The 72089-nt window shown below is 42.0% G+C and overlaps 1 protein-coding gene across 21 annotated transcripts; it reads right to left on the minus strand.

Moving 5' to 3' along the window:
• Positions 1-16924: 16924 nt before the first annotated feature.
• LOC116623100 (armadillo repeat-containing X-linked protein 1) lies at positions 16925-56653 on the minus strand. Of its 21 annotated transcripts, none has more exons than XM_032389998.1 (9): positions 56496-56653; positions 55948-56019; positions 55414-55493; positions 55129-55196; positions 54812-54895; positions 54444-54534; positions 43062-43241; positions 20008-20122; positions 16925-19762 (listed from the first exon to the last, which is right to left on the minus strand). In XM_032389998.1, the coding sequence occupies exon 9, from the start codon at positions 19622-19624 to the stop codon at positions 18248-18250; it is 1377 nt and encodes a 458-aa protein (XP_032245889.1). In that variant the 5' UTR covers positions 19625-19762; positions 20008-20122; positions 43062-43241; positions 54444-54534; positions 54812-54895; positions 55129-55196; positions 55414-55493; positions 55948-56019; positions 56496-56653; the 3' UTR covers positions 16925-18247. The 21 variants fall into 21 exon arrangements, with proteins under 21 accessions (XP_032245889.1, XP_032245890.1, XP_032245892.1 ...); XM_032389994.1 differs by lacking the exon at positions 16925-19762 and adding an exon at positions 45127-54091 and having other exon boundaries at positions 55948-56016; positions 56528-56653; XM_032389992.1 differs by lacking the exon at positions 16925-19762 and adding an exon at positions 45127-54091 and having other exon boundaries at positions 56528-56653.
• Between the last annotated feature and the right edge of the window lie 15436 nt (positions 56654-72089).

The following is a 72089-nucleotide window of genomic DNA, read 5'->3' on the forward strand; positions in this document are numbered from 1 at the left end:
ATTTTCTCTCAAGGCCTGCAACTCATTGGATTAGGCCCACTCACATGATGGGTGAATGATCTGCTTCATTCAAAGTCTACTGATTTAAATGATAATCTTATCTAAAAAATAATTTCACAGCAACATCCAGACTGGTGTTTGGCCAAATATCTGGGTACTGTGGCCTAGCCAAGTTGACACATAAAATTATCTATCTTACTACCCACCTTGTTTTATGATCCAAACACAAATATATGATACCAAACCTGAAAAATATTACAAAAAATATGGGTGGCTCAGTGGGTTAAGCGTCTGCCTCTGGCTCAGGCCATGATCTCAGGGTCCTGGGATGGAGCCCCACCCACATCAGGCTCCCTGCCCAGCAGGGAGTCTGCTTCTCCCTCTCCCTTTGCCCCTTCCCCTACCTCCCTCCACTTGTGCTCTCTCCCTCTCTCTCTCTCAAATAAATAAAATCTTTTTAAAAAAGAATATTACAAAAAATAATATTACAGGATAATCGCTCGTATGAACATAGATGCAAAAAATTCGAACCAAATAAGAGCAAACCAAATTGAGTGATATACAAAACAGATAATACGTAATAATCAAGTTGAGTTTCTTCTAAAAATGAAAGCTTAAATTAACATTTAAAAATCAATCAATATAGGGCCGCCTGGGTGGCTCAGTCAGTTAAGCATCCAACTCTTAATTTCGGCTCAAGTCATGATCTTAGGGTTGTGAGATGGAGCCCTGCATGGGGCTCCTCACTGAGCATGGAGCCTGCTTAAGATTCTCTCTTTCCCTTTGCCCCTCCCCTCCCCCCACTTGCATAATCTCGCTCTTAAAAAAATAAAAAAACCCGTTTTAAAAAAATCAATCAATATAATTTGCCACATTATTGTAATTAGAGGGAAAAACTTACATAAACATCTCCATGGATGCAGAAGAGGCATTTGATAAAATTCAACCCCCATTCATGACTTAAAACTCTTAGGAAACCAGAAATAAAAGAGAACTTCTATAATTTGATAAATGTGCTCTACAAAAACAAATATCATAGTTAATATTGAAATATTGAGAACTTTCCACCTGAGATTAGTTAACAAGAAAATGATGGCCACTATTACCACTTTTATTCATCACCATACTGGGGATGTTAGACAGTACAATCAGGGAAGAAAAAAATAAATAAAAGGAACAATAACTGAAAAAAAAGACAATCATAATTCACATACAAAATGATTGCATATGTAGAAAATCCAAAAGAATCTATAAATAAACTATAAAAATTAATAAATGATTACAAGTCCACTCAACACAATGGCAATATAGTTTTTTAAAATTTTTTGTTTAAACTCGATTAGCCAACATATAGTACATCATTAGTTTTTGATATAATGTTCAATGATTCATTAGTTGCCTATAACACCCAGTGCTCATCACATGACGTGCCCTCTTTATTGCCCATCACTGAGTTACCCCATCCCCCCACCCACCTCCTTTCCACAACCCTCATTCTGTTTCCCAGAGTCAAGAGTCTCATATGGTTCGTCTCCCTCTCTTATTTCTTCCCCTTCAGTTTTCCCTCCCTTCCCCTATTGTCCTCTTCACTATTCCTTATGTTCCACATATGAGTAAAACCATACGATAACTTTCTCTAATTGACTTATTTCACTTAGCATAACACCCTCCAGTTCCATCCATATCGATGTAAACGGTAGATATTCATCTTTTCTGATGGCCGAGTAATATTCCATTGTATATATGAACCACATCTTCTTTATCCATTCATCTGTTGAAGGACATCTCGACTCTGTCCACAGTTTGGCTACTGTGGACATTGCTGCTATGAACGTTTGGGTGCATGTGCTCCTTCTTTTCACTACATCTTTATCTTTGGAGTAAATGCCCAGTAGTAAATATACTTTTTAAAATCAGCTCTATTCCTATATACCAAAAGCGAACAATTAGAAAATGAAAATTTTAAAATGAAGCCATCTAAAATAGCATTGAAAGACCAAATATCCTAGGAGTCATTCTAACAAAATGTGTACAAATCTGAACTAATATGAGTGTAAATTGGCAAGCTTATTTCAATAATCAATATGAAAATGCAAAGCACCAAGAATAACCAAGACATTCTGAAAAAGAACAATAAAGTGGATTCATACTACCAAATATTAAGATATATTAAAAGCTATAGTAATTAGGACAGGATTCCAGGACATTGGTGCAAGGATAAACAAAGAGACCAATGGACAGAATAGCAAGTACAGCGACAGACTCATAAATATATGGCAACAATTTATCACAAATGTGACATGGTAGTAGAGTGCGGAAAGAGTGATCTCAAGAAATGGTGCTGGGTCAGTTGGATATCCTTATGGGGAAAAAATGGAATCTTGACCCTTACGTCACCCCATATACAAAAATAAATTCCAGGTGAATTGTTGATCTAAATGAGACAAGGCAAAACAATAAAGCTTCTAGATTCTCCCATGACCTTGCAGTATGGGAGAATTTCTTTAAAAAGAATAAAATAGATCCTGGAGCAAGATGGCAGAGGAGTAGGGGACCTAAATTTCGTCTGGTCCCAAGAATTCAGCTAGATAGTTACCAAACCATTCAGAACACCTACAAACTCAGCAGGAGATCGAAGAAAAGAATAGCATCAACTCTCTGAACAGAAAAGCAACCACTTTCTGGAAGTGTTTATTTTTCTGGGGTCGTTGTTACACTTTTAGCATTTTTTTTAGCATTTTGTTCTCTCATTCATCTATTCTCCTCTGGACAAAATGACAAGATGGAAAAACTCACCTCAAAAAAAAAAAAAGAACAAGAGGCAGTACCGACTGCCAGGGAACTAATCAATACAGACATTAGTAAGATGTCAGAACTAGAGTTCAGAATGACGATTATAAAGATATTAGCTGGGCTTGAAAAAAGCATGGAAGACATTAGAGAAACTCTTTCTGGAGAAATGAAAGAACTAAAATCTAACCAAGTTGAAATCAAAAAGGCTATTAATGAGGTGCAATAAAAAATGGAGGCTCTAACTGCTAGGATAAATGAGGCAGAAGAGAGAACTAGTGATATAGAAAACCAAATGATGGAGAATGAAGAAGCTGAGAAAAAGAGGGATAAACAACTACTGGATCATGAGGGGAGAATTCGAGAGATAAGTGATACCATAAGATGAAACAATATTAGAATAATTGGGATCCCAGAAGAAGAAGAAAGAGAGAGAGGGGCAGAAGGTATATTGGAGCAAATTATAGTGGAGAACTTCCATAATTTGGGGAAGGAAACAGGCTTCAAAATCCAGGAGGCACAGAGAACCCCCCTCGAAATCAATAAAAATAGGTCAACACCCCGACATCTAATAGTAAAACTCACAAGTCTCAGAGACAAAGAGAAAATCCAGAAGGCAGCTCGGGACAAGAGGTCTGTAACCTACAATGGTAGAAACATTAGACTGGCAGCAGACCCATCCAAAACTGAACCAGGAAGAAATAGAAAACCTGAACAGACCCATAACCACTAAGGAAATTGAAGCAGTAATCAAAAATCTCCCAACAAACAAGAGCCCAGGGCCAGATGGCTTCCCAGGGGAATTCTACAAAACATTTAAAGAAGAATTAATACCTATTCTTCTGAAGCTCTTTCAAAGAATAGAAATGGAAGGAAAACTTCCAAACTCATTTTATGAGGCCAGCATTACCTCGATCCCAAAACCAGACAAAGACCCCATCAAAAAGGAGAACTACAGGGCGCCTGGGTGGCTCAGTTGGTTGGGCGGCTGCCTTCGGCTCAGGTCATGATCCTGGAGTCCCTGGATCGAGTCCCGGGGCTCCCTGCTCGGCAGGGAGTCTGCTTCTCCCTCTGACCCTCCCCCCTCTCATGTGCTCTCTCTCATTCTCTCTCTCTCAAATAAATAAATAAAATCTTTTAAAAAAAAAAAAGGAGAACTACAGACCAATATCCTTGATGAACATGGATGCAAAAATTCTCACCAAAATACTAGCCAATAGGATCCAACAGTACATTAAAAGGACTATTCACCACGACCAAGTGGGATTTATTCCTGGGCTGCAAGATTGGTTCAACATCCGCAAATCAATCAATGTGATAAAATACATTAATAAAAGAAAGAACAAGAACTATATGATTCTCTCAATAGATGCAGAAAAACCATTTGACAAAGTACAGCATCTTTTCTTGATTAAAACTCTTCACAGTGTAGGGATAGAGGGTACACACCTCAATATCATAAAAGCCATCTGGGGGGGCGGAGCAAGATGGCGGAGGAGTAGGAGACCTGGATTTCCTCTCCTCTCAGGAATTCAGCTGGATAGGGATCAAACCATTCTGAACACCTACAAACTCAACAGGAGATCGAAGAAAAGAATAGCAACAACTCTCTGAACAGAAAAGCGACCACTTTCTGGAAGGTAGGACGTGCGGAGAAGTGAATCCGAGGCGTTATTCGGGAGGATAGACGGCGGGGGAGGGGCCCCCATCGGCCGCTTCTGGCAAGTGATAGAGCCGCGGAGCACAAACTCGGAACTTTTAGAAGTCTGCTCCGCTGAGGGACGTCACTCTGGTGGCGAAGTGGGGGGTGGAACCCTCGCGGGACAGTGTGGTCTCAGGACCCTCGGGGTCACAGAAAGACCGGGGGTGCCTGAGTGCGGCAGAGCTCCCAGGGATCGGAGCAGGGAAGCCGGCTGCAGAGACGGAGCCCAGGCGTGGGCTCTCAGCTCGGGGTTGCTATAAACCGTGATCCGTGGCACAGTTGGGCCACTGCTCCTCCAGCAGGGACCCAACAAGCGGCAGATCCGGGGAGACTCACCTTCTTCCCCCGGGAGGACCAGCGCGGGAGCGCACCGCGGGGATCTGCTGGGTTTGGAGACTCCACCCTGGGTCGGGTGCCGGATAGAAAGGCGCGGTCACAGGCCGGGTGAGCGCAGAGTGTGGCCGGAGACCGGGGAGACGGGAGTGACTGACTGCTTTTCTTTGGGGGCTCGCTGAGGAGCGGGACCCCGAGTTCTCGGGTCCTCCGGGGCGGAGACTGGGAGGCCGCCATTTTCACTCTCCGCCTCCAAAGCTCTACGGAAGGCTTGCAGGGAACAAAAGCTCCGGAGAGCAAACCCGAGCAGATTACTTAGCCCGGACCGGCAAGGGCGGGGCAATTTTGCCTCCGGCAAAGACATTTGGGAACCACGGCAACAGGCCCCTCCCCCAGAAGATCAGCGAGAACAGCCAGCCAAGACCAAGTTTACCGATCAATGAGAATGGCAGAACTCCAGCGCTAGGGGAATACTGCACATAGAATTCATGGCTTTTTTACCGTGATTCTTTAGTCTTTCAAAGTTAATTATTTTTTTTTAACTGTCTTTTTTTTTTTCTTTTTTCTTTTTTTTTGAATTTTTCTTTTTCCCTTTTTCAACCAACATCTTATCAATCCCTTTTTAAAAAAAAAAACATTTTTATTTTTCATTTTTAAAGTCATATTCTATCCCTTCATAGTAGTTACCCGTATTTTTGGCATATATATATAAGTTGTTCTCTCTTTAAAATCTTGAGATAGTTTCTTCTAACAGATCAAAATATACTCTAAATCTCTAGTGTATGGTTTTTTTCTACTCCCCTGCCTGATCACATTCTCTCCCTTTTTTCTTTCTTTTTTTTTTTAATCCTCTTCTTTCTTTTTTCAAACAACTTATCAAATCCTTTTTTAAAATTTTTTATAATTTCCATCTTTACAGTCATATTCCATCCCTTCATCATATCAACCCTTATTTTTGTACATATATAAGTTTTTCTTTCTTTAAAATTTTGGGAGGGACTTTCTTTTAACAGACCAAAATACACCCAAAATCTAGTGTGTGGCACTGATCTATAATCCAGCCTGATCATATTTGATCACATTCTGTTTTTGTTTTGTTTTGTTTTGTTCTGCTTTTGTTTGTTTTTATCTTTATCTTTATCTTTTTTCTTTTTTTCTTTCCTCTTCTTTTTTCTCTCTTTCCCTTTCTTTTCCCACTGCTTCAGGTCTTTTCTGATTTGTTTAGAGTATATTTTCTGGGGACGTTGTTACCCTGCTAGCATTTTTTTCTCTCATTAATCTATTCTCCTCTGCACAAAATGACAAGACGGAAAAAATCACCTCAACAAAAAGAACAAGAGGTAGTACCGACTGCCAGGGACCTACTCAATATGGACATTAGTACGATGTCAGATCTAGAGTTCAGAATCATCACTTTAAGATACTAGCTGGGCTTGAAAAAAACATGGAAGTTATTAGAGAAACCCTTTCTGGAGAAGTAAAAGAACTAAAATCTAACCAAGTAGAAATCAAAAAGGCTATCAATGAGGTGCAATCAAATATGGGGGCGCTAACTGCTAGGATAAATGAGGCAGAAGAAAGAATCAGTGAGATAGAAGACCAAATGATGGAAAATAAAGAAGCTGAGAAAAAGAGAGATAAACAACTACTGGATCACGAGGGCAGAATTCGAGAGATAAACGATACCATAAGACGAAACAACATTAGAATAATTGGGATCCCAGAAGAAGAAGAAAGAGAGAGAGGGGCAGAAGGTATAATGGAGCAAATTATAGCAGAGAACTTCCCTAATTTGGGGAAGGAAACAGGCATCAAAATCCAGGAAGCACAGAGAACCCCTCTCAAAATCAATAAAAAGAGGTCAACACCCCGACATCTAATAGTAAAACTTACGAGTCTCAGAGACAAAGAGAAAATCCTGAAAGCAGCTCGGGAGAAGAGATATGTAACCTACAATGGTAGAAACATTAGATTGGCAACAGACTTATCCACAGAGACCTGGCAGGCCAGAAAGGACTGGCAGGACATATTCAGAGCACTAAATGAGAAAAATATGCAGCCAAGAATACTATATCCAGCTAGGCTGTCATTGAAAATTGAAGGAGAGATAAAAAGCTTCCAGGACAAACAAAAACTAAAGGAATTTGCAAACACGAAACCAGCCCTACAACAAATATTGAAAGGGGTCCTCTAAGCAAAGAGAGAGCCTAAAAGCAACATAGACCAGAAAGGAACACAAACAATATACAGTAACAGTCACTTTACAGGCAATACAATGGCACTGAATTCCTATCTTTCAATAGTTACCCTGAATGTAAATGGGCTAAATGCCCCAATCAAAAGACATAGGCTATCAGATTGGATTAAAAAACAAGACCCATCGATATGCTGTCTGCAAGAGACTCATTTTAGACCCAAAGACACCCCCAGATTGAAAGTGAGGGGGTGGAAAACCATTTACCATGCTAATGGACACCAAAAGAAAGCTGGGGTGGCAATCCTTATATCAGACAAATTAGATTTTAAACCAAAGACTGTAATAAGAGATGAGGAAGGACACTATATCATACTTAAAGGGTCTATCCAACAAGAAGATCTAACAATTGTAAATATCTATGCCCCTAACATGGGAGCAGCCAATTATATAAGGCAATTAATAACAAAAGCAAAGAAACACATCGACAACAATACAATAATAGTGGGGGACTTTAACACCCCCCTCACTGAAATGGACAGATCGTCTAAGCAAAAGATCAACAAGGAAATAAAGACTTTAAATGACACACTGGAGCAAATGGACTTCACAGACATATTCAGAACATTCCATCCCAAATCAATGGAATACACATTCTTCTCTAGTGCCCATGGAACATTCTCCAGAATAGATAACATCCTAGGTCATAAATCAGGTCTCAACCGGTACCAGAAGATTGGGATCATCCCCTGCCTATTTTCAGACCACAATGCTTTGAAACTAGAACTCAATCACAAGAGGAAAGTCGGAAAGAACTCAAATACATGGAGGCTAAAGAGCATCCTACTGAAGAATGAATGGGTCAACCAGGAAATTAAAGAAGAATTAAAAAAATTCATGGAAACCAATGAAAATGAAAACACAACTATTCAAAATCTTTGGGATACAGCAAAGGCAGTCCTAAGAGGAAAGTATATAGCAATACAAGCCTTTCTCAAGAAACAAGAAAGGTCTCAAGTACACAACCTAACCCTACACCTAAAGGAGCTGGAGAAAGAACAGCAAATAAAGCCTAAACCCAGCAGGAGAAGAGAAATAATAAAGATCAGAGCAGAAATCAATGAAATAGAAACCAAAAGAACAGTAGAACAGATCAACGAAACTAGGAGCTGGTTCTTTGAAAGAATTAACAAGATTGATAAGCCCCTGGCCAGACTTATCAAAAAGAAAAGAGAAATGACCCAAATCAACAAAATCATGAATGAAAGAGGAGAAATCACAACCAACACCAAAGAAATACAAACAATTATAAGAACATATTATGAGCAACTCTATGCCAGCAAATTAGATAACCTGGAAGTAATGGATGCATTCCTAGAGATGTATCAACTACCAAAACTGAACCAGGAAGAAATAGAAAACCTGAACAGACCTATAACCACTAAGGAAATTGAAGCAGTCATCAAAAATCTCCCAAAACACAAAAGCCCAGGGCCAGATGGCTTCCCAGGGGAATTCTACCAAACATTTCAAGAAGAATTAATACCTATCCTTCTGAAACTGTTCCAAAAAATAGAAATGGAAGGAAAACTTCCAAACTCATTTTATGAGGCCAGCATTACCTTGATCCCAAAACCAGACAAAGACCCCATCAAAAAGGAGAATTACAGACCAATATCCCTGATGAACATGGATGCAAAAATTCTCACCAAAATACTAGCCAATAGGATCCAACAGTACATTAAAAGGATCATTCACCACGACCAAGTCGGATTTATCCCTGGGCTGCAAGGTTGGTTCAACATCCGCAAATCAATCAACGTGATACAATACATTAACAAAAGAAATGACAAGAATCATATGATCCTCTCAATAGATGCAGAAAAAGCATTTGACAAAGTACAGCATCCTTTCTTGATCAAAACTCTTCAGAGTATAGGGATAGAGGGTACATACCTCAATATCATAAAAGCCATCTATGAAAAACCTACAGCGAATATCATTCTCAATGGGGAAAAACTGAGAGCTTTCCCCCTAAGGTCAGGAACGCGGCAGGGATGTCCACTATCACTACTGCTATTCAACATAGTATTGGAAGTCCTAGCCACAGCAATCAGACAACAAAAAGAAATCAAAGGCATCCAAATTGGCAAAGAAGAAGTCAAACTCTCACTCTTTGCAGACGATATGATACTTTATGTGGAAAATCCCAAAGACTCCACCCCAAAACTGCTAGAACTCATACAGGAATTCAGTAAAGTGGCAGGATATAAAATCAATGCACAGAAGTCAGTGGCATTCCTATACACCAACAACAAGTCAGAAGAAAGAGAAATTAAGGAGTCGATCCCATTTACAATTGCACCCAAAACCATAAGATACCTAGGAATAAATCTAACCAAAGAGGCAAAGGATCTGTACTCAGAAAACTATAAAATACTCATGAAAGAAATTGAGGAAGACACAAAGAAATGGAAAAACGTTCCATGCTCATGGATTGGAAGAACAAATATTGTGAAGATGTCAATCCTACCTAGAGCAATCTACACATTCAATGCAATCCCCATCAAAATACCATCCACTTTCTTCAAAGAAATGGAACAAATAATCCTAAAATTTGTATGGAACCAGAAAAGACCCCGCATAGCCAGAGGAATGTTGAAAAAGAAAAGCAAAGCTGGTGGCATCACAATTCCAGACTTCCAGCTCTACTACAAAGCTGTCATCATCAAGACAGTATGGTACTGGCACAAAAACAGGCACATAGATCAATGGAACAGAATAGAGAGCCCAGAAATGGACCGTCAACTCTATGGTCAACTAATCTTTGACAAAGCAGGAAAGAATGTCCAATGGAAAAAAGACAGTCTCTTCAACAAATGGTGTTGGGAAAATTGGACAGCCACATGCAGAAGAATGAAACTGGACCATTTCCTTACACCACACACAAAAATAGACTCAAAATGGATGAAAGACCTAAATGTGAGACAGGAATCCATCAAAATCCTTGAGGAGAACAAAGGCAGTAACCTCTTCGACCTCAGCCGCAGCAACTTCTTCCTAGAAACATCACCTAAGGCAAGGGAAGCAAGGGCAAAAATGAACTATTGGGACTTCATCAAGATAAAAATCTTTTGCACAGCAAAGGAAATAGTCAACAAAACCAAAAGACAACCGACAGAATGGGAGAAGATATTTGCAAATGACATATCAGATAAAGGGCTAGTATCCAAGATCTATAAAGAACTTATCAAAGTCAACACCCAAAGAACAAATAATCCAATCAAGATATGGGCAGAAGACATGAACAGACATTTTTCCAAAGAAGACATCCAAATGACCAACAGACACATGAAAAAGTCCTCAACATCCCTCAGCATCAGGGAAATCCAAATCAAAACCTCAATGAGATACCACCTCACACCAGTCAGAATGGCCAGAGTTAACAAGTCAGGAAGTGACAGATGTTGGCGGGGATGCGGAGAAAGGGTAACTCTCCTACACTGTTGGTGGGAATGCAAGCTGGTGCAGCCACTCTGGAAAACAGTATGGAGGTTCCTCAGAAAGTTGCAAATAGAGCTACCATATGACCCAGCAATTGCACTACTGGGTATTTACCCCAAAGATACAAATGTAGCGATCTGAAGGGGCACATGCACCCCAACATTTATAGCAGCAATGTCCACAATAACCAAACTATGGAAAGAGCCTAGATGTCCATCAACAGATGAATGGATAAAGAAGATGTGGTATACACACACACACACACACACACACACACAGTGGAATATTATGCAGCCATCAAAAAATGAAATTTTGCCATTTGCAATGACGTGGATGGAACTAGAGGGTATTAGGCTAAGCGAAATAAGTTAATCAGAGAAAGACAAGTATCATATGACCTCACTGATATGAGGAATTTGAGAAACAAGACAGAGGATCATAGGGGAAGGGAGGGAAAAAAATGAAACAAGACGAAACCAGAGAGGGAGACAAATCATAAGAGACTCTTAATCTCAGGAAACAAACTGAGGGTTGCTGGAGTGGAGGAGGGGTGGGAGGGATGGGGTGGCTGGAGGATGGACATCGGGGAGGGTATGTGCTATGGTGAGTGCTGTGAAATGTGTAAGACTGCTGATTCACAGACCTGTACCTCTGAAACAAATAATACATTGTATGTTAATAAAAAGCATTGAAAAAAAGGCTAAAATAAAATGAAGGAAAATATTGATAATTTTTTCTTTATGAAGACACTATTTTGTAAGTGGAAAACAAGGCACACAATCTTAATATCAAAATTTGATGATACAGGAATGGACCTAGAAGGTATTATGCTAAGTGAAATAAGTCAGATAGAAAAAGACAAATACCATAAGATTTCACTTATACATGGAGTCTGAAACAAAACAAAACAAATGAACCAAGAAAAAAGCAGAAACCATAAATACAGAGAACAAACTGGTCATTGCCAGAGGGAGAGGTGGGGGATGGGCAAAACTGGTGAAGAGGAGTGGGAGGCACAAGCTTCCAGTTATGGAATGAATAAGCCATGGGGAATGAAAGGTAGAGCATCAGGAATATGGTCAATGGTATTGTAATAGCATTGTATGGTGACAAATGGTAGCTACACTTGTGGTAAGCATAGCATAATATATAGACTTATCAAATCACTGTTGTACACCTGAAACTAATGTGACATTGTGTAACAATCATATTTCAACTTAAAAAAACTTGGTGATATAAAAATAAAACTATGGATTAATCCCACCAATGACGTATATGCAAAAATTCAAAATATCAAAATAATAAATACAATCCAGAAGTATGGCAAAGAAATACTGGGGACACCTGGGTGGCTCAGTCGGTTAAGTCTCTACCTTCGGCTCAGGTCATGATCCCAGAGTCCTGGGATCTAGTCCCAGTCCTGCATCGCATCAGGCTCCTTGCTCAGCAGGGAGCCTGCTTCTCTCTGCCTGCCACTCCCCCTGCTTGTGCTCTCTCTCTGACAAATAAATAAAGCCTTAAGAAAAAAAAAGAAATACTACACCATGACAAATCAATCAATTGCTACAGTAAGAATTCAAATAATTGTTTCAGTCCCAATGTCCCTCTTACACTTACTTCATTTTATCCTTATATTATTTTCTCTATTTGTACTGAAAACTTGTTTAAAGTTTTATCTGCATTTTACCCACTTTGTCAAACAGGATGTCACTCCCCCTTGCAGGTGTCGGCAAAGATGTCTTGATTAGTACTGCTCATGTGTTCAAGATCTAACAGCATGTCTTGTCCTTGGTTGCAAGGCAAGATGACAATATGTAATAACTTGAACAACAGAATTAGACAACAGATTTGAAAATGCTTAAATGCACTGATTAACTCATTCATTGTCATATATCCTGAAACAGAAGACGTTATGAGCACTTCACCTGCTGACTCAGAATTTTTGGTCCAGACCACCTTTTTAAATTGTAGAATTTGCATGGCCCTATCCCCATGGTGCTTTAGCATCCTTCACAATGAACTCATACCACAATTATTAGTATCACATTTCCCAATTCAATGTACGTACCATCAAAGTTCCACTTGGCCCAACCTCTTCCCCTCACCATTCCTGGGCCCTGCCAACTGCCTTGCTTGAAATCCAGAGGAAATACAGCAATGACCCATGCTATTTCTGCTGCTGCCATTGCCACTGTCGTTCAAGCCACAGCTTGAGGAATGACCTAACATAGCATCACCAAACAAGAATAGACTACTACCGCTGCAAACTAGTCAAGCGGCACACATGGAAACACAGTGGACTTAATGCTCCAAGGGTTGAACTTTGACAAATGGAGACTAGCTACGTTCCCTCAATAATGGCTTTTCTAAGAATGATTATGACTCCTTTCAATGTTACCTTTTTACACTCATTTTACATCACATCCCAAGCTAAAGGTTTTTTCTGGTTTCTCTGAACTGTGGCTCTTCCTTGCCTTTAAAACAGAACTATCTTGCTACCATCCTAGGGTGCAGAAAACTAGGATAATGGCCCCTGGTCTGCCCTGCCCTGAGCTGTGGTTTTAAGCAGGATAACAGATATTTATATTTCAGAATGGTGTGCTTCCACACTTGACCCTGTCCATTGGGTCCCCCAAAGGCCTTGTGTTAAGGGTTTGGACAATGTGTGTGTTTGCGGATAGGCCTGGGGGGAGGGAGAAGGGAGGTGGGGAGAGCAGGAAGCCCTATCGGAGGGGTAAGTTTATCCTTACAGGTTCATGCACATATAATTCAGTCCACCATTGAGATTGGGCTTAGTGTAACTCTCTGGCCCTGTTGACCATTGAAAGGGTAAGTGTAATAATACAAGACCTTTGTTTGGGCATAGAGTCCCCTATTTATTGAGCATTTGTAAGTCTGCAGAGGAAATAACACATCATCAAGTGGGGTAGAATTTCTTTTTGAAAATAAAAAAGAGTGATAATTTCTGTTACTATGAGAAAAATAATTACCAATAGACCGGATTCTTAGTGTTTGCTACTTAGGACAATCTCTCCCTATGATCAGTCTACATCAGAAACCAAATTATTATAAGACGATTATGTATTTAGTGCTCAGGGAATCAGGGCAAGCTGACTTAGCTAGATGTTGGTGCTGTCAAAGTATGTGGATATCTAATTCATTTAGTGTTGCTCATGTTTTTCCCTATATAGGTGATCAACTATAGGTAATCAAATCTTTCATATTTTCCCTTTATGGCTTCTAGATACTTGATCACGCTGAGGAAGATCCTTCCTACCTCTCTCTAGGTTATAAAAATAGACTCTTTGTTCCCTTCAAGCTTTTTATAAACACATTTCAACGTTTTCCTTTTTAAGTTTTCTGTTATATACAGTTGTATGTATTATGAGGTAGGTGCCTATTCTCAAAGCTTACCTTTTTCTGACAGCATACTTTGTGGAAGGACTTTTTATATTCTGTTAGTTCTTGGTTACCTCCAAAATGTTAATTTTCTCCATAAGTAGAAACATTATTTTTATGTTTGCTACTTTTGAGGCATGGTGCACTGAGCTGCTGTTGGTAATGTCTTATATTACAGAACTCACTTTCTTAAAAATAGAATGAACAGTTTGGGTGGTTTCTTAGCTCAAGGTTAGAAAACAGGGCCTGGGGCAACAGTTTACCTTGAGATGTATAATACAAGGAAACAAGTGTGAGGGGAAAGGGAAGCAAGGCAAGGAAAGAGGGAAAGCAGATACACGGGGGTTAGCTACCCATCTGGACAGAACTTTTCAACAAAAGCACAGCTGATTACTTATATCACATGATGTCTTCAGTAAGGGTACATAAAATTACTGTTTCTAAGCACAGTTTATGTAAGTGGAAGGATGGAAAAGAATTTATCTGTCAGCCCTCCTGAGTAGTCTCCTTTGCTCAAAGCCCACCCCACAGGGTGAACTTGGCAGAGAAATTAACCAAAAAAGAGGTGTAAACACAAAATTTGCCTGAACCACAGCAATTTGCTAAACCCACACTTGGGATGTTTATTGAGACAAGGCAAGTAAAATACGAATTTAAAAAAAGAAAGCCGCTTTGGGTGACAATTTATAAGAGAACTATACTCTATTTTTGTAAAATTACCTTTGAACACATTTGACTAGGAGAGACTCACTTAAATTCCTAAAACCTTTAGATGAGAACAAAACCAAAATATCCTCCCAGTTTCTAATTTCCTCGGTTTCCCAGGAGCTGCCATCATCAGGACATCAGCGTGTGGCTAGGCCAGCCATGTGGCCTGCCTGGACCAGGCTGTCACACATCTGTCTCACACAGCACTTCCCGAAGTCCAGGCGATTTGGTTCCAAGTAACACCAGGCGTGGGACATCCCAAGTACATGCGGTGCACCTAGGGCTGTGCCACGCTAAGACTAGTTCCTTCTCGGTCTCTGTTCAACAAGACTTCCAGAAAATGTTTGGCATCCGGTCACACCCTGGGTCGCCACATTACCACAGCAATGACAATTATTACTCTGTATTAAATGCCCACTGGTGCGTGACCTGGTGGCATGGGGATTAAATGGTCACAGAAGCACAAAGAGACTACAGCCAGTGATCCCCCAGCAGGAGGCAATCAAGACTGAAGTGGGAGGCAGGGAGAGGGGAAAAGAATGGCAAGGAAGGAAAGGAGGAGAAATCTGCTGAGAGCAGATGGAGGCTGGTCAGGCCTGTGCCCCTGCCACATGGTGGCTTTTTATGACTTAACCTCATTTTGACCCACATTTAAAATGAGGTTAAGTAATCAAAGTCACTCAGCACCCCAAATTCAACATGGCTTGATGTGAATATTTTCTAAGGGTTTTTTTTTTTTTTTAATTCATTTGAGAGAGAGAGAGCTTATGTGCGCACACACAAGAGTAGGAGCAGGGGGAGAGGCAGAGGGAGAGAGAGAAGCAGACTCCCCACTGAGCAGGGAGACTGACGGAGGAGGCTGGATTCCAGGACCATTGGATCATGAGCTGAGCTGAAGGCAGATGCTTAACTGACTGAGCCACCCAGGCGCCCCATGAATGTTTTTTTAGATGTTCAAGCTATACATCTGGGTTAGAAAACGAGTCTCATTGTCTCTATTTTCTCAAGTATCTCCAATGATTATTTTTTAGGAGAAAATTAGAAAAAATTTTAATCAGGCTCCGAAAATTTAGTTACAATATCATCTAATTTTATAAAAGTCACTCAGCACCCCAACTTGAACAAATCAATACAAAGGTCATTATTATTTGCTCAATACCCAAACTGTTCATCTTACCTGACATATAGGAGCACCAAGATAAATATTATTTTCTCTGTTTCTCATCTGAACCTCAACTATTGGCAACTCCCAAGATTTTACTCTTTCTTCTACACCTTGCTATGTGGGTATCTATAAAGCTATGGACTCGACATAAAGAATATCATCTTCATCTGTGTCTTCATCAAGGAGAGTTTTGTGTCAAGTATCTAATCGAAGCATTATACAGACATTTGGTTCCATACAAAGCGATTTTAAAGCAACCAATTGCTCAAGTTTGGAAGGCTAGTGGCTCTAGCCCTTACTAATGAAGTGATCTTGGGAAACTTACCTAGCTTCTCCAAGTCTCATTTCTTCTGCAGTAAAAATATAAAACTTACTTGACAGGATCATTGAGGAGATTAAGTGGAGGGGGTAGGAACTATATAAAATGCCAATCAGTGTCTGAAAAATATTAGGTACCACACACTTTTTTCTTCTATAATATACATGTCTTGTACATAAATGTGTTGCTTATCAAATTTGAGTAATACTGTTCTTTAAAAAAGAGAAAACTCAAGGGCTTCTAGTTTTGTCTGAAATTATCACTTTAATCAAGAGAAAAGCATAGAAATTTATTTTACATCTGTTTTATGTGACATAGAAGCCCTCATAAGGAAATGAAGATCCAAACAAGTGGCAAAATCTAAGTGCTTATATAATAGGTTGAAGGAAGGCAGACAATTGTGTAAAAGTAACTAAAATATGGGGAGACCAGGGGAAGGTAAAATTTATTTTAACAAGATCTGTTTGTACAGAATTCTCTCAGCCTCAACTCCCCATCTCTGGTGATAAGAATTTGTCTTTCCTCCTGGTATAGGGAAGACAATTTTCACATGGGATTTTTATCTCCTGCCTTCAGGAAGAAAAGGGCAGGTCAGAGTGCCTTTCTTGTACCTGTTATTTTCCAAATGCTTTTACTTTTTAATTTTTTTAAATGTTATTTATTTTTGTGTGTGTGAGAGAGAGCACAAGCAGGGGGGTGGGGCAGAGGAAGAAGCAGATTCCCCGTTGAGCAGGGAGCCCGAAGCAGGGCTTGATCCCACTGGGATCATGACCTGAGCTGAAGGTAGACGCTTAACTGCTTAACCAACTGAGCCACCCAGGGGCCCTTCCAAATGCTTTTAGCTCAAAATAATCCTTATGCCAAAGGGGCATATTTGGGGGCGGTATATTCTACCAACCTTCACTCTCATACAAAGTTTAAAACAAAAAAAAACCTCACAAATTAAAAATAAACCAAGCCATAAAACTGAAAAAACCATTTAAATTAACATTAATGAGATTGATTAAATGTTGCTTTGTTCGCTCTAAATCACCATCTGCAATATGAATAGGGTAGTGTTGCAACAGCACAGATTGCCTCGATTTAAACATTCCTTCAGTAGGGGGAGCTTGAGGACTCCTCCTCAACCCTCTGCCAATTTCCTTAACTCAAACCACCGCAAAACCTCTATCAGTACAAAATGATGTACTTATTATGGAGCAAATACACCCTTTAAGTATTAACACAGTTTTACATTTTTCTCGGTGACTAGAAACAGAATTTCACTGATCTAAGATGCCTTTGATTTTTAGATGCATCATTATTTTACATGCCACTACAAAAGGAAAACAATACTTCTAACTCAAGTATGGAACGATGTTCAGGTGCCATCAGCTGTGAGAGGCGCCGTAACTTCAGCGATGCCGAACTATGGGCGAAAGAAGTCTATCTAATACCAGTGAATACCGTAGTGCTACTTTGTGTCATGACAGTATTTAACGGAACACAAAATTTGCCTCCAAGTCACCAGTTGGTCTCCAAACATCCCCATTTTCTTCCTATCCTTCAAGCCCAGCTTACCCAAGTGTCCCCCTCCTCTGTACGGCTTTGCCTGAACACTGCTGCCTGCAGAAGTTTCTGCACTGATGGGAAGGCTTGTGGCTTTGTTAGCATATTTTTGTTTCCATACTATATCTTGCCTTTCCAAATAGATCATAAACTCAAGGACGTGATCCATTTTTTTTTTTTTTTTTTTTTGCTGGTTAAAACACACAACTTTATTGATGAAACACAAGTCTAAGATTAACAAATGTAAACCAATACAAAAGTGTAGCTTATTTATGATTAGTCTGCTGTCGGTTTAGGTAGAGGAAAGAGTAAAAAATATCTCAATCTAGGTAGCAAGATGGAATCAATAAATGATCTCTTTATACAAGCTCTAGGATTCATTAAATCATTACAATGGTCCAGACTAAAACGAGCCACCACAAGTAACATCACTGTTGATGACCCTTGATATTCATTATTCCAGAGTAGGAGCTGAAAGGATCTCCTTGCCATGTAAGCACAGTGGAAAACAAAGAATTTACAAAATGCATTGTTCCCAGTGCACACTAAAAAATTATCTCGAGATTGTTTGGGACCTACTCCCAATTAGAGTTTGGTCAATACTTTTAGGACTTTTACTTTCACCACCAGATCATTGTGATTTGCTAATGCCTTGATTTTCTTAACACACACTCCAGATTCTTTGAATAAGAAAAAAAGTGAACTTCTGCTGAATTCCTTCTTAGACGATGCAAGCCCTTCGTTTTTTATGTTGTCATTTATATTCTCAAATAGAGTAAGGATATTAAGAAGAATCTCTCTGTCCCATTCTTTATTAAAGAGGGAAATCAATTCTGACGGTACTTTACAACTGACCAACTCTCTTGTCATGGCTGGATTTTCAGTAAAGTTTATAATCAGTTTCATAATCTGAATCTTGGTGAAGTAATTTCCCAGGAATAACAAAGCAAAAAAGTCTGGAAAAGAATAGGAAAGCAGATGTTGGTAATGATTAGTCACAGTCATGTTGGTTAACAGTCTTAGTCCAGCCATCTGCACAGCCGAGTCCAAGCGACAGATCATGGTGTCATCACACACTTGACTGATATAGGTCTTAATCTTGCCCTGATTTTCAGCATTCACACTCAAGTTATTAAGGGCATTGTAAGCTTTTTCCCTAATAATAGGATCTTTCGTTTTTATCAGTTTTGCAATAATTGGAAGACCGCCCAACTCACGAATGGCATTTTGGTTAAAAGAATATGCTGCATTGTTACCCAGAGTGACCAAGGCTATTTCTTGAATAAAAGGATCATTTGATCTTTCCAGGATGTTAAGAACCTTTTGAAGGTCAGAAGCACCCAGAATATCATCAATTTTATAGGGAAAGTTGAACTTGCCCCTGCGAACAGGCCATGCTGTGGCTGGAGTCCTGGTGCTCTTCCCTCGGGTTCTTCCCTTGGTTTTTCCACTTGCCCTACCTCCAGCCCTAGCCCCACTCCTGGTGGGGTGGCAGCCTCCACCCCTGCCTCCTGGGCAGGGTAAACTGGGTGCCAAGGTCCTGTTCCCAGAGATAGTGCCCAACCGGGCTCCTCTGCCTGCCTTTGCACTTGCCTGTTCCTTCAGAGTGCTGAAAAGGGCTTTGGCCTTGGCCTCTAGGCCACCTCCGCTCCGGGCCCCCAAGTGGGCCTCCGCCTTTACATCTGAGCCACTCTGGAGCTCCATGCCCACCTCAGCCTTGACCTTTGATTCACCCTGAAGTCTAGCTCCAGCCCCCACCCCAGCATTAGCCTTAGCTCCTTTCCCAGTCTCGACCCCAGTCTCTACAATATCACTAGATTCTTCCTCATCGTCTTCCTCGTCGTCGTCCCAGATTTTCTCACTCTCATCTCTTCCCCAGGTCAGTCTGTAGACGCAGTAGCAGGCGCCTGCCCCGATCACCACACCGGCGGCCACACAACCAGCTTCCCGAGTACGGCCCATGCTGGGGTGAAGGTCTGAACCAAATTCTTAACCAGGGTGGAGTGGGACCGCTCTGGCCCAGAGCAGGGCTCCTGTTGGGGGCGGAGTCTTCAGCGACAGCTGGCGGGCCCTGTGGCAGCTTGCAGGTAACAGCAGAACCTAGGAATGAAGGAAAGATTTAAGGCGTCCGTCTCCCCATTTTGTGCCTTTGCATGCGGACAGCCTGAACTACGGACCAACAAACGGACGGGGACGTGACAGGGACTCAGGGCTGGATCACTGATTCCTTTCCTCTACGGGGAAGGTAACTTTGGAAAATTTTTCCCACCTCCAGACTCTCCAACCTCACGTTCAACCATCCCACCCCAGTAGGTTACATTTAAGGCATCTAATCAGTTCCCTACCTCCCCTACCCCTCCAGATGTCCTGGGGCTAGTGGCACCCCGACATACACCCGCACAGGTCCAGGCAGTTTCTTCCTTCTCTTCCTTGCCTGGGAGTCCACTGCGTCCTGCAAACCTGCATACAAAGGGGTGGGGAGGAGGATGCTGAACGCTCAAGGGACAGAAGAACCTCACCCTGGATGGGACCCACTTCCCCCTCCGGAATCTCTGGTCCCAGTTCTGTGTAGCCCAACCCTCCACTCCTCAGTCACAGAGCTGTGGCTTTGAAATTCAGTATCTCCCTTCCCCATCTCCTTTATCTTTTTCGATCCTCCACCCCACCCTGGTCAGTCACTTCCCTTTCCCTGTAATAAAATGGATGGTGGTGGAGCGAGTGCTGAAGGCAGACGGCAAAATGCACAAAGGTTTCCAACTGGCGCTTGCCTCCGCCGCCCCCACCATCTCAGAGGTACGGGGACACCCCTCCCTCCACCCATTACACCAACCTCCACTGCTCCGGAGCAATTTCCTTCCTCCCTCATCTCAGTTTCCGCCTCCTCCACTAAATCTAAGGACTGATAACTCTGAGACTGAGTGCTTGACAGACAGAGCAAACCCAGGACACCGTACTCCGAAGAGTAATTTGGAGCAAGATCCTCCCCACCCCCACTTCAGGATTCTCGTGACACTTCACCCCCCAGCCACTTCCTTCTGTGTCGTCTACCTGCAGAGCACTTTGTTTTGAAAGCTCTGAAATGGAATAAAGAGGAGGAAAGGAGGGGGATGCGGAGAAAGTCCATGGGCTCCCTCGGGTTTGCAGTCCTCGCAATTCTCCACCCCAGGGGTCCCCAAATAGTGCCACCACCCTCACTCTGACCTACTTTTTCTGGACAATTTTCCTCTTCTGCCTGCTTTCTAGGGTTGAATTGGCCCTAAAGTGCAAGATCCACAGACACACAAACGACAGGACAGAGACAGACAGCTGGGCAGACAGAACAGCACTTCAGAGAGTCCCAATACCAGCTTTTCCAAATTCAGGATCCTGGTTGTCCACCGGATTTCATCTTTTGGCCTCTCACCCCTACCCCCACTTCTCAGGACTCCGCTGACATCAGCCCTCTTCCTGCCCGGCGTCCATTCACCCACTCCCGCAGCCCCCACCCTCACTGGTCGGCCATTTTCCCAGCAAAAACCACACCCCTTCTGAACAACTGGAAAGGGAGGAGGCGGGGCGAGGGAGTAAGGAAAACCTGAGGAGCAAAAGAAGAGCCCCCTCCCCGATGCATTTCCACCCCCAACGACAGCCATTTTCCCTGTGGGTACTGTCACATCCTTCTTCCTACATAAAATAACAGGAAGACAGCTGGAGTCAGAAATGGGCCCAAGTTAAGTAAGGGACCGCGGCCACCCCCACCCCTCCGGGGATGCGGGGCAATCCCACCTCTACCCAGACCCGCAGGGACTGGGGCAGATTCGTTACTCTTTGCTCTGCGAGGTACAGCGCCCTACTGAAAGACGTGGGGAATGACAGACGCACAGCCCCAAGGTTCTGGCTTGGTAGACGGACCAGCACCCAGGGCAAGAATCTTACTATCTGCCCTTCCCGATTCAAGGCCCTGGATGCCAAAGTTTGCAGATTTCCTCCCTCCTGGTCTGGGGTCGCCCCTGGAAGCCGCACCCCAGAGTCCACCATTTTTGTTCTTGGAAGGGCCAGGGGTAGTGCAAGGCTGTGGAGAAAGCAGGCGTCGTCCCTCTTTGGTCTCCCCCTCCGCTCCCCGCACCGCAGGGATTCCCCCGGGCAGCGCCCATCCGCACACCGACCTGCTGGGATCCCGGCAGTTACCTCCTCGTCCTTCCCGGGCCACAGGCCCGCCCGGCCTCGGGGTAATAGGGAGCTGGCAACCGGACCAAACCAGGACCAGGATGAGAAGGACGTCTGCAAACGTCGGCTCCTGCCCACGTGAGGGCCACGTCACCCGTGAGTTCCGGACCCCAATTACCACTCCCACCAGCAGTGCGGCAGGAGCTGGCCCACCCCTTTCCTTCCCGGCTCCATCGGGGCCTGCCACTCATTTTCTTCTGCCAATCCCAGAGACCGAGGAGAGCTTCTCCTTGTGGCTGGAATTTGCCTTTCTCCGGTTAACAGGGAGAAGCTGCATCTGTTCCCTCGTCCGTTGGTCTTTTCTTCCTCTTTGAGGAATAGGTTTTTTTCTCTACTCCCTGTCCAATTGCTTCTCCCCTTCTCTCACTCCCCCCCCACCCCCAGCCATGAAGGGCCAGCATTTTCCCTGCACCCCTCTATGAAATGGGAGGAAAGATCTCAGAAAAGATTATACGTAGTGGGAGTCTCTTACTTTCTTAAACTTTCCTGTTCATTTCTTAAAATCAGTAATGCATTACTTTTATATTGAGAAAATAAAATGATGCTATTTTCATTTGAGTGGAGAATTTAAGTGGGGGGGAACCCAAAAGCCCTCATTAATTACGTCATATTTTGTTATAGTACAAGAAAAATGTTTCTACTGGTTATAACAAAATGGCAGCTTTCGAAACATACTAACCCGTTTTAAAATTGAAAACAAATTTTTCAGACTATCTATGAATTATTCCACAAAGAGATCTAATCCTTAGTCGTCTAAGTTTGGCCAGTTAATGTAAATGATCTACTACTTTTTCTACTTTGGGATCAACTTACAATTTGATAAAACAAAAGCAACACAATCCTGTCTTGTTTGATTAAAGAAAGACGTGGTGATGGGTATTGAGGAGGGCACGTTCTGCATGGAGCACTGGGTGTTATGCACAAACAATGAATCATGGAACACTATATCTAAAACTAATGATGTAATGTATGGGGATTAACACAACAATAAAAAATTTAAATGATAAAAAAAAAAGAAAAGAAAGACGTGTATTTACTGTCCCAAAGTCTTGACGAATGCTGCAGGAACCTGTTGTGATTTGATGGCTCTTCTGAGACCTGCCCCTGGATTACATTCCAGTCCACGAAGGAGGAGGCAGCTGAGGGTGTGAGGAATGTAGAAATGGTCTGATCTCTCAGCTTTGTCAAGTGGGGGAGGAAGGTGCTGACCCTCCACCTCCTCCCGTATTCCAGAGCCTCTTATTCCCTGCATTCAGCCACTTGACTCTGTCGCTCGCTCTAAAAGTACACATGGACAGGTGACCAAGATGGCAAACGCCACCTTTACTCAGGGGACCAACTTGAATCACTGTCTCTGGCTTCTTCCCTTTCTCCCTCCCTCCCCCCAAATTCCCAGGGATGTGACTCAGGGATACATAGAAGGGACTGCTGTTCCCACATAGCCCTGCAGCTGTGGGTTTCCATGAAGAAGTGATTGCTGCCTGGGGGAAGCCCCCAGGTCGGCCTGCTCTGCCCTCATTCATGGTGCCTTAGTTAACATGGCTCCTGACGCGGCTGCTACCACCTGGCTTGAGAGGTGCAGCCAGCTGGGCCTCTTACCTCTGGCCTCCTCGCCACAGGGCACCCTGGGAGAACCTAGCCTTGCTGCAGGGTCACTGCCTGCAGCCCACGCCCCCTTTGCTGCCCCCTCAGCCAAATGTATGCCGGGGCCCCAGGGAGTCTCCCCACTGACCATACTGATTAACCTAGACTGGGCTTCCTCAGCTGACCACTTCTGTGCTGTCCCTGGAATTGTATCAACGTTATGCACATACCTATGTTCATTTTAGTGGAGAGAGGGGTCATAGCTCTCACCAGATTCTCAAGGGCATCCATGACTTTAACAAAATAATGAACTACTTGCCTAGGAAAAAAGATATATCCCCGGAGTAGAAATCAATCTCTTCCTTTCTCTCTCTCTCTCAATCTCTCTCTCTGCCTCTTTCTCTCTCATTATACACATTTCTTATTTTTTTTTAAATGTGCAAACAATGCAGAAATGTATGAGGTAGAATGTGAAAGTGCCCTGCAACTCCTGTTCCACCACCAACCACTTTTAACAATTTCCACCTTTCTTCATGCAAATACAAAAAGTATATGTATGCATGTGTCCAGTTCCAGGTTGAACAACAATACACAGAATAAGACGGTTGACATTTAGTGACATAAAGCGCAATGAATCTGCACTTTGATTTGAGGACTGACATCTTTAAAAATTGAGTCTATGTCGACTTTTATGATCTTCAACAAATTTTGTTTCTTCAGGTAAGTTATACTCATTACTTGCTAAGTTTATTCCTAGGTAGTTTATTGTTTTGTTGTTTGGGGGGATGACATTCCTTTTATGATTATATTTTCTACCAGGTTATTGCCTATCTAAGGAAAAATAATTAGTATTTCTGATAATTTTTCAGTTGATACATTTGGTTTTTCTAGCAAATGCATCTGCATTTGCATCTAGCATCTGCAAATGATGATTTTTTTAATTTCCTCTTTTCCGATATTTATATCTCTTATTCTTTCATTTTCTGGATGTACTGCATTGACCAGAACCTCCAGAACGATGTTGAATAATGGTGATTGAGGGCCTCCCAACCTTGTTCCTGAAGTAAATGGGAATGCCCCTAATATTTCACCATTTAGTGTGAGTTTGCTGTTTGTTTCCGATGTGTTCTCCTTCTGTTTTTGTGTGAGTGGGAGGGTGATGTCTAAAAGCTGCACTTCTCTCCTGCTACCCCTGCTTGTGTTCCCTCTCTCGCTGTGTCTCTCTCTGTCAAATAAATAAATAAAATCTTAAAAAAATGGGGGGCCGCCTGGGTGGCTCAGTCATTAAGCGTCTGCCTTCGGCTCAGGTCATGATCCCAGGGTCCTGGGATCGAGCCCCCCATGGGGTCCCTGCTCAGCGGGAAGCCTGCTTCTCCCTCTCCCACTCCCCTGCTTGTGTTCCCTCTCTTGCTGTGTCTCTCTCTGTCAAATAAATAAGTAAAATCTTTTAAAAAAAATAAATAAATAAAAGCTGCACTTTTAGGGTGCCTGGGTGGCTCAGTCGGTTAAACATCTGACTTCAGCTCAGGTCATGATCTCAGGGTCCTGGGATCCACACCCCCCTATTGGTCTCCCTGCTCAGCGGGAAGTCTGCTTGTCCTTCTGCCCCTCCCCCTGCTCATGCCCTCTCCCTCCCCCCTCAAATAAATAAAATCTTTAAAAATTAATTAAAGCTGCATTTTTATAACCCCTTATATAAGACTGAGAAAAATTCAGTTGTCCATATCACAATATTGGGAGAGAGAGGGGACCAGGAAGAATTGCCATAAATCCTGTGCTTATTGTGAATATGTTGGTGAGCAAAAACAGACACTGATTCTGCTCTCATAGTGGAAACAAGACCTTAATGAAATAATCACACATGCATACAAACCGAAAAAATATTGTGAATGAAAGGAACATTATTAGTATAGTAAAAGAAGTGGCAGAGTCTGGGGATCAAAGAAGACTTCCTTGTGGGGGGAAAGGGAGGGAAAATTTGAGCTGAGATGAAGAAAAGCAAGTATTAACTAGGAAAGGAAGGCAGCTGAAAATAAGAATGTTCAAATTCTCCACCTTTCTGATAACCACCATGATAACCCATATACCTCAATCCTAGCATAAATCCTGGGAAAATCACTGTTAACTTTTCAATTGACTCTCCAGGTTTTGTTGTTATTTTATAGATATCATCAACAACAACAACTATATATATATATGTATACATATATAAGTAGGTACATTGTATGTGAGTGTATATACACATAGCTTTTAAAAATAATTTTGGGTCATAGAATGCAAACTATTTGTTCACCTAATGTATTATGTACATTATTTTATCAGATACAATAATATTCTGCAGTATGGATTTACCAAAATTTTACCAATCTATCACTGATTGATATTTAGCCTCTTCCCAATCTTGGTCTATTACAAAAATGTTAAAGTGGAAGCCTTCATACACATATTTTTTGACAATCGTGGCATTATTTTCTTGTGATAAATTCCTGGAAGTGAAACCACTGGGTCAAAGTAGATGTTGCCAACTTCACCTCTTAAATTTTGATGTATATATATTCCATGTTCTGCTCCAAAATTTTTCAATTTATTTAATTATAAGTGAGATTAAGCATCTTCTCATAGGTTTGTTAACCATTTGTATATTTCTTTCTATGAATTGCTTTTCCCCATTTTTCCATTAAGCTTTTCATCTTTTTCTTATTAATACATTAGAACTTTCTGTATATCAAGGAAATGAGCTCTTTGACTATCATAAGTGTTATAAATATATTCCCAGTTTATAATTTTTTGGACTTCTGCAATATGGAATTTTTAAATCTTTATGATACAAAATTTATCAATTATTTGTTTACATTTTTGGGGTTGTGTGCCCTGGTTAGGAAGACCTGTATTTTCTTCTAATGTTTATGTACATTTTTTAATGTACATTTTTTAGTATTTAAATTTTTGGCTCATATGGAATTTTTTTGGTGGCATTGCCTTTGTTACCAGTAAGGCACCAGCAATTTTCCTCACCATTGCTTTTGAACCATTTGTATAAATGTCAACATGGTGAATAAAGCAAGTAACCTCCTAATGTCATTGTAAATACATTTTCTCCAGCTTTATTGAACACATGGAATATTTTTTTTTCCAAATAGTTAGGAAATTGTCCAGTGCCAATTATCAAATAATCTTTCTCCAGCTCGCTGATTTAAAACGTCACCTTTATGAAAAAAAGAAGAGAGAGAGAGAGAGGCAAACCATAAAAAAGACTCTTAACTATAGAGAACAAGCTGAAATTTGATAGAAGGAGGTGGGCAGGGGATGGGCTAAATGGGTGATGGGTATTAAGGAAGCATTTGCTGTGATGAGCACTGGGTGTTATATGTAAGGGATGAGTCAGTAAATTCTATTCCTGAAACTAATACTGCACTATAGGTTAACTAGCTAGAATTTAAATAAAAACTTGAAACAAAAAATAAATAAATAAATAAAATGTCACCTTTATCATAAGCTGAAAAGCCACGTATATTTGGATATATTTCTTGATTCTTTATTATGTTGCTTGAATCTGTTGTTTTTTTTCTTTTTACGTACCAGACTGTTTTAATTATAGTATCTTTATAATATTTTTTAATATCTGGGAGGATAAAGCCTCTTTAATCACTCTTTTTCATAATTTACCTGCCTATTCACGTGTGTTTATTTAGACATAAAATGTATTATCTTGTTACATTCCCTTAAAATCCTATCTTTATTCCAATTTAGGTTACACTTAATTTATGAGCTAACTGAGGGATAACTGGCATCTTTATAAGAATATCTTACCACTTCACACAGGTCAGAATGGCTATCATTAAAAAGACAAGAAAAGACAATTGCTGGTGAGGATATAGAGACAAAGGGAACCCTTGTGCACTGTGGGTGGGAATGTAAATTGGTACAGCCACCAGGGAAAACAGTATGGAGGATCCTCAAAAAATTAAAAATAAAAATACTATACGATCCAGTAATTCCACTTCTGGGTATTTGTCTGAAGAAAATGAAATCACTCTGTCAAAGAGATATCTGCACCCCCATGTGCATTGCAGCATTATTCACATTATATCAGCACATTCACATTATATCAGCATTATTCACAATAGCCAAGACACAAAAACAACCAAAATGTTCATCAATGGATGACTGAATTAAAATACACATATTATATTTATATATTATATATGAATATATATATTTGTTGTTGTTCATTCATAAAAATAAGGAAATCCTGCCATTTGCAATAACATGGATAAACTTGGACGGTATTATGCTAAGTGAAATAACTCAGACAAAGAATGACAAGTGCTGTATGATTATCACTTGCATGTGGAATCTAAAAGAGCCAAACTCATAGAAACTTGAGAGTAGATTGGTGGTTGCCAGAGGCTGGGGAAAGAGAGAAATGAGGCGATGTTGGTACAAACTTCCAGTTATAAGATGAATAAGTTCTGGGGATCTAAATGAACAGCACGGTGACTATAGTTAACAGTACTGTATTGTATACTTGGCAGTTGCTAAGAGAGTAGATCTTAAATGTTCTCACCACAACAACTACAACAAATAAGGTGATAATTATATGGTATGATGATGTGTTAACTAACCATATGGTGATAATCATTTTGCAATATATATGTGTATCAAATCATCACATTGTACACCTTAAACTTACATAAAATTATATGTCAATTATATCTCAATAAAACTGAGGAAGAAAGAATATCTTTCTATATAAGAACCCATTTTTTCTAGTTGTCTTCATTCTTTTTCCTCAGCAGCATTTCTAAATTAAAAAAAAAAATAACTCCTAGAGCATTGCCTGGCACACTATAGATTATTAATAAATACTTGTTGAATTAATGAGTATGTCTTGCAGATTTTTTGTTAAAGGTATTCTTTTTTTTTTTAAGATTTTATTTATTTATTTGACACAGAGAGACACAGTGAGAGAGGGAACACAAGCAGGGGGAGTGGGAGAGGGAGAAGCAGGCTTCCCGCAGAGCAGGGAGCCCAATGCGGGGCTCGATGCGGGGCTCGATGCGGGGTTCGATCCCAGGACCCCGGGATCATGACCTGAGCCGAAGGCAGACGCTTAACGACTGAGCCACACAGGCACCCCAAGGGTATTCTTAAGTAGCTTACTATTCTCCATGGCTATTGTAAGTTGAATCGTTTCTTTATCTTACTTTTTCTGTTTATTGTTTTTATATATGAAAGTGGTTGGTTTTTGCAGTTGATTTTATAGCCAGCCTCTTTATGGAATTCCTAAAGTTTCAAATAGTTTTTAGTTGATTCTCTTAGATTTGTTTCATTTGCAGTAATGATCATCTTGGCTCCTCCTTTCCAATATTAATATCACATTCCCTTCTCAGATAATTGCATTAAGTAGTACTTCCAGAACAGTGTTAAATAATTGTGAAAAAAACTGGCATCCTTGTCTTTTTCCTGATTTTTATGAGAATGCTCCTGGTGTTTGTCCCTCAAACCTGAGGGACTTCTTGGTCAGAACTAGGGCCATGGAAGAGGGACCTTCTGCAGGAGCTGAAGTCTTGGCCCATCACTGCCAGTATACTTATTGGCAGTCACTGCCAATAAAACACAGCCCAAATCAGTGAGGGAACAGGGAAGAAAATAAATTGTCTTCTCTGTTCCTCCAAAGTTCTGTAAGTGTATTCCATTGGCCAAATCCAAAGAGATTCCAACTAGGAAAGGTGCCTAGGGAATACAATCCATAGGAGTCAGCCTCCCAGGGCATAGAACAGGACCAAGGGGCAGGAAATTGATCAGGAGGTGAGGTTAAATAAAGGTTAGCCAACATAGTTCACCCTTTTAGCCACTCAGCATCCATTCTTGCCCTTTACTCAAATAAAGAAACTCATCTCCAACAGGGAGGAAGGGACAAAAAGACCCATCAGCCTCTGTACTGTCATTGAGTAATGTCAATTCATGCTCTCCACCTGAAACCTAATTTATAACAACCATCTCCAGTATTTTTCATATATAAGAGAAAGGAAGGAAAAAAATTATCAACAAAGATACACCTAGCTGCCACAGCTCCCCTCTGTAGCTGGTCATGAGGCCAAAGTCAATAATCCATTTCATATGCCCCTTAGCTTTTCATAGTTCTTTCCCTGATGTAGTGACCCTAACCTTCAATCCTATCTTTATTGGATTTTTGCATTTTCCCATTGACCAGGACTATTGGGCAAATGAGTACTAAGAGGTGCCCTAATGGGCTCCACGCAAACTTCTCCTGTTCTCATTGTATAGCAGCAACTCTACTCCCCCTTGGTAACGGGATTCAGTCACTCCAGCAGGTACAGTAACCCCTTTCTCTGCCTGTCAGTTCAATTGCATAAGGAGACCAAAATGGCCAGGTTGCAGTTTCAGCTTTCAATTTAATGCAACCATGGCCTTATTCCCTGTGGGAAATATTCATCCCTTGGAAAATGGAACCTCCAAACCTGCTGAGCCCAAGGTTGTGGAGACAAAAATATATATATTTTTTCCTACTGGGTTAATTGGTGTGATAGTGAGAGGGGCCACTCCCTCCTCCATCCCTTCATTCCCAGACTCGTGTATCCTCACTATGAAGGAAATACCACCATATATTGGTCACTGGTTTTAAAGCAGCCATTATATTCTTGTAGTATAGCACTCTCAACACGGAACATCTGATCCTATAACTAAGCTCTCAGTAATTCATTTACTTTTCTATCAGGCGAGCTGCTTCTCCATGATGGAGTAAGCAATACAGATTAGTGAATCTTTGGATATGACTCCATTATTGTACTTCATCTACCATTAAATGAGTTCCTTGGTCAGAGACAATACTGTTACCTAGGATAACCCGATGATGATTAAGGCATTCTGGAAGTCAATGGATGGTGGCACTGAAGAATCATCATGAGCAAAGAAGATAAATGTGTGTCCAGAATATTTATTTCCATAAGGAAAAATGTCTGTTCTCACCATGATGAGTGGTGTCCCATATAATAATCCTACCACCATGGGGCTGACTGGTATCCCCAGGAAATACTGTCTTATTGTATTGAATGGTTCTTCACAATCTTATTTTGTTGTCAGTTTGGGCACTCAGCAGTGTTAGCACAAGATCAACATTGGTGAGTGGAAGTCCATGTTATTCAGCCCATGCATAACCTCCATAACATTGATGCTAATCTAATACAGCTAGCACAAAAAATAGGGACCATTATCACTATTCTATTTACTACAGTGCTATATTGAATTTGATAATATTTTTGGACTTTTGCATTTATATTTATAGTTTAGTTTGACCTCTGGTTTACTGTTTTAGTTCTAGTCCTCTTTGTTTTGGTATAAGTCTTATGAAACCTTATATAATTAATTGGGTAGATTTCCACCTTTTCCTATGCTCTAGAACACTTTAAATTATTTTTAAAAATTTGTGGATCCTTGATGATGTTGTGGTAGGAAAAAGAATGTCTCCTCAAAGATGTCTACATATTGGAATCTGTGATTAAGTTACCTTATATGGCAAAAGGGACTTTGCAGATGTGATTAAATTAAGGATATTGAGATAGGAAGATTATGCTAGATTGGCTGGGTGGGCCCAATGTAATCACAAGGGTCCTTTTTTTAAAAAATTTTTTACAAGGGTCCGTATAAGGGGGGCAGAAGTGTCATATAAGATGTGATGACAGAATCACACATCAGAGTGACGTGGGGCGATGGGCAAAGGAATTCAAGCAGCCTCTAGAAGGTGGAAAAAGCAAGGAAATGGATTCTCCACTAGAGCATCCAGAAGGAACATAGCTCTGTCAACCCATTTTAGACTTTTGACCTCCAGAACTGTAAGATAATGTGTCTTGTTTTAAGCCATTGAATTTTCAATAACTTGTTACAGCAGCAGTAAGGAACTAATACGATGTCATCACTGTTTTCAAAAAACAGAAGTTTTTTATATTTACCCAGATATTAACCATTTCTACTGCTTCTCCTTCATTCCTGAATTCCAGATTTCCCCCTGGTATCATTTCCCTTTAGGCTGGAGACCTTCCTTTAGCATTTTTTTTTTTTTTTTACAACATGTCTGTTGGCAACAAATTCTCTTGGTTTTCCTTCATCTGAGAACATCTTTATTACATCTCTGTTCTTGAAGTATAACTTTGGTTTGGCAATTCTTTCCTTTAAACACTTTAAAGATGTTGTTATTCCACTATTTTCTGAGCTTCATTGTTTGGGATAAGAAAACCACGGTCTTTCAAATTGTTGTTCCCCTATAAGTAATGTGTTATTTTCCTCTAGCTACTTTCAAGGTTTTTTCTTTACTTTTGGTTTTTAGTAGTTAGATAAGATGTGTCCAGGCATGCTTTTCTTTGAGTTCATCCTGCTTGGGATTTATTGACCTTCTTGAATATGTAAATTTATGACGCTCAAAATATCTGGGAAATGGTTAACAATTATATCCTCAAATAATTTTTCTATTCTAGGAGGGGCAAGCCCAAAAGATCAGGAACTGATATCCCTTCCCAGCACCATCTCACAGAGCAGGAGTTTTACTCAGGTAAAAGCAGGTGCCTGCTTTCAGCTCTGGTGCAGTGGTTCAAGGGTTCTTCCCAAGAAGAAAGGCAGGACACGAGGATGAGGAATGCCACAGCTCTGACTGAAGGGACTGAAATAATTTGGAAAAGGTAGTAGAAAATTCCATGCATTTTGGCAGGCATTGTCAAAAAAACAAAGGAGATCCTGGTGGAGAGGCTAGTACCACCAATATAAGAAAAATGTCAGAACATTCACAAGTTTCCTAGAAAGAACCAGGGAAAGAGACAACCAATAAAAGCCCTCTTGAGATCACATAAAATTGTGCAGATCAGGAAGACTGTGTGCATATGCTAGGCTGCATACTCTTAGGAAAATTAGAGAAAGACATGGAACAAGCTTGAAAGGATTCCCCAAGCCACACAGAGACCCATAAACACAGGGCAAAAGCCTCACTGGCCAAAGAGCTTAAACACAACCTCTGACCAATCATTGACTAAATCATAAGCTACTCTGACCCAGGGACAAATCCTAGAAAGCCAAGATTAAAAATAAAGTCACAGTCATCCTTGGCAGTCTGAAAGAATGTGCGAATGTCCAAGGCTATATCCTTTCAGGAAAGATCAGAGAAGAAACCTCCAACCTACTAGTCCCTGGCTGAATGGGAGAGAGGCAAAATATGTAAACTCACTGAAATGTGAAAGCAGCTACACACTTATCTAATGATAAAGGGTAAATATCTAACTGACTGAGGGAACTTAAGCACAACCTTTGACCAATAAATGACATGCTAACCCAAAGGCAAAACCTAAGTAGCCAGGCTAAAAGATGAAAACAAGGGGAAAAGATCTGAGCTGGGACATCAGAGATGCACACTATGAGTGTGGGGGGGGAATAAACTTCCCAGAATTAGTCCCACCAAGTCAACAAACAAATAAACAAATGACCACTGAGAGGAGCATCAGTATCCCGGGTTGCTATATTACCTAAATATCCAGCTCTCAACAAAGGATTAAAATACATACAACAACTTATAGGAAACATGAAAGACAGTATAAATGTATTCTGTTGTAACTTTATTTTTTTCTATTTGATTTAAAAGACAACTTCATAAAACAACATCTATGTTGATGTACATACAGTGTATAAAGATGTAATTTGTATGATAATAACAATGCAAAGGAGTGGGTAGGGAATGGAGCTATTAGGAGCAAAGATTTGAAATTAAATTGGTATTGATCTAAACTCGATTTTTATAAGTTAAGTTGTTCACTGTAATTCCCAGGACAACTACCAAGAGAATATATTCTAAAATATAGTAAAAGAAATGACAAGGGAATGAAAATGGTACACTAGAAAATGTCTACTTGACATAAAAGAAGGCAACAGTGAAGGAATAGGGGAACAAAAAGGACATAAGTCATATAGAAAACAAATAGCAAAGCGAAATAAGTCAATCAGAGAAAGAAAATTATCATATGATCTCACTCATATGTGAAATTTAAGAAACAAAACAGAGGATCATAGGGGAAGGGAGGGAAAAATAAAAGAAGATGAAATCAGAGAGGGAGACAAACCATAAGAGACTCTTAATCACAGGAAACCGAGGGTTGCTGGAGGGGAGGGGGGTGGGAGGATGAGGTGACTAGGTGATGGACATTAAGGAGGGCAAGTGATGTAATGAGCACTGGGTGTTATATAAGACTGAAGAATCACTGAACTCTACCCCTGAAATTAATAATGCACGATATGTTAATTCATTGAATTTAAATTAATTGATTAAAAATAAAATGTTAATGTGAAAGAAAACAAATAGCAAAATGGCAGATTTAAATTCTGCCCTATCAGTGATTGCATTAAATATAAATGTATTAAACACTCCTATTTATTTAGATTTTATTTTATTTTATTTTATTTATTTATTTGACAGAGAAAGACACAGTGAGAGAGGGAACACAAGCAGGGGGAGTGGGAGAGGGAGAAGCAGGCTTCCTGCCGAGCAGGGAGCCCAATGCGGGGCTCGATCCCAGGACCCTGGGATCATGACCTGAGCCGAAGGCAGACACTTAACGACTGAGCCACCCAGGCGCCCTTAGATTTTATTTTCAAGTAATCTCTACACCCAATGTGGGGCTTGAACTTACAACCCCAAGATCAAGAGTCACATGTTCCACTGACTGAGCCAGCCAAGCACCCCTTAAACACTCCATTTTAAAAGCAGAGATTGCAAAAAAATAAAAAATAAAAGCAGAGATTGCAGAATGGATTTTTAAAATATGATCTATGCTACCTACCAAAGACATTCAGAATCAAAGACACAAATAGGTTGACAATCAAAAGATAAAAAAAAGTTTTACCATGCAACAATAACCAAAAGAGACCTGGAATGGTTATATTTATACGAGAAATATTAGACCTTAAGACACACATTGTTATTAGAGACTAAGAAGGGCCATTTATAATGTTGAAAATGTCAATCTATAAAGAAGATATAACAATTATAAATGTATATGGACCTAAAGACAAAGCCCCAAAATACATGAAGCAAAAACAGAATTGAAGGGAAATAAAAATATATACAAGGAATAACAATAATATATAATATATGCTAATTTCTAAGTACTACTGAGTGCTGAATCATTTATCACAGCAATCCTATAAAATAGATATTGCTGGGGCGCCTGGGTGGCTCAGTCAGTTGGGCATCTGCCTTTGGCTCGGTCATGATCCCAGGGTCCTGGAATTGAGTCCGCATTGGGTTCCCTGCTTAGCGGGAAGTCTGCTTCTCCCTCTGCCCCTCTCCGCTCGTTCTCTCTCTCTCTCTCTCTCTCTGGCAAAAATAAATAAATAAAAAATCTTTTAATAAATAAATAAAATAGATATTGTTATTTTCATTCTAAATATAGGGAAAGTGAGGCAGAGAGAGATTAAGAGATTTGCCTAAGATCGCACAGCTATTAAGTGACAAAACCAGGATTTGAAGCAAAGCTGTCCGGTGGCTTCTGTGCTCTTAATTACCCCTTCTTATGGTTCAGCTTTGAGTAATATTTACATAGACATAATATAAACACTTAATATTGATTCAATAAAATACAGAGAAATAACAATATATTAAGAGAATGCAGGAGAAGTGTGGTTATATATGGAGTGGGAGGTATAAGATAACTGAATCCTTCCATTGTAGGAAGTCATAACTGATGTATAAAAATTAAAAATTAAGAAATAAAAGTATAAATAGGTTATTTAGAAATATGGAGGTGATTCCAGAAGAAACAGTTAAAAGATTTCAAAGTGATTGTCTCTGAGTAACAGAAATCTGGCCTGGGAAAGGATGAAGCAAACTTCTAGTGGATTTTTCTTGTTGCTGCTCTAGGCTTTACAGTACTCTATAACTACGAAAATTACATTTTAAAAAACCAGGTTTTGGAACTAAACATAGAATAGGACTCCAATTCTATGTAAATAATGTACAGAAAACTTGAGGACTATTATGGACGACGGAATGTGTGTGTCTCCCCAAAATTCATATGTTGAAGTGTTTACCCCCAGTATAGGCTGTGAATGGAGATGGGGCCTCTAAGGAAGTAACTAAGGCTAAATGAGGTCATAAGAGGGGTCCCTGTGGGACGCCTGGGTGGCTCAGTCGGTTAGGCATCTGCCTTCCGCTCGGGTCATGATCCCAGGGTCCTGGGACCGAGCCCCATGTCGGGCTCCTTGCTCAGCGGGGAGCCTCTTCTCCCTCCCCCTCTGCTGCTCCCCCTGCTTGTGCTCTCTCTCTCTCTCTGTCAGATAAATAAGTATATTCTTAAAAAAAAAAAAAAAGAGTGGGCCCCTGATCTGATAGGATTAGTGTCCCTATAAGAAGAAATACCAGAGTGTTCACTCTCTCTCTAGGTGCACACACCGAGGAAAGGCCATGTGAGGTCATAGCAAGAAGGTGGTTATCTACAAGCCAGGAAGAGAGCTGTCAGAGAAACCAAATTTACCAGCACCTAATCTTGGAATTCTCAGCCTCCAGGACCGTTAGAAAGTAATTTTCTGTTGTTTAAACCACCCAGTCTGTGGTATTTTGTTCTAGCAGCCCAAGTGGACTAATACAAGGACATTATGCTAAATGAAATAAGCCAGTCACAAAAGGACAAACATTGTATGATTCCACTACATGAGGAAATCAAATGCATAAAGTAGTCAAATTCATAGAGACAGAAAGTAGAATGGTGGTTGCCAGGGGCTGAGGGAGGGGATCATGGAGAGTTAGTGTTTAATGGGGACAGAATTTCAGTTTGGAAAGATGGAAAGAGTTCTGGAAATGGATGGTGGTGATGGTTACACAATAATGTGAATGTGCTTAATGTCAATGGACCGTACACTTAAAAATGGTGAAGGTAGCAAATGTTTTGTGTACTTTGCCACAATTTTTTAAAAGGGAAGAAAAAAGAATGTATAGAGATACGTGTTGTGATATTGATGGGAGGCCATATCTTCCATTTCAGTTCTGCACTCCTTTCTGCCAAAGTCCCACATGTATTGAGCCTTCTCAGCATTCTGTCCTCAGTTTTTCAATCTGTATCCCTTGCTGGGGCTACCTGACTCACTCTCTGGCTTCAGTTATCATCTAAAATACATATTTTTAGGGCGCCTGGGTGGCTCAGTTGGTTAAGCGACTGCCTTCGGCTCAGGTCATGATCCTGGAGTCCCTGGATCGAGTCCCGCATCGGGCTCCCTGCTCGGCAGGGAGTCTGCTTCTCCCTCTGACCCTCCCCCCTCTCATGTACTCGCTCTCTCTCATTCTCTCTCTCTCAAATAAATAAATAAAATATTAAAAAAAATACATATTTTTAGTCAGACCTTTATTCTGAGCTCTAAAATACTTTTTAAATAAACACTGAACATCTCCTCTTGAAAGTCCCATAAGGGGGCGCCTGAGGGGCTCAGTCGGTTAAGCGTCTGCCTTCGGCTCAGGTCATGATCCCAGAATCCTGGGATGGAGCCACGCATGGGGCTTCCTGCTCAGCGGGGAGTCTGCTTCTCCCTCTCCCTCTGCCTGCCGCTCTGCCTACTTGTGCTCTCTATCTCTCTGTCAAATAAATAAACAAAATCTTCAAAAAAAAAAAAAAAAGATTCTCTCAAAAAAAGAAAAGTTCCATAGGCACCTCAAATTCAGATAGTTTAAACCAGATTCATTCCCTTTCCCTCTCAAATCTACTCCTTTTGAGGAGTTTGAAAAATAAACTGTGCTCTCGCTCTCTCTCTCTTTCTCTCTCTCTGTCAGATAAATAAGTAAAATCTTAAAAAAAAAAGGAGAGTGGGTCCCTGATCTGATAGGATTAGTGTCCTTATAAGAAGAAATACCAGAGTGTTCTTTGTACTCTGGTATTTGAAAACTAAAAGGGGAAGGGAAATGTTAATACTCTTGCTGCCTCATCCTCTACTCCAGATTCACTCTCTCCCCTATACTACACTGCCTTAAGGGTCAATCGGTTTATGTGTTTTCCAGAAATGGGCTTTTTTCCCAAGAAGAACAGCATTTTCATTTTCAAAAAGTGATGTTAAACTCTTCCTCATATGTGCATGACCCGGCAAGGCCACTATACCCAAAACCTTAAACCAACCCCTGAGCCCTGAGTCTGCTACAACATTAGAGTAAGAATCGGGACCTGAATGTCATCCACTGCTATCCTAGCCTCAGGCCTACCCTTAGATCTGGGCATGAGGGGCCCTCTCTAAATCCCATGTTTTGAAGGGTCCTGTATATCACACACACGCGCACACACACACACACACACACACACACACACACGGGTGCCTGTGTCACACAGGATCTGGTGCTTATTGTTGGCACGGTGCAACTTATAACCCTAAACATCTGCACTTTGACTAGTACTGTTCAGGCTCCAGGAACGTGCTTCTCCACATCTGTCTCCCTCTATCTTCTAAATAAAAGGCAACTGTGTCCAAATGCCATGACCATTTGTGGATTGTGCCACTGCTGACCCAAAAGACAGACATGATTTCAGAAGGCAGGGAAGATTCAAGCAGTGGAAGCACTTATGGAAGAGAAAAAAACAAGCTAACTTGTCAAAGCCTTCTCAGATACATGAATGCAATAGGTTTCTGTTGAACAAACTATCATTCCCCAATAGTGCCCATTTTCTTGCCTGTCTCTTTTCCAGTCTGTGGCTCCAGAGGTAATAAAAAATTAGTGCAGTATTTGCAAAAATTGCACAGAGAGGCTAACGAACATTTCACAATATTAAACAACTCATATTACTCTTGATTTTAGGGTGGATAGATTAGATAGATAGATAGATAGATAGATAGATAGATAGATAGATAGATAGATAGATAGATATAACATGCATAAAGCATTGCTACAGATTGGCTGTTCCAGGAAGCAGATTCTGAGACAAAGATTAGAGTATAGAAGGTTTATTGGGAAGTGCTCCTGGGATTAACACTTACGGAAGGAAAGGGAAGAAAGTAGCAGGAATGAAAAAAGGGAGAAATCAAATTTTAGCCCACTATCAATGGAATGCCTCAGCATACATTAGAGTGAATTATGAAGACAGAATGAAACTCCAAAACTATCTCAGTTAGGGGCAAGAGGGCCAGGCCTTTATACACAGCATCAATGAGTCATTGGATGTGGGCCACCCTGAGAATGGGATGTGATCTGAAACAAGATAACTCTCAGCTAATGCAATCCCGGAAGAGGGCTGGTAGCCAAGGACTCTCTGATGGCAGCATTCCTAACAACCGAAGTAATAAGGCCTCGATTGCTAAAGGGAGCTCTGGGCAAGGTATTGCAGTGTCCACCACAGTCCACCTTTGTGCCTCCCAGATCCGCTTCGCTAAGTTCTGGGATCAGCTCTTCTAGGAGTCTGATGGGCCTCTCTTCCTAGGAGAAACTTAGGACAAACTACCACCCTCAATACTGCAGCTGGTCTCAAAGCAGCAAATAATCACTTCCCCTCCCACTAAGAATTATAGATCCCCATCAGTCTTAAGGTTTTGGTGGTTTGCCTGGTGGTATGACCCAGACCCTCATTCCTGGTCACCATGGCTTTCTCAGGCCGGAGTTGCTATACTTGCTGATACCCACACACCAAGCCCACCAATCTAAGAACAATGCTTGGGCTTTTCCTTCCTAGTCAGCTTGTCAAGAGATCTCCCAGGGCGCCTGGGTGGCTCAGTCGGTTAAGCGTCTGCCTTCGGCTCAGGTCATGATCCTGGAGCCCCACATCAGGCTTCCTGCTCAGCGGGGAGTCTGCTTCTCCCTCTGCCCCTCACCCCACTTGTGTGCTCGCTCTCTCGCTCTCTTGCTCTCTCGCTCTCTCAAATGAATAAATAAAATCTTAAAAAAAAGAGATCTCCCAGGGGGCCACAGGTGTATGGTGAATGAATGATGCTAGTGCATCCGCGGAGAATCTGTTATCATGAAGGATCCACTCTTGCTGATTGTGTAGGTGCTTGTGTTCTCCAGTCCTGCTTGTGCTTGATCCTGTGTGTAAAACTTCCTTCTGGTTGCTGGGCCTGCCCGCCCTTATACCCTGGAGGATGTGACAGCATTCAGTTCATGATGGGCAGTTCTAGCTGCATGGTCACTTGATGTCCTATGGCCAGGCATTCCGTCTCTATCAGGATACAGTAGCATGTGAGGAGCTGTTTTTAAAAGATATATAATTCTCCACCGTATATGGCACGGTTTGCTCCAGAACCTAAATTCTGGACTAAGTTCTGACTTTCCCACTGGGGCTTATCAAAAACTCCATGTGGCATCTTTTGCCAACACAGATATCTCTGATGCCATAGGGTCTGTCTATTGTATGGCGCAAGTGGCAGGACTACTTGAAACCACAGCCTGGACCTGCTATGGGACCTTCTCTTGCTCTAGGTTCCACTCAAAGCTGGCAGTTTTGGGTTTTTTTTAAGATTTTATTTATTTATTTGACAGAGAGAGACACAGCGAGAGAGGGAACACAAGCAGGGGGAGTGGGAGAGGGAGAAGCAGACCCCCCGCTGAGCAGGGAGCCCGATGTGGGGCTCGATCCCAGGACCCTGGGATCATGACCTGAGCCGAAGGCAGACGCTTAACGACTGAGCCACCCAGGCGCCTCCACAAAGCTGGCAGTTTTTTGTGTCACCCAGTATATGGGTAGAAACAGTAACTCCAGGTGTGAAATGTGCTGTTTCCAGAGCCCGAAGAAGCCTACCAGGCATTGAGTCTCCTACTTTGTGGGGAAGGTGAAAAATGCAATAATTTGTCCTTTAATTTGGTGGGAATCTCCTGGCATACCCCCCCCCCCCCGATCATTCAAACTCTAAAACCTGCACTAGGGTTTATCTCCCATCATGGGGAGTACATGTATCTCACCAAGGCCTCCAACCCGCTAACCACTTCTTACTCATTTTGGTCCAATTAACATGATGTCATCAACATAGTGGACTAGTATTATATTCAGATGGTCCAGCTATCTCCAGACTATAATATGACAGAGGACAGGAGAGTTGTAGACCTTTGAGGAAAAACTATAAATGTATACTGTTGTCCTATATGAACATGAACTTTTTCTGATATTTTATTCTGATAGGGATATAAAACTACATTTTCCAAAGCAATAGCTAATTATTAGGTATCTAAGGTCATGTTATTCTGCTTTAGCAAAGATATTACATCTAACACGGTGGCTGCACTTGTATTACTACTTGGTTGAGTTTGCAATGGTCTGTCATCTACCAGGCTCTGCCCACATTGTGCAGGGGCCCAAACTGGTGTATTAAATGTAGATATGATAGGGGCCACATCCCAGCAATCTTTAGGTCTTCAAAGGTGGCACTAACTTCTGCTGTCCTCCCCAAGATGCTATATGTTTTCATTCATTATCTTGGCCAAGGAAGGTGAGGGCAGTCTCAGAAACTTCTGCTTTTCATCTACAAATAGCTCTGACTCCACAAGTCAAGAAACCAATATGGGGTTTGTACCAAGTACCAAAACGTCTATTCCAATTATACATTCAGAGACCAAGAATATAGCCATCAGGTAGGCTTGTGGACCCAGTGGAGCCACTCTGAACCCAACACAGGCCAGGAGTCCATTTAATACCAGGCTCCCATCTGCCCTTATTCTAAGAAGGGGGACATGATGACATTTTAGGTCTCTGGGTATATCAACTCATAACCAGTGTCCATTGGGCCTCAAAATGTTTGGGTATTCCTCTTTCCCCTGCATACAGTTACATGCATAAATAGAAGGACTAGAAAAATCGTTACTACACATATGTTATAGGGTTCTTCTTCCTGGGCACCCCAGCCTCTCCTTCAGCCTCTCCTTCAAACAGTGCTCCCTGGTTCAAAAACTGACTTAGGATCAGAAGCTGAGCAAGGAATTGTGACTTTTTATGGAGGCACTGTCCTTCAGACTCCTGACCATCTTTGATTTCTTTTGGTTGTTCACATTGAGTACAGATTGTTGGCTGCTGATTTTCCCCAGGGCACTGTGATATATTTCTTTGATTTCTTTTGGTTGTTCACGTTGAGTACAGATTGTTGGCTGCTTATTTTCCCCAGGGCACTGTGTTATATTGACCATATATTATATATTGTTATATATAATCTACTAACTACCTCTTAACCATCTATTCACTAGGAGCATTGTGTTCTATTAACCATCCCCACAGCTCTCTGCAGATCAGGCCCCCCGCCTCTCACTCTGACCCTGCAGTGCATTATGATATTCGCATCCACCCGACTTCTGACGGTTATGTGCAGTCATCCTGCCTCTATTGTTTCAGGACATCACCGTTCCTATCAGTGATCCTCATCCTCTAACATCCTCTCCTACTCTGAGCCCTGGCCTGCAGAGGCAAGCCACCACGGAACTTCTTAGCAATGCTGCCATTCCTCTCACCAGTGCATTCCTTATAGCTTGAGCGAACAGTGTGCCTTTTGGGTCCTCCTGCAGAACCTAGTCCTCCAGAGGGTTTTCTGGACATACATAATATATTTATTCTATCATTCCCACTTCCCTGAGCCTTTAATCCTTTCTCCCCAATCTGCTATGACAACTTTGGCATTTATACTTCACTTAATTCTTCCCCCCACCCCCCACCCCCGCACTCTGAGAAGCCATTCTAGTATTGAGTTCACTTGATCTCCTGGGGTCTTTCCCGGGGGGAGGGGTTAAATACTGTATTTTGGGAGAGAACTCTCAAAACAATTAATTTTCCCTTATTTAATTTTATATTCCAGCTCCCCTGATCAAGGCCCTCAGAATTCAGTCCCGTGCTCCCCCCTCAGCACCTGCTAGTACATGCTGGCTAGGTCCTATAGCTTCTTCTTGGGGTAGTCCCTTTCCTTCCTACTTAGGCCCAGCATATCCCCAGTGAAGCTATGCTGTGACTTAACTTTATATATAGACCCAGTGGCCAAGATGGGAAGTGGGGCAGATTCTGAGGGAAATGCATATTATCTTACAGGAGAAAGGGCTCTGCAAATCAAGCAAGGTGAAGCACTAGCCCTTAATAGGAAGGAGTGGGACCTTTCTGAATGCTCAAGGTGTCCAGGAAAATCTGAAGATACAAGATTTTTAGGGATGTCAATCCAGAAGCCCCCATCCCATGTGCCAGGTTTCCACGCCTTCCTAACCAGGGCTCTGATCTTGGCATAGCAGACTTGTCTTGGTTGGGATTTTAACTTCCTTTGAAGCTTGCTTTCAGTAAGTCCTGGGCCTGGTCCTCAGATTTCTCTACCCTCTACCTGGAAAAGAGGAGGGTCTCTTTATATGCTACAAATGAAACCCTTTGGCTTTCACATACAGCACTTAGTTGTTGAATAATTTAAGTTGGCTTCTCATTATTTTTTTTTCTAGGAGTCAACCAAGCATAGAAATAGCTACCCAATTTTCTGGCCTTCCTTATATTTAATATTTCCCACCTATTTCTCAAAATTCTGCTACATAGAACCAGCTAATGCTTTCCCTTCCAGCAGTGCCATCCCAGTTTGCCATCAGTGAAAGCTCTAACACTTCTTCTGTCACCTGTCCCAGGTGCTTATCTACTCCACCTACCATCAGTGATGGGGTCCTCATTGCCAGCTGGGCAGCAGGTGATTCATCTCCAAAATTTCATCACAGTGTATGCTTTCCTGAACTACTCCTCATACCAACTGTTGTAGGTTGGCTTCCTGGAGAGCAGACTCAGAGTTCAGCATGAGGGCTTTTATTAGGGAATGCTCTTGAGATCAAAATCTGTGGAAGGGAAGAGAAGGAAGCAGGATTGGACAGAGGGAGAAGTTAAGTTGTCCCTTTTGGGGCAAGAAGGGCCATGTCAATCAGCCATCAGATGGAAGTACCCCCAGGAAGAGGGTATGACCTTGGGGGAGGTGACTTTCCAGTTAAAGCAGTTCCTGAAAAGGGATGACAGCTGAGGGCTGTCTGTTGGCAGCACTCCTAGCAAGTAAATAATAACCTCTTTATTCCTGAAGGAGGATTAGGGCAGCAGATTGCAGAATCTACCACAAGTATGACATCATTTTTTTCCACTAGAAATTTAGTGGCCATTGAATAATAGAATTGACAACAGTTTTACTTTTAAAACGGTGAATAAGATTTAAATTTTCAAACATTTACACGTACATTTACAGCTTTATTTAAATATTTATTTATTAAAATTTTAATTTATACCTTCCAATATCTAGACATCAATATGTGAGCCTCTATTTATACTTTTGCTCTGGTTCCCTGAAATGCTACTGACCGGTCTGCTTAGCCCAAGCCCATCCATTTCCTCTTGGTAAATTATGCAAAAATTCTTGTTGTGTATTATATAAAAATCAGAAAATACAGATGAGTAAAAAACAGGTAAAATTACCCATTAACCTAACACCCATAGGACTCTATTAACCTCAGAGTATACGCCAAAGCTTATACATGAGATAATTGAAATATATACTTTTTCTTTATAAAAAATATAGCATGTGCTCTTATAGCCTATTTTCCCCATTTAAGATTGTATGCTGAATTTTTTCCAAGTAAATAAGTGTAGATGCCCATCACCATTTTCAATTGCTGCAAGAGGTTTCATTGTGTAGACACACCCTAATTTTTCAGCCAAGTACCTATTTTGAGACCCTTGGGTCATTCACATGTTTCCACTCTTCAAAACAGTATGAAGATGCACAGCTTTGTACAAGCCAACTATCTGATCATTTTCTATAGATAAATTTCTACAAGTAGAATTACTGGCTCAAAGAGCACGCACATCTTTAAGGCTTCTGAAACATGTATCCAAATGGACCTTGTACCAATGTATGCTCCTACCAGCCCAGTTTGAAAGCGCCCCTTCCACCATACCCTCACCACACTCTAGGGTGGGAGAGAGGTGGGTCTTCTACAGTATTGATGCCAACACCACTCTCAATGGTTCCATAAAGCCCTGCCTCGATCAACCTTCTAAAAGAAATCTGATAGAAGCACTAAACGTTGTTCTTTCTTCTATTATACTTTCTTATTATTTCAAAATAATAACCTAATGTATTTACTTACATAGAGCCCAGAGTTGGCCCAGAAAGAGAACGTTTTCGAATTAAATGCCACCAGGACCCTAAAATAAAATTGTACCTCTCTGTATGCCCTCAAGATATGTTCTATCACTTCTTTGTTCAAACAGTCTCTCACTTCCTTCTTCCCTTTGCCATTCTCGTGGCCGGTAGTGAAGTCTCACACTTTTATCATCTCGTGCCTGGACCATGACAGTGACTTCCTAACTGGTGTTCCAATCTCCAGTGACCACTCCTGTCCCCACCCCAACTCTGACACATCCTGCACACACATCAGCTACATCCTTTTCCTTTCATTTTTATTCCTCTGGTCACAGAAGGCTTTGGGGTCTCCCAGGGGTGGATGGAGTAACATTCAGACACCTCAGTTTAGCAATCAGGGATCCTGCATGAAAGGGCTCACCCAGACTGATGGATTACATTTCCCATCATTCCCCTCCCACACTTGGAACTCCAGGCAGGCCAGCCTCCTCTCCGAAGCAGGATTCCCACCTCCATGCCTTTCTTCCCACCACTCCTCCCTCCTCCAATGCTCTCCCGCCCCATTTTTATCCTATCCTTCAAGCCCAGCTTACCTAAGTGTCCCCCTCCTCTGTACGGCTTTGCCTGAGCACTGCTGCCTGCAGAAGTTTCTGCACTGATGGGAAGGGTTTGGCCATGATCAGAGGCTTGTGGCTTTGTTAGCGTATTTTTGTTTCCATACATCTTGCCTTTCCAAATAGATCATAAACTCAAGGACAAGGATGTGTCTCTTTTTTCTGCTTAAAACACACAACTTTATTGATAACATAAAAATAAAGTCTCAAATGTATAAACATAAGTCCACACAAAGGACCAAAAATTACCTTACTTAGGAAGAATCAGGTCGTTTCTGCTCATGAAGCATACTAAAAATATCTCAATCCAGACAAGGTAATAATCGACACATGTATTTTCAGTACATTTGGTGTTCATAAAGTGATCCAGCTACAGACCATCACAAGTAACATCAGTTTCAAAGTTGTAATGCAATTTACAATATGCATTACTTCCAGACTACAAAACCAAAATATTACTCAGATTTGTTTGAGAACATACAACTAATCAGAGCTTACTTAATAATAGCTCAACTCTTTCTTTCACCTCAGGGTCACTGTACTCTGCTGCTAAGACTCGGAGTTTCTTGGCACATGCTTTAGGCCGTTGGAATATGAAATAAAGAGAATTTTTACTGAACTTGTCCTGCGTAAATACTTTTGCCCTTCTTTTAAAATGATAATTTATATTTTCAAATAGTGAAAGAGCATTAAGAATATTCTCTTTCGTCTCTTTCTTGCTAAAGATATTAATCAGCGACGTTGGTGCATTGGCAATGAGTAAGTCTTTTGTCATAGATGGATTTTTAGAGAAATTCAAAAGCATTCCCAAAATATGGTCTTTCGTTTCTCCACTTCCCACAGTTAACAAACGAAGAAATTCTGAAATATAATTTGTAACCATATGCTGATATTCACTAATAATAGTCAAGTGCTTTATCAGTCTTAGTCCAGCCAGCTGTACATTTGAATTCAAGGGATAGGTGACTGTGTCTTCACATACTTGGTTTAAGTATGTTTTCACCTTCCTGTGATTTTCAGCAGCCACTGAGATGTTATTCAGTGCATTTAAAGCCTTCTGCCTTACACTGGGATAGGGATTATTGAGCAAACTTTCAATAATTGAGATCCTACCTGCATTTCGAATGACTTCATGGGAAAAGGGATATTCGGGACTGTTATAAAGAGCATTATTGGCTATTTCATGAATAGAAGGATCTTCAGTCATCTCAATCATGCAAATGAGTTTTTCAAGCTCTCGTGGATCCATATTAGCTTCGCGTTTACAGCGACAGGTCCAGGGCTGAGTTTTCTCCTCATCCCTGATCTGCTTTCTTAGCTCATCTTCAGGTGGGAAGCAGGACTTATTTTGGTATGGAAATTTCATTTCCGTCCAGATCATGGCTCCTGCCCATGACCCCATTCCTGCCCCAGGGACCATGGATGGATATGTGCCTCTTGACTCAGCTGACTTTTTGGCTTTAGTCTTAGGTGCAGATTTGTCCTCACTTCTGTTTTCATTACCATCCCAGAACCAAGACTTTTCATCAACTCCACCAGTAGTTGGTGCCTCAAAGTTATCCTTGGCGCTGGCCTTATCTCCAGCTCCACACTCAAAATTGACATTTCTCTCCCTCTCGGATCTGAACTCATGACTCTTCTCACTGTCAGCCCAAAACAAGGACCTTAAACTGATCTCCTCAATATCAGGGCTGGATGCTCTACTTAGCTCATCCTCATCCACATCCTCAGCCCAAGTCCATGACCCCATGCAAGCCTCTTCCTCAGCCCCAAGCCTAGACCCTGTAGTGGCTGCATCTCCATCCCAGAGCCAAGACTCCTTCCTGACCTCTGCCGCAGCCCCAGCCTCAGCCCCCATACAGGAATCCATACAGGCTGCCTCTTCAGATCTGATCCAGGACCCAATATTGGCCTTATCCTCAGCCCCAAATCTGGAACTAATGATGGCTTCTTCTTTAGCCCTTGATCTGGATTCAATACTGGCCTCGTTTTTACCTCCAGGTTTGGATACAATACCAGCCTCTTCCCCTCTCCTGAAGCAGGACCCAGTACTAGTCTCACCCCCAGTCCCAAACCAGGATCTTTCACTGGCCTCCATCTCAGCACTGATCTGGGGTCTTCCACTGGCCTGGTCACCAGCCGTAGCCCAGGGCCCTCCACTTGCCTGGTCCTTGGGCCCCAGCCTAGACCCTCTACTGGCTTCATTACCAGGCCTAGACCCAGCCCAAGATTTTCCACTAGCCTGATCCCCAGTGCCAGGCTGGGAGCCTTCTCTACCTGCTGGGTCCTCAAATCCAGGTTTGGAACCACTATCAGCCTGATCCCCAGGCCCAGCCCAGGACCTTCCACTGGCCTGACTCCCAGTGCCAGTCCAGGACCCACCACTGGACTGGTTTGCAGGCCCTGGATTAGACCCTCCAACAGCCTGGTCCTCAGCACCAGAACAGAACCCTCCTCCATTGGCTTGATCCTCAAATCCAGGTTTGGGACAGCTACTAGCCTGATCTCCAGTCCCAGCCCAAGACCTTCCACTGACCTGACTTCCAGTATCAGCCCAGGACCCACCACTGGATGGGATCGTGGGCCCTAGTCTAGATCCTCCAATAGCCTGGCCACCAGCCCCACCCCAGGACCCACTTGCATTAGCCTGACTCCCACTGTAAGCACAGAACCATCCATTGGACTGATCCTCAGGCCCGGGCCTATATTCTTCACTGGCCTGGTCCCCAGTGCCAGCCCAGGAATCTCCAATGGACTGGTCCCTGGGACCCAGCCTAGACCCTCCACCAGCCTGGCCCCCATTGTCAGCCCAAGACCCTCTTCCACTTGCCTGCTCTTCAGATCTAGGCTTTGTCTCACCACCAGCCTGATCCCCAGGTACAGCCCAGGTCCCTCCATTGGCCTGGTCCACAGCCCCAACCAAGAACCCTCCACTGGCTTGGTCCCCAGAGTCAGCCCAGGACCTTCCACTGGACTGGTCCTCAGGCCCCAACCTAGGCCCTCCACCAGCCTGGCCACCAACCCTAGCCAAAGACACTTCTACATTTGCCAGATCCTCAAATCTAGGCTTGGACTCACCACCAGACTGATCACCAGTCCCAGCCCAGGACCCCCCGCTGGCCCGGTCCATAGTCCCAACCAAGAATCCTCCACTGGCCTGATTCCCAGTGCTAGCCCAGGACCCAACACTGGACTGGTCCACAAACCCTGGCCTAGGACCTTTGTTGGCCTGTTCCCCAGCCCTAGCCCAGGACTCACCACCAGACTGGTCCACAGGCCTCAGCCTGGACCCTCCACTGGCTTGGTTGGCTGTGTCAGCCCAGGACATATCTTCACTGGCCTGATCCTCAAATCTAGGCTTGGATCCACCAGACAGGTCACCAGTCCCAACCCAGTACCCTCCACTAGCCTGGTCCATATCCCCAGGCCAGTGCCCAATACTAGCCACATTCCCAGCTCTAGCTTCAGCCCAGGACCCTCCATTAGCCTGAATCCCAGCGCCATCCTGGGACTTTCCACTGTCCTGTTCCTCAGCTCCCATCCAGGACCCTTCAATGGCATCTTCCCCAGCCCAGGACACCCCACTGGCCTGACCTCCAGCCCAGGGCTCCCCAATAGCCTGGTTCCCGGTGCTAGCCCAAGACACCCCACTGGCCTGGTTCTCAGCCCCAATCCAGGATGCTCCAATGGCCATGTCCCTGGCCTCTGACAAAGAACCCCCACTGGCCTGACTCTCAACCCAGAGCCCCCCACAGGCCTGGTCCCCAGCTGTAGCCCAGGATGGAAAACCAACTTCATTCTCACCCTTAGCCCCAGCCCAGGACCTAATATCAGACTTATCACTAGCCCCACTCCAGGACTCAATACTGGCTTCATTCTCATCATCAGCCCAGGACATGCTATTCTCCCAGTATCCATCCCTGGCCTGAAACCTAAATTTGATCCATCGCTCAGAAGCAATCCAATCCTCAATACCAATCCCATTCCAGTAGTAGTCGTGGACCCTAGACCGAGTCTTTCTGCAGGCCTGAGTGCCTGTCCCACCCCCACTCTCAACAGTGGGTGTGGCCTCAGCCTTGGGCTTTGCATAGCCCTCATCTGCCTCAGACTTGGGTATAGCCTTGTCCTTTGTCCCAGGCAAGATCTTACTCTGGGAATGGGCTGCAGACTGAGGCTGGCCAGAGCCCATCATATGTGCCCCAGCCTCTACCTTAGACTCAGCATTGGTATTTCCCCTGACCTTACTTCTGGCACCAAGGAGGGCCTCGCCCTGAGAAATGGCCACGGCCTTTGGTGAAAGAGAGCCTATTGTATCTTGCCCAGCCCCTTCCTTAAATACCACATCGAGATTGTCCCTGACCTTATTTCTGGCACCAAGCAAGGTTTCACCTTGGGAATTAGACATGGCTTGGGGTTGGGCAGCGCCTGTTATATCTGTTTGAGGCTGAGCTGAACACATTATATCTGGCCCAGTGCCTGCCTTAGATACAGCACTGGGATTGCCCTGGACCTTACTCCTGGCACCAGACAGGGTTTCACCTTGGGAATAAGACACAGCCTGAGGCTGGGCAAAACTTGTTGTATCTGCTCTGGCCTCTACCTTAGACACAGCATTGGGATTGCCTCTGACCTTATTCTTGACACTAGGCAAGGCTTCACCCTGGGAATTGACCACAGCCTGGGGCTGGACAGAACCCACTGTATCTGGCCCAATCCCTGCTTTAGACACAGCACTGAGATTGCCCCGGACCTTATTCTTAGTACCAGCTGAGACTTCACCCTGGGAATTGGCCACAGCCAGGGGTTGGGCAGAGCCTGTTGTATCTGTTTGAGGCTGGGCAGAGCCCATTGTATCTGCCCCAACCTCTGCCTTTGACACAGCATTGGGATTGCCCCTGACATTCTTAGTACCAGGCAAAACTTCACCCTGGGAAGTGGCCACAGCCTGAGGCCAGGCAGAGCCTGTTATATCTGCCCTGGCCTCTGCCTCAGATACAGCATTGGAATTGCCTCTGACCTTACTCTTAGTACCAGACAAGGCTTTACCCTGGGAATTGGTCACAGCTTGGAGCTGGGCAGAGCCTGTTTTATCTGCTCGAGGCTGGGCAGAGCACACTGCATCTGCCCTGGCCTCTATCTTACACACAGCATTGGGATTGCCCCTGACCTTATTCTTGACACTAGGCAAGGCTTCACCCTGGGAATGGGTCACAGTTTGTGGCTGGGCAGAGCGCACTGTGTCTGGCCCAGTGTCTGCTTTAGACACAGCACTAAGATTACACCGGACCTTACTCCTGGCACCAGGCAAGGCTTCACCCTGGGAATTAGACTCAGCCCGAGGCTGGGCAAAGCCTGTTGTATCTGCTCTGGCCTCTACCTTAGACGCAGCATTGGGATTGCTGCTGACCTTATTTTTCACACCAGGCAAGGCTTCACACTGGGAACTGGCCATAGCCTGGAGCTGGGCAGAGCCCACTGTATCTGGCCCAGTCCCTGCTTTAGACAAAGCACTGGGGTTGCCCTTGACCTTTTTCTTGACACCAGGCAAGGCCTCACCCTGGGAATTAGCCACAGCCTGGAGCTGGGCAGAGCCCACTGTATCTGGCCCAGCTCCTGTCTTAGACACAGCATTGGAATTTCCCCTGACCTTGTTCTTAGTCCCAGGCAAGACTTCCCCTCGGGAACTGGCCACAACCTGAGGCTGGGCAGAGTTCACTGTATCTGGCCCGGCCCCTATCTTAGACACAGCATTGGACTTGCCCCCAACCTTATTCTTGATACCAGGCAAGGCTTCACCCTGGGAACTGGCCACAGCCAGGGGCTGGGCAGAGCTTGTTGTGTCTGTTTGAGGCTGGGCAGAGCCCATTGCATCTGCCCTGGCCTCTGCCTCAGACACAGCACTGGGATTGCCCCTGACCTTGTTCTTAGTACCAGACAAGACTTCACCCTGGGAATTGGCCACAGCCTGGGGCTGGGCAGAGCCCACTGTATCTAGCCCAGCCCCTGTCTTAGACATAGCACTGGACTTGCCCCTAACCTTATTCTTGATACCAGGCAAGGTTTCACCTTGGGAACTGGCCACAGCCAGGGGCTGGGCAGAGCCTGTTGTGTCTGTTTGAGGCTGGGCAGAGCCCATTGCATCTGCCCTGGCCTCTGCCTTAGACATGGCACTGGGATTGCCCCTGACCTTGTTCTTAGTACCAGACAAGACTTCACCCTGGGAATTGGGCACAACCTGAGGCTGGGCAGAACCTACTATATCTGGCCCAGTCCCTGCTTTAGACAAAGCACTGGGATTGCCCTTACCCTTATTCTTGATACTGGGCAAGGCCTCACTCCGGGAACTGGCCACAGCCAGGGGCTGGGCAGCACCTGTTGTATCTGTTTGAGGCTGGGCAGAGCCCACGGAATCTGCTCTGGCGTCTGCCTTAGGCACGGCACTGGGATTGGTCCTGACTTTATTCTTGGTACCAGACAAGGCTTCATCCTGGGCATTGGCCGCAGTCTGGAGCTGGGCAGAGCCCACTGTATCCGGCCCAGCCCCTGCCTTAGACAAAGCACTGGACTTGCCTCTGACCTTATTCTTAGTACCAGGCAAGGTTTCACCTTGGGAATTAGACACAGCCTCAGGCTGAGCAGAGCCTATTGTACCTGGCCCAGCCCCTGTCTTAGACACAGCATTGGAATTGCCCCTGACCCTGTTCTTAGTACCAGGCAAGGCTTCACCCTGGGAACTGGCCACAGCCTGGGGCTGGGCAGAGCCTGTTGTATCTGTTTCACCCTGGGCAGAACACATAGTATCTGGCCCAGTCCCTGCCTTAGACACAACATTGGGATTGCCCCTGACCTTGCTCTTATTACCAGACAAGGCTTCACCCTGGGAATTGGCCACAGCCTGGAGCTGGGCAGAGCCCAGTGTATCTGGCCCAGTCCCTACCTTAGACACAGCACTGGGATTGCCTCTGACCTTATTCTTAGTACCAGGCAAGCCCTCACCCTGGGAACTGGCCTCAGTCTGGGGCTGACCACAGGCCCTCAGTTCTGCCTTAGCCCCTGACCTAGAAATGGCATTAGGATCACCCCTGCCATCAACCCTGGAATCAGGAAAAGCATCAGCTTGGGTCTTGGCCCCAACCTGAGGCTGCGCGCAGGTTTTCATTTCTATCCCGACTCCTGCTTTATGCTTACTTTTGCCTTTTCCCCTAGTCTTACCTCTAGTACCAGGTAAGGTCTCAACCTGGCTCTTGGTGGAAGCCTGAGACTGTGCCTTTGTGTCTGTCCCAGCCCCTTCTTTAGATATGGTGTTGGCATTGCCTTTAGCCTTAATCCTGCCATCAGGCAAGGCATCAACCTGGACATTGGCCACAGGCTGAGGCTGCGTATAGAGCTCCATATCTGTCCCAGCCCCCATCTTAGACTTGGCATTGGGATTGTCTCTGGTCTTAACCCTGGCATCAGGCAAGGCCTCAGCCTGGGAATTGGCCCTCAAGTTTGCCCTGGCCCCTGTTTTAGACATCGCACTGGAGTTACCTCTTCCTTTAACCCTGACCTCAGGCATAGCCTCAGCCTGAGCACCGGCTGCAGCTTGAAGTTGAGCAGCAACCTTCATGTCAGCTCCAGCCACTGCCTTAGATGTGACATCAGCATTTCCCCTGTCATCAACCCCGGCACCAAACATTGTCTCGGCCTGTTTCTTGGCCACAGTCTGAGGTTGTGTAGAAACTCTCATGTCTGCCCCTGCCCCTGCCTTACACATGGCATTTGTAATACCCCCAGCATCAACCTTTGCCCCAAGCATAGCCTCAGCCTGGGTCTTGGCTATAATCTGAGGCTGAGCAGGAGCCCTCACGTCTGCCCTAGACTCTGCCCGAGACATGGTTTTGTGATTCCCCTTGACCTCAACCCCAGCACCAGGCATGGTGGCGACCTGGATCTTGGTCACAGCCTGAGATGGTGCACAAGACCTCATGTCCACTCCAACTTCTGCCCTGGACATGGTATCAGGATTTCCCTTAGCATCAACTGTGTTACCAGACCTGGCCTCAGACTGAGTCTTGGCCACGCTCACAATCTCTTCCAGGGCTCTTGCCTTGGTCTCAGCCACAATTCCAGTCTTACTCATGGCACTGATCTTGGCCACTTCCCTGATCACTCCTAAGGCCTCACTCTGTGTCACCATTATTCTTTTCATCTCTTTTTCAGCCAGTATACGAGCCTCCACTTTGGTCTGGGTCATTACTTCTTTCTTGGTCTCTGCCCTGGCAGCCAGTGCCCAAATTTTAACCTTGGTCTGGGTCACAGCCTCTTTCTTGACTACTCTCCCAGCCTCAGAGTCAGTTTGGGTCACAGCCTCTTTCATAGCCACTTCCCCGGCTTTGACCTGGGCCTCAGTCAGAGTCACCGCCTCTGTCGTGCCCACTGTTCTGGCCACTGTTTTGGCCTCAGATTGTATCACTGCCTCTGCCTCAGCCATTGTCATGGCCTGAGAGTTGGCTTTGGGTCGGGCTTTAGCAGTGGTGGTAATCTCTACTTCAGCCCCAGCCCTACCTCCTGCTTCAGCTTCTGCTCCAGACGTGGCCTGGGGTCTAGTCTCAGTCTCTGTCCCAGCCATGGCTTCACCCGTGGCCAAGGTCTGGTTCTGTACCCCAAGCACAGTCTCCATCTTGACTCTGGACCCATTTTTGGCAAGTGTCCTCACACTCTGCGCTCTTCCCTTGGTTAATCTGTAAAGGTAGTAGCAGGTACCAGCCCAAACCACCAGTCCTGCAGTCACCCAGCCCACTTCCTGAACGCGACCCATGTAATCACCCCTACTGAAGGCACGAACAAGGTACAGGGGGCTCAATCAGGATGGGGAAAGAGGGTAGTAGGTCTGGGTGTAGGCCTGTGAAGGCGCTGGTCTTCAGCCACTTAAAGGCCACTACAGCTGCCACTGGAGGTGGACCTAGAAGTGGAGGAAGGAAATGGACTAAAATTTCTCTTCTAATTTTGTGCCTCATACAGATAGATACACGAAGGACAGGAAAGTGTAGAAATGATGTGCGTGGTGGGAGAAGAGGATCATGAGCCAACTCTCTCTCCAACCCTTTTATTTTCTCCCCTCCCATTTTCCCCAGTGCCCAACAACTTTCCCCTAAGGTACATCCATACACATTTCCTTACACCAAATGAATAATGGAAAAGATGGTGGGGGGGGGACTGACTATGAATGGGAGAGACTGAGAAGCCCTCAGACCTTGATTTTTACTGGACCTACTCTTTTCATCACTCCCAAAGGTCCCCACCCTCATACCAACCTGTAATGATCAAGGCAGTTCCCTCCTCTTTCCTTCTCTTGATTGGTGATATACCCTAAAGTAGATCTATTAACTCATGAGATCTGTGGACCTAGAGACAGACAGACAGACACACGGAGGGACAGATGGGACTGGAGATTTTGTTCTTGATGTGACAGGCATATTATCAAACTACCTTTCTATCTCCCTCAGTTCACCCCACTCTCTGTACCAAAATAAAGGCGAGAGCGTGACAGGGATGGTGGGAAAGGTGGCTGGGAAAGGGAGAGGTTGAGGACACCCCAGACTGGACACTGACCACACAGGATGCACGTTGATCTCCACCAACCCACCCTAGAGGTCTACCCAGGCAGTTCCCATCCTCTTACCAGGCTATACTGATCAGGGGCAATTTCCTCCTTGTTTCTTTGCTTCCAGTAATCTCAAGCCCTACAGCAGACCTGCAGGCCGATCTATGGACAAGCAAACAAACAGGAGGTAATAGACACCAAGTCCTCACAGAACAGACAAGTGCCCTGATCCTGGATCCCAGTACCTGCCTCAGCAGGGGATGTAGCAACACTGTGGAAATCGGGCAGAGTGTAGGAGAGGCAGAAGTACCCTCCCCTGAGACCCTCTCAAGTCTCAGCCACCTTCTGTGCTCACCCTCTTTTTATCCCCAGGCGCTGCCCACCTTCACACCAACCTTCATGGTTCCAGGCCAGTCTCCCCCTTTCCCTGGCTTCCAGCCCTACTGTAGGCCTATGGGAAGACCTAGGAAAAAACAGAGAAAAAGGGGAGGGTAACTGTTGAGGGCTTGTGACATCCCACCATCTAAAACAGGGGTCCCAGTACCTGCCTTACTAGATCTAGAGACACATTCTCTGGCTAGCAGAACCTGGGGCTTCCCCGGCGCTGAAATGGGCAGCGTGTAAAAGGGAGGCAGGAGCAATAAAAGGGGAGAGACAGGGGCAAATTATTTTAAAACCACCTGTAGGATTCTAAGGTTTCTCCCAAAAGTCCATCATTTCCTTCACCAAGGTGCTCAGACAGGCGGGGTAATCTGGAAAACTGGAAAACGGAGAGAGAGATGGAGGCCCCCATCCCCTACTCTAGAATCAAACATAGCCTACTGCCATCTACTTCCCCTTAAACCCATCTCTAGGAGTCTCCAGCAGAAGAGACAAGGAGTGAGGGCAGGCTTTTTCTTCTGCAAAATCACTATCCCTCCTGGCAAAGGCTATCTCAAAAAACAAGTAATGTTCTTTGATACAACGATTTGTATTTTCTTAATATTATCTGAAGTGCAAATGAAAGCATCCGTGGAAAAGTTCGCTGTCTTTACTGGTCTTCAACATACAATTTAAGTTAAAAACCCTAAGCTTAGTAAGTAAACGCAGTTTAGGGAAAGTCCCCTAGGTAGCCCCACCCCACATCCCAACCGGACAGCAGCGCCTAAGTTCCTGTCCTAGAGAATTCCCACAGAACTTCAACTATTCAGAGGCCGGGCCGTGCTCACACTAACCTCCACAGATCCTGTGCAGTTTTCTTCTCTCCTTCTTCCCTTGCCTCGCCACAAAAGTGCCACACGGAACTACTGTCCATCAGACAGGAGAGAGTAAAGGCACTGAGTGCTTGGGCCAACACCCAGGACACAGATCCCAGTACTCACCTTTCGGGATTCAGGATCCCGGTTATCAAACGTCCCTCCCCGCATTCCCAGACGCCACCCCTACCAACTCCACCGTCCAGTCACCAAGGCCCACCATTTTCTCTGTAAACGCCACGGTGGCATGTCCCTTCCCCTGAAATGAGCAGGAAGCTGGGCGGACGTGTGCGGTCGGCGATTAGGGTCAGAGAGGATGGGACATCTCAATCTCTGCATTTCCCTCTAGAGCCACTCCCCTCCACCCCCAACCATCCGCTGTCAGAGCCCAAGGTTCCCCAGCACGGACGGAGGCAGGGGGAGGGGACTCGGGAGAATCACAGCGAAGGCTCCTGGAACTTAAGCCCGCTTTGTCCCCCAGCCCCGAACCGGCTAGCGGCCTCCGGGGTAGGCCGACAGCTGCCTACCTGGCCTCCGCGCGCGGGCCCGGAGCCCTCACCTGCTCCGCTTTCCTCGGGCCCGATGCCAGCCCGCCAGGCGCAGGACCGCGGGGAGCCGGTACCCAGACGGGAGTGACGACTGCACCGAAGGCTGCGTCGCTCTGCAGCTCCAGGTCACGTGAGGGCCCCGCGTCACCAACGCTCTCTCTCCCCTCCCACCCCACCCTCCGGCCTGCGGGGAGTTCTAGGGGACCCTGCCCCCCACCTCCGCCCGCCCCAACTCCCCCTCCACCGGTCTGTGACCCAAGCCCCCGAGCGCACCGCCTGGTCACTCAGCTCTGTCCTCTCCAATCTGAGGGCCGACTAGCGAGTGGCCTCACTTCTTTGCGGTTGGGGTTTGCCCTTCTCTGGTTACTGGGGAGGGTCTGCGTATCACCCTCCCGCAGGCCTTGGCTCTGGCCTTTTCTCTTCTTAGAGGAATCCTCTCTTTCTCTCTTAGGCTCTAAGACTAACACTCCCCATCAGGTGCGTTGCTGCACCAAAATGGGCTAGGGAAGGGGTGTCCGGAAAGGAAGCAGAGAGTGCGAGTAGATGCTTAACTTTCTTTTTTTAATGTTCTTCCCCCCCCCCCCCCTTAACATCGCATTCATTGTTTTTGTCATTGGGAAATGCAGGCAAGCCATTTTCACCCGATATTTAAAAATTAGGTCGTAAAAATAGCAAAAGACTCATTTGTTCACATTATTTTGTGCCACATTAATTGCTATTAACGATTTCAGTTTTCAACACATACTAGTAATTATTGACATTGTATGTACAAAATTTTCCTAAACAAAACCAGGCCGTTTTCAATGTGATCTGTAAATTAATCTGCGGAAAGACATTCAGGTTTCTAAAATTGGCAATTTCCCACAAGCGATTTACAACCTTTTCAAGTTCTGGCTGAACTTATTATGATCTTGTGTCAGGTGTCTGAGAACTTCCTCACAGATGACTCCTGGATGATTGAATGAAGACCCAACTCCTGATGAACCCAGTGCCTGAAAACTGGTGACTTCCCAGATTAACCTGCTTTCCATTCAAGGGACTTTATTTGGATTTTACATAAGCGTGTGATCAAATCGGTCTCATCACATGCTGGACAGGACCAACTGCTCTCCCACTGATGGAAATGAGGCTTAGCGGGTGGAATTTTCATTTAATCGTGACACTGGTGAGATTATCTCCGGGATCTGTTGTTCATGTACTATATGTCTGTCACCCCAGTAGCCCCTAGTGCTCAGCATCTTCCAGTGGAGACAGTGGTGAGGGTCTGTGGGTGACTGTGAATCACTGCAACACCCCTGAAATCGGTGTCATTTTTCCCTCACGAAGAGCATAGTTTACAGGATGCCAAGCAGTCACCACCAGCTGAAAGAGGCCTTTTCACTCCCTGCCTTCTGTTACAAGTTCACTGCACCACCCGTAGAAGCCCCTCAGAATAATCCCAGAACTCAGGGACAAAGTATGCAGAAATTAGTTCCCAGATATTCAGCTGTCCCTGCTAGGGAGTCATACTCTAAATATAGACCTTTCAGGCAGCCTCTTTCTTTGAATGCTGAAATCTGACACTCCAGCAGGAAGCTCCCCCTGTGAGGGGCCCCTGTGTGGGGGAGGCCCCTCTAGGAAGGGAGCCAGGGCGCCCAGAGTGCCAAAGAACCTTACTAATGTAATGACTTTTCAGAACTCAATCTCCCGTGACCAACTTATATTCTCCATCGAAGGGAAAGATTCAGAAATCGATTACATAAACATTTAAAACTTTAGGAAAGTAAAATACAAAACCCATAAGCATAGGATGACAAGTGACTAATTTGTAATAATCTAAAAACTTACAAATCACTAGTAAAATGATAACTCAATAGAAAAATGTGCCAAAGACCTGAATGGATTTGTTCACAGAAGTGAAATACAAATGACTGATAGACATATGAAAAGGTGCTCAACTTCAAAGAAAGGCAAATCCAAACAACTATGTCTTATCTTGTTTCAGCTAGGAGTTTGTCAGAATACAGAAATGTGAGGGATGCCTGGGTGGCTCAGCTGGTTGAGTATCTGACGCTTAGTTTAGGCTCAGGTCATGATGTCAGAATGTTTGCTTGAGATTCTCTCCCTCTCTCTCTCCTTCTGCCCCAACCCACGCGCGCGCTCTCTCTCTCTCTCTCAAATAAATAATTAAATCTTTAAAATATATATATATATAGGGGCGCCTGGGTGGCTCAGTTGGTTAAGCGTCTGCCTTCGGCTCAGGTCATAATCCCAGGGTCCTGGGATTGAGCCCCGCATCGGGCTCCCTGCTCTGCGGGAAGCCTGCTTCTCCCTCTCCCACTCCCCCTGCTTGTGTTCCCTCTCTCGCTGTGTCTCTCTCTGTCAAATAAATAAATAAAATCTTTAAAAAAATAAAAATAAAAAATATATATAGATAATTTTGATAATATTGTTGATTGGTTTGTGGGGAAATGGGCAGTCCCACACTCTGTTAGAAGCAGATACTCTGATGCAACCTTTTTTGGGTTGGCAAAAATCTATTAAATCATAAATATAATATTACACAAATTCTTGACCCAGTAATGCTATCACTAGGAATTTAACCAGTGTATATACCTACACAATTTCTCAAAGATATGTGCATATTTCACAAAGGATATCTATTGGATTTCTATTGCAGTACCTGTAAAGGTTAAAAAAAAAACTGAAGAAACATAAAGGGAAAGGTTAAATACATTATGTCAAATATACAACATGGTGATAAAAAGAAAGATTTAGTTCTATGTATCCTGATGGAAATATACTTAAAGTATTTCATTATTTGCTGTTTATTTTCTGTAATTACAGGCAAATTTCACAAAAATACATTCTAGTATAAGAGTCAAACCCAGGAAAAACACTTGTACCACTTTAACTCCACTATCTTCATCCAAAGCACAGTTACCTCCTCATTGTTATAAATTTGCTGTGTTAAATTATTTTCTATACATTACATATACATGCATATCTTACTAAATATATAAATGGGATTATATTTAACATACTGTTTTGCAACTCATTTTTTTCATTTAAATTTACATCTCAGAGAGCTCTCATTTAAATTTAAATTGCATCTCAGAGAGTCAGTACATTTATTTTTTAAAGATTTTTTTTTATTTGAGAGAGAGAGACAGAGAGAGCGTGCACGAGCATGCCTGAGGGGGAGGGGCAGACAGAGAGGAAGCGAGAGTGTTAAGCAGACTATACCCTGAGTGCAGAGTCCAACACGGGGCTTGATCTCACAACCCTGAGATCAGGACCTGAGCCAAAACCAAGAGTCGGTCGCTTAACCACCCAGGGGCACCCACATACCAGTACAATTAAATATGTTTTGTTATTTTTAACTGCTACATACTATTCCATAGCTTGGTTACACTACTGTTTATCTAATTTCATTTCCCAACACCCCACTGATGAACATAAAATTATTCTGGGTCTGGGTCTAATAAAATCAAGGCTACAGTGAAAAATCTGGTACCCACAGATGGAAGGATTTCTTTAGGATATTCTGATATAAGTAAAATTTATTTACATTTAAGGACATGAGATTTTATACATTCAATACTGCCCAAGGAAGGATATGAGATGTTATATATTTAACAGATATACCACCAAACTGCCCTACAAAGACACCGGGTAATTTACACTCCTGTCAAGCACATGACAGCACTCCATCCCCATGCTTTTATGCACACTGTAAATTAGTAATTAGTGTCAATATAAGAAGCAAAAAGAGGGCGCCTGGGTGGCTCAGTTGGTTAAGCGACTGCCTTCGGCTCAGGTCATGATCCTGGAGTCCCTGGATCGAGTCCCGCATCGGGCTCCCTGCTCGGCAGGGAGTCTGCTTCTCCCTCTGACCCTCCCCCCCCTCATGTGCTCTCTCTCTCTCATTCTCTCTGTCTCAAATAAATAAATAAAATCTTTAAAAAAAAAAAAAAAAGAAGCAAAAAGAAAGGTATGAGGTTGTTGTCCTTTTAATTCACATTTTCCTAAATATCTATAAGCTTTAGCATCATTGCATATGCTTATTGGTCATTTGCATTTCTTCACTGAGAATTAGTTGTTAATATCCTTTGAGTATTTTTTTCATTCAAAAGTATTTTTCTCACTATTTGTAGTTCCTTGCGCATATCTCTACAGTGGTTATTTTTCTGTTATGTAAGTTGCACATATATTCTCCCAACCTGTCACTGACATCTTAATTTTATGGTATTTTTTGATACCAGAACTTTTATATTTTGATGTAGTCAAATATATCAACTTTTTCCTGTACAGCTTCTGGGTTATGTAAGCCATGTATATTTGACTATATGCACACACAGATACATACATATATATATATAATATACATGTGTCTATAAATATATCAAATATATGGCCAAATTCCAGTACAATTCATGTAACAGTCCATTACTCCTCCAATAATTTAAAATGACTTACACTAGGGGTACCTAAATGGCTCATTTTGTTGAGCGCCCAACTCTTGATTTTGGTTCAGGTCATAATTCAGGGTCCTAGGCACGAGCCCTGCTTCTGGCTCCACACTCTGCTCAGCAGGGTGGGGGGGGGGGGGCAGTCAGCTTGAGGAGTCTCTCCCTCTGCCCCTCCCCCCACTTGCTCTCTCTCTCTCTCAAATAAATAAATAAATCTTTAAAAAATAAAAAAATGACTTATGCTAAATTCTCATTTATACTCAGACATGTTTCGTGGATTGACTTTTCTGTTCTGCTGATACATATATATGTGTGTGTGTGTATATGTACATGTGTGTATATATATATGTGTATACACACACACACACACACACACACATATAACTGCCTCAATAGCACACTTTGAATTGGTATGGCTTTGTAGCAAGTTTAGGTGTCTGAGAGGACCTATCTTTCACTGCTCTTCTTTTTCAAACTGTTTTTGGATATGCTTGGGCATTTCAAGTAAAGTTCCAAGTTCCATTTTTAAAAAATCCTATTGGGCTTCTATTACAATAGCATTGAATTTATAGATTAACTTGGGGAATAATTAAAATCATAGTAATAAATTATTATTTTCATCCAGAGTCATGTGGTATTTTATTATTTATTTTTATTATTTTTCTAATTTTTTTTATTTTTTTAGAGAGAGAGTGTGTGTGAGCAGGGGGGATGGTATGCAGAGGGAGCAGGAGAAAGAATCTCAAGCAGGCTCCACACCCAGCGTGGAGCCCAACACAGGGCTGAATCTCAAGACCCTGAGATCATGACCTGAGCCAAAATCAAGAGTCAGACACTTAACCGACTGAGCCACCCAGGCGCCCCGGTATTTTTTAAATTTATTTATATCTTTTGTGCCTTTCAGTAAAATTGTATAGCTTTCTTCACATAGATTTTACATATTTCTTATTTGCTGTATTCCCATACATTTTATAGTTTTGGTTAACATTGTGAATGGCGGCTTTTTGCACTTGATACTCTTTTTTGTTTTTTTGGAAAACAGTTTCAGTTTTTATAAAAATCATGCATGCTAATTATAACTAAGTGATTCAATGCAGTAAAGTACAAAGAAGAAAGGTAAACCATCACTCACATTCCAACACCATGAAATAACCATCAAACTTTCAAAGAACAATATATGTTCTTTAGATCGGAGCATTTCATTCTTTAAGAATATATTCTTGGGGGGGGGGCGCCTGGGTGGCTCAGTTGGTTAAGCGTCTGCCTTCAGCTGAGGTCATGATCCCAGGGCCCTGTAATCGAGTCCCGCATCTGGCTCCTTGCTCAGCAGGGAGCTTGCTTCTCCCTCTCCCTCTGCCTGCCGCTCGCCCTGCTTCTGCTCTCTCTCCCTCTGTGAAATAAATAAATTTTTAAAAAAATCTTTAACAACAATAAAAAAAAGAATATATTCTTGGGGCGTCTGGGTGTCTGATTTGGTTAAGCGTCCGACTCTTGATTTTCGACTGGGGTCATGATCTCAGCAGCCTGGGATGGAGCCCTGCCTGCCTCAGGCTTTGCACTCAGCACAGAGTCTACTTGAGATTCTCTCCCTCTCCCTCTGCCCCTCCTCCCGCTCACATTCACTCTCTCTCTTTTTCTCTCTCTCTCAAATAAAATAAATAAGTCTAAAAAAATTAAAATTAAAAAAATTAGAAAGAGTATATTCTTAATATCTGTGTACATATATCTCCTTATTTCCTTTAATTTTTTTTTTTTTTTTTTGTCTTTCTCATCTCTAGTCAATGTAATTATCTCAAGCTCTTCTTCTGTCTGTAATTAAACTTTTAGCCACGTTTTTCCGGTTCAGCTGTTTATAATTTATTACTTCTATGATAATTTTTTTGGGGCCTAATTGTTTCCTTAGTTTGCAATCTTCCTTTTTATCTAATTCTGCTGTCTTATCATCTCATCTTTGAGCTTTTGGGTTTTATTAAGTCTATATTCTTATTAAGTTGTTCCATAGCTTAAAGTACTTGTTGGACATTTCCTTCTGTACTTTGGGGTATGTTCTTTCTCCCTTCAATTCTTTGCTTTTCACATGCCTTATCTTAGATGGCTCCTGTGGGGCAAGGGCAAGGTTAAGGACCTGGCTGCACAGCATCACTGTGCTCAGCTCTGCAATCTTCTGTTTCTTTACTTGCCTGTGACTTTTTGAAGTCTGTGTAATTAGGATGTGCTCCTTTCTTTGTTTGGTTGCTGATGATGACTCCCACTCTGCCCCTGCTGGGTTTTTACTCCTTTTGTATTGCATTTTTTCAAGTATTGGGAGAGATTCTGTCAATCAGTGTCTTTCTTCTAACACAGAAGCATCTTCTAATCTAATAGTCTAGTTGTTCAACACAAATGCAAGATGAGGCTACAATTTTTGTATGTTGCTCTTGTATCTGGCCACCCTAATGAATCTCTATTATTAGTTCTAAAAGTTTATCAGTTGATTCTCTCTGATTTTTTAAAGAGACAACGATATTGTCTGTAAATGACAATTTAGTATTTTTCCTTTCTAATATTTTATATTGCTCATTTCTTCTTTTTAGTTTATGCACAGAACAAGAACTTCAGAATAACGTTGTATAGTAAACGTGATAACAGACATCCATACAGTCAGAGTCTATCTCCTGACTATAATGGGAATACTTCATCTTTTACTATTAAGTATAATGTTTCTGTACATCTCTGGCACAAACCCTTCACCAAATTAAGGAAACCTCTCCTATTCCTAGAACGCTAAGAGTTGTTATCAGGAATGGATGCTTAATTTCAACAAATGATCTTATGGTACCTATTGGAATAATCATATTTAATATCACTTTACCAATTAGTATTATTTTACATGATTTTAAAATTATTTTACTACAGTGGATTATAATAAAACTGAATAATAAATTGCACTTGAATTCTTGGGATAAATCTCACATGGTAGCGACTATTTTTTAATACAATGCTGGATTTCAATTTGCTAATATTTGATTTCCTATTTTTTGTACATGTTTGTTGATGAGATTAGTTTATAGTTTCCTTTTTTGTGCATCATCCTTTTCCAGTTTTTGCTGCTAAGATTATACTAGCCTTGTAAAATGAATTGGAAAGTTGTCTATGTTCTGGAAATAGTTTATATAACCAGAAAATTTTCTACTCCTTGAATGTTGGAAGAACTTCGCTAGAAAACAGTCTGAGGATGATAATTGTATTTTTTTCCTTTTTGTTTGTTTTTAAAGTAGTAGGTCTTTAATTATTTTTTGACATCTTCATTGGTTATTGATCTATTCAAATTTTCTACTTCTGGAATCAGGGTTGATAACTTATATTTTCTTTTTTTTTAAAGATTTTATTTATTTATTTGACAGAGATACAGTGAGAGAGGGAACACAAGCAGGGGGAGTGGGAGAGGGAGAAGCAGGCTTCCTGCTGAGCAGGGAGCCTATGCAGGGCTCCACCCCAGGACCCTGGGATCATGAGCCAAAGGCAGACACTTAATGACTGAGCCACCCAGGCGCCCCATATAACTTATGTTTTCTTAAAATATCCATTTTGTCTGAATTTTAAATTTAGTGGTAAAAAATTATGACATTTTCTTATATTTTTTTCCAAATGTCTTCTATATTTGCAACTACGGTTCCTAATGTTTCTTTTCTTTTCTTAATCAGATTTGCCAAATTTGTTTCTCTAAGAACAAAGTCAGATTTTATCAATCAATTGCACTGTGCTTTTTGTTTTGTTTCTTGTTTTCAATTTTTATTGTTTTTCCTTCCTTCTATTTCCTTTGGATTCAGTCTATTGTCCCTTTTCCATATTCTTGAGTTGAGCACTTAATTCATTTATCTAAAATCTTTCTTGTATTCAAATATGCATTTGAGTCTATAAATTACCCTCTTGATATTCCTCTAACCACATCCCGCAGGTATTACAAATGGTGTTCGCATTTTCATTCTTCTCTACATAATAAGAAGTGTTGATTTTTGTTTCCTCTTGAACCCAAGAGCCATTTAGAAAAGTTGTTTTTCGTTTTGGGTTGGGTTAAAATTTTTTGTATTAATGTCAAATTTTATTCATCATATCATGTCACCTCCTCTTCTAGGATTTCCCTAAACATGCAATTTAAAATATCCCCCTGCTTCTATGACATCATCCAGTTGGATTTCCAGTAAAGGATTTATCACCTGTTTATATGTTTAGGTATTATTTGATTCCTTTCTTTAAAATGTAAACTCTTTGGGAACAGGAACATTGTCTTATTCACCACCACATTTTCAGTACCTAAATACAATAGGCATGCAATAAATATTTGCTGAATAAATAAATTATGGTCAATAACTATGAACCCTATGATTATTATTTCTATTTCTTCTTAATGAAATTGGTGGATTTTAACTGTTGAATGAACATGATCTAATACATGAACAAAATTTGTGAATCATGTGCGCTTGAAAAGAATGTTATTTTCTGTTGTGTGCAAAGTTGTTTATATTCGGGAGATTAGTTAAAGCTTATTGATTGTGTAATCCAAATCCTCTATATACTTGCTAATCTGTGGATTACTGAAAGAGGTATGGTAAGCTTTTCATTATGGCTGTAGTTGTAACAATTTTTCCTTCTATTTAAATTATATTTTGCATTATGTATTTTGAAGCTATATGGCTAATTACACAAAAGATTGTAACTGCTGTGTTTTCTAGGTAATATAACCATGCTTGTTAATATTAAATATCCCTCTTTGATCCTTTTTGTCCTTTCTGTCTGAAGTTTTACTCTACCTGCGATTATGTTACATTTGCTTTCTTTTTATTTGTTTTTTCCTCATTTATCTTTTTATTTAATACAATATAGAAGTGGATTTTTACTTTTAGGTTCAACACAATCTGAGAGTCTCTTTCTCTTTTTAAGTTAATTGATTAATTATGATATGTTTGGATTTATTTCTGTTACCTGTTTTTATATTCTCTATTTACCATGCTTTTTGTTGCTCTTCTCCACCCTGCTTTATGTTGAATCAATTTATTTTACCTATAGTGGTCTGGAGGCTATCACATTCGATTTTTATTCCACCCTTTTTGTCAGCCATGAAATTTTTTCTTTTGCAAATAATTTTATTAGACATATTTTTTAAATTTTATTTTCAATTATTTATTTATTTTACTTATAATTATCAATTTTATAGTAACAAGAAATGTAACATGTATCAGTTTTAGATCTGTGTTTCTTTTTTTGTTATATAAAATTAGCTTTATTATTTTTTTGGAAAAGCAAAGTGTTTGCTGTGGAAAATTAGAACAGAGGAAAAGAATAAAAATCACCCTTGAGGCCATCATTGTTAACATCTTTATACTGGCCTCTCAGAGTTTTCTTTTTTTTTTAATTTATTTTTGTTTATTTTTTTAGTAATAGGAAATCCAACACATATCAGTTTTTAGATCAGTGTTTCTTAAACAAGGACAATTTTATCCACCAGGGGACATTTGGCAATGTCAGGAGACATGGCCAAAACCGTAAGTTTTCTAGAATAAAACATAGGGGAATATCTTCATGACATTGGGGTAGGCAAAGATGCCTTGGATAGGATACAAAAATATTAATCATAAAAGAGAAAATCAGACCTTATCAAAATTTAATTTCTCTGTTCATCTATAAACATTATTAACAAAATGAATAGGTATGCCATAAACTTAGAAAATACATATATGCAGTACATATATCTGATAAAGGACTTGTATCCAGCATAAGTATAAAGACATACAAATCAACAAGCAAAAGAAAATCCAATGTAAAATGAGGCACAAACTTGAATGGACATTTCACAAAGGAAGATATCCAATCCTCAACATCTTTAGTAATCAGAGAAATGCACATTGAAACCACACTGAGATCACCACACACTCACTAGAATGGCTAAAACCAAAGATTAACACCACCAAGTTGGTAAGAATGGAGAAACCAGAACTCTAACACGTTGCCATTAAGGATGTAAAATGGTACAAACACTTTGGAGAACTTCTTCACAGCCTTTTATGAAGTTTAATATTCACTTACCATGTAATATGGTGAAATACCCAGTTTATTTCTGGGTATTTCATCAAGAAAAAATGAAAACATATGTCCACACAAAGACTTGTACATGAATATTTATATCAGCTTAATTCATAATCGCCCAAGACAGGAAAACAATAGGAGAAAAGATAAACAAATTGTTATACATACATACAATAAAATACTACTCAGCAACAAGTAATAAAATACTGATACATGCAAAAACATGAGTAAATCTTAAAAGGGATATGCTGAATGAAAGAAGTCAGACACAAATGAGTATTATAGGATTCTATTTAAATGAAATATGAGAACAAAAACAATCCTTGGTGATAAAAATCGGCAAGTAGTTGTCTGGGGAATAGAGGAGAATCAACTGGAAAGACGTATAAGGGACCTTTTCTGGAATGATGGAAATGTTCTGTATCTTATTTTGTGTGGTGTTTGCATGGTTATATGCAATTGTTAAAACTCTTCAAACTGAACATTTAAGATATGTGTGATATACTGCATGTAAATTATGTTTCAATACATCCCAATTTCCTCCCCAGAAAGAGTCGTTTTATTAGTTTGGGTATAACATACCAAACCTTTTTCTGTGAATTTCATATACGTATATGTACCTATGGAAATATTGTTAGGGGACATCATATTGTACATACGTTTCACAACTTGATAGTTTTCTTTTTTTTTAATTTTTTTATTGTTATGTTAATCCCCATACATTACATCATTAGTTTTAGATATAGTGTTCCATGATTCATTGTTTGTGCATAACACCCAGTGCTCCATGCAGAACGTGCCCTCCTCAATACCCATCACCAGGCTAACCCATCCTACCACCCCCATCCCCTCTAGAACCCTCAGTTTGTTTTTCAGAGTCCATCGTCTCTCATGGTTCTTCTCCCCCTCCGATTTCCCCCCCTTCATTCTTCCCCTCCTGCTACATTCTTCTTTTTTTTTTCTTTCTTAACATATATTGCATTATTTGTTTCAGAGGTACAGATCTGAGATTCAACAGTCTTGCACAATTCACAGCGCTTACCAGAACACATACCCTCCCCAGTGTCCATCACCCAGTCACCCCATCCCTCCCACCCCACCCCCCACTCCAGCAACCCTCAGTTTGTTTCCTGAGATTAAGAATTCCTCATATCAGTGAGGTCATATGATACATGTCTTTCTCTGTTTGACTTATTTCACTCAGCATAATACCCTCCAGTTCCATCCACGTCGTTGCAAATGGCAAGATCTCATTCCTTTTGATGGCTGCATAATATTCCATTGTATATATATACCACATCTTCTTTATCCATTCATCTGTTGATGGACATCTTGGCTCTTTCCACAGTTTGGCTATTGTGGACATTGCTGCTATAAACATCAGGGTGCACGTACCCTTTCGGGTCCCTACTTTTGTATCTTTGGGGTAAATACCCAGGAGTGCAATTGCTGGATCATACGTGCAAGCTGGTGCAGCCACTCTGGAAAACAGTATGGAGGTTCCTCAAAAAGTTGAAAACTTGATAGTTTTCACTCATCAACATATCTTGGAGCTCTTTCCATGTCAGTAACTCTTATATTGTATTCCATAGTGTGACTATAGTAAGGTTTATCTAGCCATTCCTTTACTGATAGACATTTAGCTTTTCTTTAATTTTTAACAATAACAAACAATGTTACAAAAATTATTTTTGAAAATTTTGCCAATCAGAAAACTGAGAAGTGGTATACCAATGTTGTAGATTACATTTTTTCTATTAAGTGGTGAGATCGCACATCTATTCACATGTTTATTGGCCATTTGTAGTCCCACAAATTGCCTGCTCACATTTTTTTCGTATTTTCCTGTTGTATTATCTTTATGTTATTGTTTTTGCAGAAGAGCTGCATTTAGTGTGGATAGCACCTGTTTCTCTGTTTTGTACGTTGTAAATATTTTCTTCCAGTCTGTAGCTTGTTTTGATATTATCTTGTGTTTCCACATACGGAAATTTCTCACTTTTGATGTAATCAAATGCAGCTTTCATTTATGGATTTTTTTCTTCCCCCATTGAAGCTTATGAAAAATACTCTCATATATTGTTATGATACTGTTTTAAATTTTAAAAATCAATGTAGAATTTAATAAGTGACAATAGTCTCTGATGTCATTTTTTTCCAAATAGATATCCAGGTTCCCAAAAGTATGTATTGAAGAGTTTATCCTTTCTCCCACTGATATTTTTATTGAAGTATAGTCTACACACGGTGTTACATTAGTTTCAGATGTAAAACATGGTGATTCAACAAGTCTGTGTATTATGCTATGCTCAACACACATGTAGCTACCATCTGTTGCCACACAGCACTGTTAGAATATCAGGGACTATATTCCCTATGCTGTACCTTTCATCCCTGTGACTTATTCATTCCATAACTGGAAGCCTGTATATTCTACACCCTTCACCCACTTTGCCCATCCCCCCACCCCTCCCACCTGGCAACACATCAGTTTGTTCTCTGTATTTATGGGTCTGTTTTTGCTTTGCCTTTGCTTGTTTATTCATTTGTTTTGTTAATTTAGATTCCACGTATAAATGAAATCATATGGTATTTGTCATCTTCCATTGATCTGAAGTACAACATTTACCATATATTTAATTCCCATATATATTTGGATCTATATGAAAATATGTAGGTTAAACACAAAAGTCATCTTATACATACTTTTCTGTACTATGTTTTTCTTCAAATTAACTTATAAATTTAGCACTATGCAATCAAGCTAATTCTTCTTTAAATGACACTCAAAGCAACAGTTTGAACTGGATCAAAATTTCTTATATTTTCTAAAACTATTAGACTGAACAGAACTAAGACTGAGCAGAACCAAGGCAGAGAAACCTTGGGAGCAATCCGTTTCATTAAAGGAAAAGAACTGGGCATTTACCTACCTCTCTAGCAGGAACCATATTTCAAGTAACAAAATTGCCCTGTCAATGAGGGAAAACACTTCCTTATAGATTAGAAGAATGTTAGCTAATAAGCAGAGAAGAATGATAGAATTCAAAAATTGTCACTGTGTGATCCCCAATGAAATAATTGATTCAGGCAAGGATCATCTATAGATGTTCAAATCATCAGATGGTTGTCATGAGGGGGAAAGTGTAACTTTACAAAAGAGGAATTATGTCATCACCAGCTTAACCCAGTTTGTTTGATTGGGTTTTTCCCCTAGCTTCTTGAAGTAGATGCTTTGATGGTTTATTTCTAACCTTTCTTAATTTCACAGGTTTGTTTGTTTGCTTGTTTGTTTCAGTCAGGTTTATTGCAGTAAAATTTACACACAGTAAAATTCACTTTTTTATAGGTAAATTTTTGTGAGTTTTGACAAATGTATGCATTCATGTAACTACCACCACAATCAAGATATGGAATATTTTCATCATCCCAAAAAAGTTCCTTTGTACCCCTTATAATCAGTCTTCTATCCCCAACCTCAGCCTCTGGAAACCACTTATCTGATTTCTGTACCTCTAGTTTTGCTTTTTTCAGAATGCCATATAAATGGAATCAGAATTTTAGTGTCTGAGTTCCATTTAACATAGTGCTTTTGAGCTTGTCCATGTTCTTACTTGTATTAATAACCCCATCCATTCTCTTGCTGAACAGTATTCCACTGTATGTATGTAGCACGATTTGTTTATCCATTTGCCAGTTTATGGACATTTGGGTTGTTTCCAGGTTGAGCCATTTACCAATGAAACTGCTATAAATATTTTCATACAAGTCTTTGTGTGAAGTTATGTTTTTACTTCTTGGGTAAATACTTAAGAGTGGGATTGTTGGGTCATATGGTAAGGATATGTTTAACTCTCTAAAAAACTATTTTCCAAAATGGCTGCACTATTTTACACTCCCACCAGAATTATATGAAAGTTCCTGTTACTTCAATCCTCACCTGCACTTGGTCTTGTCATTTTTTTAAAAGCCACTTTAATAGATGTAGTTATTCTAATCTTTTGCCCAGATTTTTCAGTTGAGTTGTTTGTTATCTTATTATTGAACTGTGAGAGTTATATATATATATATATATATATATATATATATATATATATATATTCTGGATACAAGTTCAGAATTATATTTGCTATGCTGATTTGCAAATATTTTTTTCCCAACCTGATGTTTGGCTTTTCGTTTTCTTAACAGCATCTTATAAACAGCAGTAGTTTTAATTTTGATAAATCCAATTTACCTATTTATTGGCTATGGTTTGTACTTTTTGTGTCCTATCAAAAGTTTTTGTTTCAGTAAATGGTGTTGGGAAAACTGGAGAGCTACATGTCAAAGAATGAGACTGGACCACTTTCTTATACCATAAACCAAAAAAACCCACCTCAGAATGGAATAAAGACCTAACTGTAAGATCTAAAACCATAAAATTCCTAAAAGAAAATATAAGTAGTAATCTCTTGGACATCACCCTTAGCAACATATTTATGGATATGTCTCTTGAGGCAAAGGAAACAAAAGCAAAATTAAACTATTGGGACTACACCAAAATAAAAAGTTTTTGCACAACAAAGGAAACCATCATCAAAACAAAAAGGTAACCTAGTGAAAGGGAAAAGATATTTTGCAAATGATATATCCAGAGTTAATATCCAAAAATATATACAGAACTTATACAACTCAGGGTGTCTGGCTGGCTCAGTTGGTAGAGCATGAAACTCTCAATCTCAGAGTCATGAGTTCAAGCCCCACGTTGGACGTGGAGCCTACTTTTTAAAAAAAAGAACTTACACAACTCAACACCAAAAAAAAAAAAATGCAATTTAAAAATGAACAGACAACCTGAATAGATATTTTCCAAAGAAGACATCCAGATGCCCAACAGACACATGGAAAGATATTTAACATTACTAATCGCCACAGAAAGGCAAATCAAACCCACAATGAGATGTCACCTCACACCAGTCAGAATAGTTGGAATCAAAGATAAAAAATAACAAAGATGGGGCCCCTGGGTGGCTCAGCCAGTTAAGCGTCTGCCTTTGGCTCAGGTGATCCCGGGGTC

This window comes from Phoca vitulina, unplaced genomic scaffold (genome assembly GCF_004348235.1).
Source record: "Phoca vitulina isolate PV1807 unplaced genomic scaffold, GSC_HSeal_1.0 scaffold57, whole genome shotgun sequence".
NCBI lineage: Eukaryota > Metazoa > Chordata > Mammalia > Carnivora > Phocidae > Phoca > Phoca vitulina.

Coding starts and splice junctions, on each gene's coding strand:
- LOC116623100 (XM_032389997.1), bottom strand. CDS start 53,947: ATGGGTCGCGTTCAGGAAGTGGGCTGGGTGACTGCAGGACTGGTGGTT.